Source organism: Astatotilapia calliptera, chromosome 16 (assembly GCF_964374335.1).
Source record: "Astatotilapia calliptera chromosome 16, fAstCal68.1, whole genome shotgun sequence".
Taxonomy (NCBI): Eukaryota; Metazoa; Chordata; class Actinopteri; order Cichliformes; family Cichlidae; genus Astatotilapia; species Astatotilapia calliptera.
Window position 1 is genome coordinate 7,356,956 of NC_137437.1, and position 72,089 is coordinate 7,429,044.

Sequence of the window (72,089 nt, forward strand, 5' to 3'; positions counted from 1 at the left end):
CAATTTCAACCACTGAAACGAGGAATTCAACCTTTTTATATTTCTTTACTAATCTAGACTCAACGTTTGTTCGCAAAAATGTGTCTTGTTCTAGTCCGGAATAAATGAGAACCCGTGATTACACGGCCGTTCCAGTGTTATTTCCGTGGCTATGCGGGGGCCCTCACCTCCCCAAGTCACCACCTCGGCACCCGGACGCCGCCGGTCCTGGCCAAGCGTCCCCGGACAGGAGGGTCGCCACTCCTAGGGCAAAGTTCCACAGGTACACTAGGCATCAACCGATCCTAAAATGTGTATTTGCTCTAATGTCCTCCTAATCAAACACATTAACCGTCACTGTCACTGTGTTCACGCTTCACACTCCACACAAAACACACTCAGAGCGCGCCTCAGTCACACTCTCCCTCAGTGCGCGCTTCACCCACAAGACAGCACCCAGAGCGCGCCTCGCAGCTTCACACACACTCTCACCCAGAGCGCGCTTTGACACTCACACACAACACTTTTCCTCAGCGGGAATTTTACACAGAAACCTCTGAGCTCAACTATTAGATCTTCTTAAAGCACACTGCACCATAGACCAAAATACCCTTTTCTCTGCGATTATGACCGCCACCACGGGGCAAAGTCGCATCATAAAAGTGATGCTTGCATCCCCGAAGTTATACCAGACATCATAAACCAGGTTTTGCTCTATGTACTTCTTTGGCAAGTAAAATTTTACTTTGTTTTATGACCGCAGCCCTTAAAAAAAAAAACTCGACTGACGCCACAAACCACCGTCAAACCTCTGTTCAATGTACTAAAATTAGCACCAACCACTACTGCACTTCACGGCCGCATATCACCGGAACACGCCGTATCATAAACCAAACCTACGGACGTGTTTCGCTCTCGCGTTGCCAGTGTTTAACCGCACCGTGAAGCCAGCATCTGCTTTTCCTTAAATCAACTTCTATTTCATAGCCGGCAAGAGCCAGGACGTAACCGACATCATAAACAAACTTCAAACCTCGACTTCAATGTACTGAACTAATGGCCGCGTCTTCAGAATAAATTCTAATGTATTATTGCTACAGAAGCCAGTATTAGACAAAATTAAATGTGGAAGGTAAAGTGGCTGCACTCTAGTCCAACGTAGTATGTTATTAGTATCTCGGTAGAGGCAGATTACTGCAATCTAGACCAACGTAGTGTGTTATTAGTATCTCGGTAGAAGCAGATTACTGCAATCTAGACCAACGTAGTATGTTATTAGTATCTCGGTAGAAGCAGTTTATTTAACACCCTGGAATTCAGCCTCAACTTATGTTGTTAGTATCTTGCGCCAAAAACCAGACACCGACAAATTTACTGTGAAAATACATGTAACTCAGTGAACAGATTAATTTGGAAAGCCCAATATGCACATTTGGTATTTATAATACAACAGGCTGTGCTTACCTTTTTATTTTTGGACCGGTCCTCTGTTCACCTCGCCTCACGATCTCACCAAAGGTCAAATCTGCACCTCCTCAGCACACCAAAGATCCGGGTCACACGGCACCAAGTTGTTGAAAACACGCAGTTCTTTGAATCTTTGGGCTGAAGGAGGGACAATACTCGGTGTATAAATGCTCAATCAACAATCATTTATTTGCATACAATTCAACAATAAGAGCATTAGAACGTCCGGACGGGAGAGATGCTACCAGAGGGTCAGGCACATGTCTCAAAATGGTGACGGGTTGCTCAGCTTTTTATAGTCTCTAGTGGCCCCCAGCTAGTCGTAAAAGCCAAAACATCACATTTTTTCTCTGTTACAGCGCCTAAGTTATGACCTCGGCAGTTGTTTCTCTGCTTTCTGTAAGGTGGGGGTGTGGAATGTGGTCTGTCTATCTCCCCTGTCTTTAGACACAGAGTCTCCTGCTTACAACCTTCTCTTCATGATTCAACAATTAAGCATGTCAAGAAAACAGTGTAACACATTCCCAGCAGATCAAGGATACAGAGTGATGCACCTTTATCTAATAAACTAATATGTGAATATGTTCTGTTAACTCAAAAGTATAATGAGAACTAAACTACATACAGATCACACACTCTATTTTAAAGGGTATAATATGATCTACAACAATATCATAATTCAACTATTTTGATTACATCTATAAGGTAACATATAATAACAGAATAATATCACAATACCCTCTTTTGATCTCTCATTAAAGAGATCACTAATAACAAGCACTTCAGCGTTGCAAGGTCCAAGTTTTCTTGATCCTGAGGCCCTCTGTCCCCCTTTAACGGGTGGACCATATGGGGGATGACCTCTGTGTTCACGGAGTTCAGATGCAAGCAAAGTTAGATTTACAACCATAACAGCAGTTACAGATGACACTCCCATCACTCCCCATTTTCCCACAGCTTTATTTTGGTGCTCCAGTTTTCCACTCCCATTTTAATGCCCCCTTATACCTTTCAAATGTACTTAGACTAGAACCTCTGTCTAAGGAGCTTTTAACCTTTATTTTTATTGCTGCAGCTACCAGTGTCTTCCAGTTGGGTGATTCTCAGCTTCTTTCTTCGTCCTCCGGGGTTAGACCACCCTTTAGTCATTGCACAGTTCTGGGGATTATTGCGATTTCAAACAAGGATCTGTGTGTTTTGGGGTCACCGCCGTGTCCCCCTTTTTTGCCAAGAGCCTCTCGAACCTCGTTGGTCTGGTGTTCCTGGTTTTCGCCAACCCCTTCATGGTTATTGCTGTGTTTGTGGGATCCATCTTCTCCAGGAGCCCAAACGTCATGACACTTGACCCCAGTTGCTGTCTCGGCTGTCCCTACATCTGTCTCTGCTGTGAAGGGTCCTCACATCTCCGTGTCCCCGTCTGGTGTCTGTTCCTTTCTCTGCAAGAGACAGAAAGCCAAAACACCTCTCTCCCTAGCCTTGATAATCTAATATTGTTATCCATTGTTGTTCTAATGATTCAAATTTGGTTTAAAATATTATGTTCAGGACCTATTCTAATCATAATCTATGTGTGTGTAAAAGAAATCAAAAATTAGTGAACCCTTTCTAAGTCTAACACATTATAAGCTTAAGTTTTACCATAGCTAAATTATTAAACACAGAAATAACGTCATAAGATGTTCATAAAACCATTGTTTGATGTTCGGACTCAACTTCCCCCTTTTTGACACACTCCCATGTGTCAATTCATTGGAGCTAGACAATTAAAAGAGAAGGTTAGTGACATCATATCTGGTAACTGGTCCATCCAGAGCTGTAACATTTTGAAATGTACATACAACAAGCCAAACCACACCTTGGTCACACCAAACCCTTTCTGCCCCGAAGATGTCCAACACCATCTTAGTCTGGACCAGGGTTGTAATAGTTTTGCAATTTTCATCAGTTTTTACCAATTCTTTGCTAGTTTAGTGTAGTTTTTATTTTCTGAAAATCCTTAGTTTCAATTTAGTTTTATTTGTGTTTTGCAAAAATTAAGTGTAACAAAATCCCAGTTCCATCATATCAGTCATGCTCTTCTGGTTATCCTTGGGTGTTGAGATTAATAACTATTAACTCTTGCCGCACCGAGTGGTCCTAATTTTGGTTAAATTTAATTGATAACCCTTTGAAGGCGATTGTTTCACACCTTTATTTAGATGTCCCAGTCCTGTTGTCTCGGGATACATCACGCTGCCTTATCTGGGGTTAGCTGTTTTCTGGGGATGCGGGTTGAGTGGGTGAGCTCTTCAAGGAGGGGGAGTGTGCTCCCCCTGATGAGGTCTTCTAGGTAAGCTAGGTTAACCTTCTTGTGTGGGCTTTTCAAGTGCACTTTAAGGTTAGTGGGACTTTTAGTTTTATAAATGTCCCTCATGACCCCCTGATGACCCAGTATTTCATTTTTGCACACTGTAGTACACATTTTAGTTTTTGCTTGTAGCTCGCATACTCTACTTGCCACTCCTCTAAGTCCTGATGTTTCTTAGAGAGGGCAACAGTACCTTTAAAATTATATCACACGTGTGGGGGTGTGGCCTTGCCAATTGTTTTGCCCACCTTTTCAAAATGGCTGGCGTGCCCACAAGCATATTTCATGGAAAAAGAAAGGTAAGCTTGATATTTACATTTAAAATGTTTTGTTAAACTCAGATTTTTATTTTATTCTTTTTGCAAGTACCCCTCCTCGGTGGCGAGAAACTGTTGGTGTGGTCAAGTGGGTGCTCTAGAAACAAACGCTCAGGACAGAACAGTTATCAGTCATGTACTTCCTACAAATTTTGCATATGTTTTATTCCATATTGATCCTCTGAGTGTAATGGTACATTTTAATTTGAATTTATCCAAACTAAACACAATATTTTCTTTATTTACTTTGCTCTTGTTCTTTTGCAGTACCACATCCTATCAAATGTCCCTGTCGATTATATTCTACATTTAATAACTTACTATTTCAAGTGAGAACCTAAATCACGTGGACCAATGTTTGTTATTGCATATCTCTATTCTGAATGTGGCCAGTCATTCATAGGTATTGTTCAATTTTGGCGATTTTCCTCTATAAAATTTAATTGACTTTTTACAGTGGCCTGCTGTGGTTAATAATAACATATTCCAGTCATGAGTGGTATCAAAAGTCTTCTCCACTGTAGCATTTGGCATTCCCAATAATATAACATGATACCTTAATCAAAACACAGCTAATATAGCACAGTTTTCTTAATGCAAACATCAGTAACTCAAAATCAGCAACCACAGTGTTAAGTCTGCAGTTCATACTTATGTGAAGCTAGAGTCTCCTCCTCCAGTCTCTCTTATCCTCCTGCTCCTGAAAAAACAAAACAAAACAAAGCGAAGCATCCACCCTTCTCTTGTCCGCTGGGTGAATTGTTTATTGGCATTTACTAATCCTAAAGTGGGTGCAGTCCTTGTCTCAGTATCAAGTCAGTCAAAGCTTTTAGTCGTCAGTCCATCACAGTCCATTCACATGCATACCTCCCTACACATTCATACCAGATGTTGCTGATAATGGAGTCTCACGCGCAACCTATTCGAGCATCCATCACCAGCAAGATGACGTCATCATTTTAAAGGAAAACAATTCCTTGTTGTTTTTTGGGCCGGATTGACTCGGTGCAATCCTTTTAGACTCAGAACTTCTCAGTGTTCCCTATAAGTGAATTTCTCCCAAGCCAATTACAATCATGGAGAAGCACACTTTGCAACTGTTTTTGTAAGAATATTTCATAGCGCTTTAAATTTCAATCTTTCAGGCCTTGTTTAAAGAGCTGATTGTTAAATCATGAACTCACAAAATATCAACATATCACCACCGGTGGATCACACCTCTCAGATGTTTTTTCTCCAGTGCACTGTAACAAAAACGAAAACAGACATAACCAACAAAATACTACTAAAATAACACAAACTAGGGCCCGTTGCAGACATGTCCAAGCATAAAACTGTCCCTCTCTCGCTTACGAGAAAGAACACAAGCCAAAGCTCACTGATAAAATCAAGCTAGCGCTAAGCAAAACCAAACAATCAACCAGAAATTCACAGGAACATTTTGCTTCCTGCCGGGACAATATTGTGTGGGAATGAGAACCTCAGGTGCCGTAACACCTTTTGTTCCTCCTTGAATTAAAACTCAATCACAGAAAATGCCGTACTCCAACCTAAACTTACACTATTAATTCATCAATTTCACTCTGTGCCACTGTTCCTCATCAGGGCTGTGTGAAGCACAGCAAAGAATTCAGTCAAGGCCTTGAGCCATAAACAGACATCACGCACAGACATTGTTTTCATAACCAAACCGTTTTAGAGCTTATTCCTAAAATCTACATAAATGCCCTCTGGGTGACATATAACACATTCTAAGTTTTTAATGGTAATCAATGGCTCCTCATAAAAATTATGCATTGGGATGTTTGTGTGCAGCATTTTGCATATCAGCATAAGCAAAGCATTCTTCATTGCATCAGCGTGTATGTGTGTGTGCGTGTGGATCACTCTTTATTGCACAAGCGTGTGCATGTGTATGTGTGTGCATCACTTCTCAGTGAATCAACATTCCCGTGTGTGTGTGTGTGTGTGTGTGTGTGTGTGTCATTTCTCACTCACTCAACGAGTGCACGTGTTCATGTGTGTATTTCACTTCATTCTGAATCTGTGTGTTTGGAGACATGTGTGTGTGTGTGTGTGTGTGTGTGTGTGTGTGTGTGTGTGTGTGTGTGTGTGTGTTTCTCTTCATTCTGAGTCAGTGCATGTAGATGTGTGTGTGTGTGTGTGTGTGTGTGTTCATCACTTTCCTGTTCTGGTGTTCTGGGTAAACCACGGCCTGAAGCATGCCCTGGGGTCCTGCCCCCCTCCTTTTTCAGTTTGTTTGCGACCATTGCTGCTGCTGCTGCTGCTCAAAATTCAGTCCGTCCTGGTTCTGACCCCAATTGGGGCAGTCCTTTCTCCAGTGTCGATGTTCACCGCAGGTGAAACCTGCATCTTCTTCTGTGTTTTTGTCCATTCTGAGGTGCCTTCTGACCTCAGTTACTCCTCCTGTCTCGGTCACGCCCTTTTTCGCCACCCGATCATCCGTGTTGGTCCATCACTGTCCTGCACAGTGTGAATGCAAAGTTATCAAGGTCAGCATTCTTTCGCTCGGCCTTACTTTTCATTCGGGCTTGGCGGGCGTCTCGTCACAGCTCTGTCAGCTGACGCAGTCTGGGAATTTTCCCCCGTGTAGTGAAACGGGCCTTAGGTTTAGTGCTCTCCGTCTCGGCTGCATGAGATCACATTCCTGCAGGTCTGTTGACATTCTCAGGTCGTTGTTGTGGGTCCAGCTGTTGCAGCATTTGGTCAGTGTCACGTATGGGGGAGAGCAGGAGTCCAGTCAGCCTCGGCTTTCAGGGCCGGCAAAGCAGCCTGTAATTAAATATGTATAGAAAAACAAAAACAAAACAAAAACAAACAAAAAACAAAAACAAACGAACAGGAAAATGTTGTTGTGTTGGCTGTGTTATTCAGAGGGGAGACACACCGGGACCAGGCCCTGTGTCAGCCTTCTCTCCCCCTTTTTTTTGTTTTTTGTCTCCCGATATAATCAACTCCTAACCCACCAAGTTGACAGGACAACACCGGTATATGTTAAAATTCTTAAGATCATGTTTAAAAGCCCAAAAAGGAACTTTCTTTCATTCAGTAATCACTTTTATTAATCAATCAACAGAAAACATGTCACAATTTGAATCTTTTAACCACTAAATTTGTTGTGTCTTGCCTGGTTGGTTAGACCAGTGTTCCTTTTTTTTTTTTTAGTTAAATTGTTGTCCTGCAACCCAGAGGGTTTCTTTGTCAGTAATGTATAGACTTCATCATTTAAGTATGTTAATTTTTCTTTAACCTTGCTGGAAAATCTTCACGTGTTCATGAGTGTAAGCTGTTTCTTCATTGCGTGTATGTGCATTTGTATAAAAGCAGGTTAATTTTATCTTTTCTCAAACTAGGCGTTACCTTAAAAGGAGCCTTTCCTTCAGATTTCTCTGCTTGTGTGTGTTTTTGTTTCACCTTTTTGTTGTGATGCTCCGGACGCCTTCCCAACCTCCACAAGTCCGTTGGCCCCAATTTTATGTGTTAAAGACTTCTCTTAATTTCTCCTCTAATTCTCTCCTCGCTGCTGTCTTTTTCACAGCTGCTGATTCGTGCTGGGTGTGGTTCCCATTACCTATAATTTTGCTTCGGCCGCTGTGCTTGTGGGGGCAGTTGGTCCAGGTCCGCAGCTTCCTGTATTAACACACTAAGAGATTTATTTAATTTCATTTTCATCACATGTTAAACAGATAAGCAGGCCACACGCCTACCTTGACAGCGTAAACTGTACGCCAGTCTCCCAACACATTCCTCTCTGTACTCCTCCATAATTCTCCACTGCACACCTCTTACTATCTCTCCTTTTTATTTTTATTACACCACAGAGTAATACACCCAATTATGCCCGTCTATCTCTATGTGGCTCCAAATTCCCTCTTTATTCTAATTTCACACTCGTCAGGGGACAGGCACACAACAATTTCAACCACTGAAACGAGGAATTCAACCTTTTTATATTTCTTTACTAATCTAGACTCAACGTTTGTTCGCAAAAATGTGTCTTGTTCTAGTCCGGAATAAATGAGAACCCGTGATTACACGGCCGTTCCAGTGTTATTTCCGTGGCTATGCGGGGGCCCTCACCTCCCCAAGTCACCACCTCGGCACCCGGACGCCGCCGGTCCTGGCCAAGCGTCCCCGGACAGGAGGGTCGCCACTCCTAGGGCAAAGTTCCACAGGTACACTAGGCATCAACCGATCCTAAAATGTGTATTTGCTCTAATGTCCTCCTAATCAAACACATTAACCGTCACTGTCACTGTGTTCACGCTTCACACTCCACACAAAACACACTCAGAGCGCGCCTCAGTCACACTCTCCCTCAGTGCGCGCTTCACCCACAAGACAGCACCCAGAGCGCGCCTCGCAGCTTCACACACACTCTCACCCAGAGCGCGCTTTGACACTCACACACAACACTTTTCCTCAGCGGGAATTTTACACAGAAACCTCTGAGCTCAACTATTAGATCTTCTTAAAGCACACTGCACCATAGACCAAAATACCCTTTTCTCTGCGATTATGACCGCCACCACGGGGCAAAGTCGCATCATAAAAGTGATGCTTGCATCCCCGAAGTTATACCAGACATCATAAACCAGGTTTTGCTCTATGTACTTCTTTGGCAAGTAAAATTTTACTTTGTTTTATGACCGCAGCCCTTAAAAAAAAAAACTCGACTGACGCCACAAACCACCGTCAAACCTCTGTTCAATGTACTAAAATTAGCACCAACCACTACTGCACTTCACGGCCGCATATCACCGGAACACGCCGTATCATAAACCAAACCTACGGACGTGTTTCGCTCTCGCGTTGCCAGTGTTTAACCGCACCGTGAAGCCAGCATCTGCTTTTCCTTAAATCAACTTCTATTTCATAGCCGGCAAGAGCCAGGACGTAACCGACATCATAAACAAACTTCAAACCTCGACTTCAATGTACTGAACTAATGGCCGCGTCTTCAGAATAAATTCTAATGTATTATTGCTACAGAAGCCAGTATTAGACAAAATTAAATGTGGAAGGTAAAGTGGCTGCACTCTAGTCCAACGTAGTATGTTATTAGTATCTCGGTAGAGGCAGATTACTGCAATCTAGACCAACGTAGTGTGTTATTAGTATCTCGGTAGAAGCAGATTACTGCAATCTAGACCAACGTAGTATGTTATTAGTATCTCGGTAGAAGCAGTTTATTTAACACCCTGGAATTCAGCCTCAACTTATGTTGTTAGTATCTTGCGCCAAAAACCAGACACCGACAAATTTACTGTGAAAATACATGTAACTCAGTGAACAGATTAATTTGGAAAGCCCAATATGCACATTTGGTATTTATAATACAACAGGCTGTGCTTACCTTTTTATTTTTGGACCGGTCCTCTGTTCACCTCGCCTCACGATCTCACCAAAGGTCAAATCTGCACCTCCTCAGCACACCAAAGATCCGGGTCACACGGCACCAAGTTGTTGAAAACACGCAGTTCTTTGAATCTTTGGGCTGAAGGAGGGACAATACTCGGTGTATAAATGCTCAATCAACAATCATTTATTTGCATACAATTCAACAATAAGAGCATTAGAACGTCCGGACGGGAGAGATGCTACCAGAGGGTCAGGCACATGTCTCAAAATGGTGACGGGTTGCTCAGCTTTTTATAGTCTCTAGTGGCCCCCAGCTAGTCGTAAAAGCCAAAACATCACATTTTTTCTCTGTTACAGCGCCTAAGTTATGACCTCGGCAGTTGTTTCTCTGCTTTCTGTAAGGTGGGGGTGTGGAATGTGGTCTGTCTATCTCCCCTGTCTTTAGACACAGAGTCTCCTGCTTACAACCTTCTCTTCATGATTCAACAATTAAGCATGTCAAGAAAACAGTGTAACACATTCCCAGCAGATCAAGGATACAGAGTGATGCACCTTTATCTAATAAACTAATATGTGAATATGTTCTGTTAACTCAAAAGTATAATGAGAACTAAACTACATACAGATCACACACTCTATTTTAAAGGGTATAATATGATCTACAACAATATCATAATTCAACTATTTTGATTACATCTATAAGGTAACATATAATAACAGAATAATATCACAGAGGACATGATGAGATGCTATCTGCACAGAATCAGCTGTGACACAGATGAAGAAATGTTTGCCATATTAATGTCTAGACTGACTGGCAAAGCCAGAGATGTGGTCAAGGTGTCACTTCGTTGCCGCCCTGAGTTGAATCGGAATGATCCTATTACTGCTGTGTTTGACATATTGAGGTCTAACTTCAGTGACTTGACATATTCCAGCCTGCCCATGAAAGATTTCTACAGTACTGTGCCACGTCCAGGTGAGAACGGCATGGATTACTGGATCCGGTTGAACAAGTCTATTGACGCTGCTGATGAGTGTCTCCGCAGGCGCGGCAAGCTGGTAGAGGACCCCAGTAGTGAGGTTGTTTCGATGTTCATTAATCACTGTCCTGACCACAGTCTTGCGTTGTCTTTTCAACTGAAGGCTCCTGAGGAGTGGACTGCAGCTGAGGTTCAGAGCCATCTGGACAACTATGTGAGGAAAATGAGACAGTCTAGTGTTTTGTCTCATAATACAGCATGTCTGTCCATCCCACATCAGAGCCCTGTTGCTGTTAACAGCCAGTCCCACTCCAGCGGTGCTCAAGCAGTCCCAGTAACACATGAGCCAGCCTCGTATCCTATGCCCTCTGTTCCCTCTGCAGCCACATGTCAGCCTCTCTCTTCTGATGGCATGGTAAGTGTGCAGCAGCCCTCTACTTGTCCTCCTTTGACTACTCATGTCATGTCCCCATCTTTGCCAGTTTCCGGCCCTCCTCCAGCTGAGCCAGGTGTTCAACAGATGGTAGCACTGTTTGACAAGGTTCTGTCCATGTGCACTGCATCACTAGACACTGGTCCCAGGTGCCCACAACCCACAGGTCATTCCCATGGGCACCGCAGTGCTCACTGTGCTTCGTGCAGAGTGTGTGGCTCACATGAACACACAACCCATGAGCATTGTAGGCTGTACAAGCTATGCCACAGCTGCTTTGACCCTGGACACATGAGGCGTGAATGCCCACAGTTGCGCCAGAAACCAAGCATTTCAGTCCCTCCTTCCACCAATGCTGCTTTAAACTAGCCAGCCCATGTAACGAGAGGGGTAGCATGGGCAGTGTTGATGAAACCCTCACAAATGTAACAGACCCAGAAGCCATATATGTTAACTGCTGTAGTAGCCTCTCTGATGAGAAGACTGTTATTATGGGTTCACAAAGAGTTGGCAGGGCTAGTGAGTTGTTTTACACTCCAGTGTCGGTCAGTGGCCGGTGTTCCCTGACAGGCATGCTTGATTCAGGAAGTATGTCATGCACACTAAGTGAAGAGGCTGATAGCAAGCTAAGAGCCGCTGGTGTTGCTCTGATTCCGCAGCATGCCCCTGAAAATGTGGTGCTTGTTGGTTGTGGTGGCCTTCTCACACAACCGAAATGCATCTATGATTTGGACATTGAAGTATATGGGACTAGGTTTCTTGTACCAACATTTGTGGTTCCTGGGCAAAAAGATGAGCTCATTGTGGGGAGCAATGTGATCCGGCCCATCATTCAGAAGATGAAGGCTGATACAAAGTATTGGGAGCTTAACTCCAATTACACTGGCACTGATTGTGAAGACTTCCTGCAGTTGCTGAGCTGTATCTCACGGTGGTCTGCTCCTGTGTTGCCAGATAAAGTAGGTACAGTCAGGTTGCGGAAGAGTGTCACTCTCCTGCCACAAAAAGAATATGTAGTTTGGGGAAAGCTGCCACCTTCTGCCCTTGTGTCTCCAGGAAGTACTGTCGTTGTGGAACCCACGTCAGCCCGTTCCACTCCAAAGAACATAATGGTGGGGCGCATTATAACACCCATGTGGGGAGATCGTTGGGTCCCTATGAAAGTCCTTAACCCAACAGAGAGCCCTGTGACACTGCGTCGCAATGCTAAGATTGCGGATGTCTTTCCTTGTAATGCTCTGGAGGACCTGCCCATCACTCAAGGTCTCTGCGAGACTCTGACTGACCAGCATACCAGTTTTCCCCCCTCATCAGACTCTGTGCCTGACTCTGCACAGCTACTCAAAGATGCTGGGTTGGCTGACATTGATATTGAGGGCTGTGAAGTGTCAGATGGGTGGAAGAGGAAATTGGTGGAGCTTGTGTTGACTTACCAAGATGTGTTCTCTAGAGAGAAACTGGACTGTGGTGAGGTGAAAGACTTTGTCCATCGTATCCACCTCACTGACGACCGCCCTTTCAGGCTTCCCTATCGCAGAGTACCCCCGGCTCACTAGCATAAGATGCGAGAGGTGCTGTCAGACATGGAGATGAAAGGCATCATCAGTAAGTCCACCAGTGAATACGCCTCGCCACTGGTAATGGTTTGGAAGAAGTCAGGTGACTTGAGGATATGCACTGACTTCCGCTGGCTCAATGCCAAAACCATTAAGGATGCTCACCCACTGCCCCATCAGGCTGACTGTCTTGCTGCCCTTGGTGGGAATGCTTTCTTCAGCACCATGGCCCTCACATCCGGGTTCTACAACGTTCCCCTCCATGAGTCTGACAGACGGTACACGGCTTTCACTACACCTCTTGGCCTGTATGAGTACAACAGACTTCCCCAGGGTCTATGCAACAGCCCAGCATCTTTCATGCGGATGATGCTCAGCATCTTTGGTGACTTGAACTTTTCCAGCCTCCTGTGTTATCTTGATGACCTGCTGGTGTTTGCGCCTTCAGAAGAGGAGGCCCTAAAACGTCTTGAGATTGTTTTCTCTTGCCTGAGGACCAGCAATCTGAAGCTGGCGCAGAAAAAATGTCACTTTCTCAGACGCTCTGTGAGGTTTTTGGGTCATGTCGTGGATGCTGGTGGTGTCTTGGTTGATCAGGATAAAGTGGGGGTTATCGCCAGTTTTCAGAAGACTGACCTAATGGATGGTGACGGTTGCACCCCTTCTCAGAGGAAAGTGAGATCCTTCCTTGGCATGGTGATGTTTTACCAGCATTTCATTCCAGGGTGCTCTCGTATTGCGAAGCCACTCTTTGCTCTAACTGCCGGTCAGAAGAGGACTAAAGGCTGCCATGGGAGTCGGAAACCTGGAACCTTTCGCAAGCTCACCCCTCAAGACTGGACTCCTGCTTGCGAGAAGGCATTTGAGGGACTCAAAGGTGCACTCCTCAGCTGTGCAGTGCTGGCACATCCTGATTTTGAGAGGCCATTCATCCTTTCAACTGACGCTTCCATGGATGGGCTGGGTGCTGTCTTATCCCAGGTGCCAGCTGGTGAGGAGAGAGCAAGACCTATAGCCTTTGCTAGTAAGTCTCTCAGCCGCAGTCAGGCCAAATACCCAGCACACCGGCTTGAATTTTTGGCTCTGAAGTGGGCTGTGTGCGATAAGTTCAGCCACTGGCTCAAAGGTCATCGGTTCACTGTCTGGACTGATAACAATCCTCTCACATACATTCTGACTAAGCCAAAGCTGGATGCCTGTGAACAGCGTTGGGTCTCTAAGCTTGCACCATACTGCTTTGAGATCAAGTATGTTCCTGGAAAGCTGAACATCGTGGCAGACACCCTGAGCAGGGAACCGTTTGTGAGGCCTTTGGCCCAGCGCCTCCTGTCGGAGCCCTACTTTGAGCTGCTAGAGCAAGTCAGTGATGTTTGACCTGTCAACCTCAATCGATACGCAGTGCTCCACCCTCTGCTGTGCTTGATGTGTCTCTGTCAACTGATGACGTGTCTTCTCTCATGTCTTCCCTCTGTGAGTGGGAGTCTGCTTCTCGCCAGCGTGCAACCTCCCTCGCTGGTCACCTAACCTCCATTAGTCCACCTGACTGTGATGTTACTCATGCGCTGTCCCGTGCTGATCTCCTGTCTCATCAAACAGGGGATCCTGTGATCTCCAGAGTAGCCCGCTATGTTGAGCATAAGCGCAGACCCTCCAGACGTAAGCGCTGTCATGAGAACCAACATACGTTGCAGCTCCTGAAACAATGGGATAAGCTCGCATTCCTCGATGGTGTCCTCTACAGAGTTGTGAGGGACCCACTGACCAAACACAAGAGATTCCAGTTTGTGCTACCTGACTCCCTAAAACAAGTGGTGCTGTCTGGCATACACGACAATGCTGGTCATCAAGGTCAACCTCGCACACTCTCCTTGGCTCGTCAGCGTTTCTTCTGGTATGATATGGAGAAGGATGTGCGCGATCATGTGAGAAATTGCCGCAGGTGTGTTCTCAGCAAGACCCCAGAGCCAGCAGCTAGGGCCCCGTTGGAAAGAATTAAGACCTGTACTCCACTGGAACTTGTGTGCATTGACTTCTGGTCAGCTGAGGACAGCAACAACAAGTCTGTGGATGTCCTTGTGATTACTGACCACTTCACAAAATTAGCACATGCATTCCAATGCCCGGATCAGACAGCTAAGAGAGTTGCTAAAAAGCTCTGGGATGGATTCTTCTGTGTGTATGGTTTCCCTCAGCGCATTCACTCTGACCAGGGAGCTAGTTTTGAGAGTGAGCTGCTTGCAGAGCTTCTGGTTTTGGGTGGTGTTGCCAAATCCTACACTTCACCATACCACCCCATGGGTAATGGTACCACGGAGAGATTTAATCGCACCCTTGGAAACATGTTACGGTCCCTCCCCCCCAGATGTAAGCAGAAATGGCCGCAGATGATACAGTCCATGACGTCTGTGTATAACTGTACGGCACACGAGACCACCGGCTTTGCGCCATTCTACCTGATGTTTGGGAGGGTGCCAAGGTTGCCAGTTGACCTCATGTTTCGGGATGTCCTTCATGATGACACCATTTGTGACTATGATACCTATGTCAAGTCACTGATGGATGACCTGCGCTCTGCCATGCTCCGAGCCCAGGAACACAGCACAATGGAGCAGAGACACCAGTCTGACCAGTACAACAGAAAGGTGAAGGATCTGCCTCTTTCACTAGGGGACCAGGTGTTGTTGGCAAACAAGGGAGTCAGAGGAAAAAGGAAGCTCTCTGACAAATGGGAACCTGTTGTGTACACGGTAGTTGACTTGGATCCTGCTCTTCACATCTGCCGTATCAGAGACAAAGAAGGTCATGAGCGTGTGGTGCATCGCAACCTGCTCCTTCAAGTTAACTTTTTGCCCTTGGACACAACACTGAATGACGATGCTGCACATCCTGCTGTGAGCGTTGTCAGTGGCCCCGCTGAGTCTGACCTGGATGGGTCTGTGACATCTTTTGGGGGCACAGGAGCTGTACCTCCTGCCACCCGTACTGTGGATTCCGTCTCCAGCATTGGCGAGTGTGATGACCGCACACTATCATGGATCCATCAGCAATCCGCCACTGACCCGGTCTATGATGGCGTTCATGAGACCCCTCCCATAATGGGTGTTCCTGATCTTGGTGGGCTGGCTGGTGATGGAGCCTCCCCAGGCTCCCCTGCTACTTTCCCATCCCACACTTTTCATTCTCTTGAACCCAAAAATGTGGACGTAGATCAAGGACTTACCACACGTTTTGGTAGAATCATTAAACCAGTTCGTCGCTTAATTGAATCAATGGCTCAACTTGAAACACTCCTTGGTGTTGAACCTGTTCAAGCAGCGGTTATTGATGTGTGAATTTGTTTATTTCTGTATGTTTTTCATTGCTATTGTTTTTGGAAAAGAATAATACAAGCACAGAGTTCATTGTATTTTGTCAGTCTGTGCAGTCTGATAGTGATGCCCATAGATATTACGGCCTGTTTTGTGTGGTGTAAATGGCACCTCATTTTGTCTATAGTGTGTCCTGGGATCTTGCTAGGCGCCGAGCGGGTCTCAGGTCTCTTATCCTCCTTGGATCGAATTCATTGTATATGTGATGTGAATTTGTTTGAGGCCACTGTATCTGTTATTGTGGGTTTATACTTTTTTTTTTGTTATACTCTTTACGATTTTGTGTAATTCTTGGGGGATGAATGTAAATCACATTGTTATAATTACACAAAATGTGTTCTAAACCCCCAAACTGCTCCTTTTATACCTGACTTTTAGGACCTCCAAGCCTGTAGTTGTGTTCATTATCAGTTAGAGCCCCTCCTCATTCTTTTCTTCTTCTTCTTTGGTGCAATACTATAAATACAGTGTACCCCTTTTGCCTCTCCCCTTTTTCTACAATTCCCCTGTGGGAGAGGTGGGTGTCATTTCTTTCCAACACCTTAAAAACACACATAATTCATATTTAGCCACCCTGATGTTTATGATTGCGATGTTAGTTCAGTTATTGTCATTATTAAGCCTGTTTTTGTAAGATGTGATAAGTGTGTAGTATGTGTGTATCATAAATGTGTTTTAGGCGCCATAAATGCTAGCATGAATATATACTCCTTGCTAGCTTGGGAGCTGTGGTGGGTTGAGCTAACCCTCTTCCCCACTGTTTGTATTTGGTCTAGGAGCTGGAGTGGGCAAATTATTTACTTGGAGGTCTTTCTTTCTTTTACCTTTTTTATCAGACACAACGCAGAATCACACCGGTTACACTCGCACTTGTCCCGATCCTGAGAAGAAGCTCAAAGGACAGTTAATCTCCTGATGAAGACCGACAGAACGTGGACTTGAGAAGAATTACAGTAATAGCAGGCAAAAGTCAGTGCTATTGAACCATTGACACTGTCGACTGGTGATATCAGCAGCAGCATGTAAGGAACCACGAGGTGGAAACATGTACTGTGAATTACAGGCTGGGCAGTTGGACAGTGGGATAATGAATGGTGGTAAAGCACTGGACACTGATTGTCAGATTTGCCATGCTTGGAGTAATCTTGAAAGAGACAACTGAAAGGATGAACAGAGAAGAAGAAACCACGTGATCAAACATGCACGGTGGACTGCAGGCTGGTAAGAACAGTGTGACATAACTGTTTAAAGGCACTGAATGTGATATTTTGCCAGGCTGGGACTTAATCTAAAAGGAAAATACTGAAGAGAAACAGAGAAGAAACGGACTGTGTTTGCTGGAGAATTCAAGACAACAAAAGGACACTGAGAGAAGAGGACAGGGACCAGTGAGAGGTGAAGCCGGACGAGTTCGACTGTGAGAATAGAGGGTATAATTGGGTTGAAATTAGAGATGGACCGATCCAATATTACGTATCGGTATCGGTCCGATACTGACCTAAATTACTGGATCAGATATCGGAGAAAAATAAAAAATGTAATCCGATCCATTAAATATCACGAAAGCACCTCACAAAACTTGCAACACGCCGTAACTCACCTCAGAACGTTAGCACGTCGGAGCAGTATGCATCACGTGATAGAGCGGCTGTGGCATGCGGGACCTGTCAGTGGTCTGGATAGCATTTGAAGCTTCGCTAGCAACCCGGCATTTCATCTCCCACAAAGTTATCACCGAGAGAAGTAAAGCAAGTGTGTAAGTCCATCTCTGAATGTTTGTAGAGCATTCCTGCGTTAAGCTTAACAAGCGACTGCCTCTCCTGCTGCTACTTCAATCATGAAACTGCTTAATGATCAGCTGATCGGCTTTTCTGTCGCGAGTCCGTCTCTCTTGTTTGTTTTTGGCCCACTTTGCACCAGAAAGAGGAAACCAGTGGATAAACAACAGCAGCACGTTTAAGCTTGATAAGCTGTTGTTAGAATTCATTTAATATTACTTTCTACTCGAGGATCTTTTTCTACGTAGCTGACGCTGGTAACTGTGCAGGGGTGGATCTAGCAAAGTTTAGCCAGGGGGGCCGATAGGGCATTAACAGGGAGAAGGGGGCACAAAGACATACTTTTCTTTCTTATTCTCATTTAAAATGTCGAGCTTTTAATAAATAATTATCTGACACCCAAAGTTTTAATTTGATTTAAAATGAATAGAAGTCAATTACTGTATATAGTGACTATTAAGTCTAATATATATACCCTAGTAAGCTATAGTACTTTTTCCTTTGGGAAGGTACCATCTGTGCAGTCTGCAATTTTGTTGAAGAAAGATGTTGAATCTATTTAATATTTCTTGAAAAATAATTGATTTCTGTGCATTTTTTTTTCACACTGCATCAAATTAAGGTTGATTACGTCGATTAAGCATCATGAGGTGGAGCGTGAGGGGTGGTTCCCTATTTTTTATTTATTTATTTTTGTTGCTGGGAGTTGGAACCCTATTAGTTAGTTTGCTTAATATTTACGCTAAGTACTCTTTAAAATACCAGAATAGGAAGAATGGTGTAGGTTTAAGTTTATTAGATCGATCAGTATTGCTGAACTATGAAATTTTTTTTTTTGCATACAGGTATAACAGAATAGCTTTAGTGTAGTTGTTGTTTTAAACTTGAGTATGAACTTATACAAAATGCAGCAAGATATTTTAAAAAAACAGTTTTGTTGATTAAAAAACACTATATCGGATTCATATCAGTATCGGCAGATATCCAAATTTATGATATCGGTATCGGTATCGGACATAAAAAAGTGGTATCGTGCCATCTGTAGTTGAAATTGAAGCCTGAACTCATGATGGTGTTTAGAGATGTCCACCAGAAAACTAAAGAGGTAAAGAAAAAGAAGGTAAAATGAAGAGAGAAAATAACTGACAATTACATCAATGAATAGAAAACACACATACACAAAGTGTTACATGTGAAATTATTTCTGGAAAGAATCAGAAGTGAGATAGTTTTGAATTAAGAAATCAGTGAAAAGATGCATGAGTTAAACCTGATTATAACATACAGAGGCAATGAAGAAAGCAGCTTACACTCACTGAACATTAACATACATACATAGGAAAAGCAATGAAGACCTGCTTACACTTATACACACAACATAAGTTGGTATTTCTGACCAGAGAGAGGGAAACAGGTAGTTTAAGTACTCATGATAATAATGAAAATCTCTCAAGTGTGTTTCTTCAGGGGCGAAACAGACCTGGATCAATTCTCCACATGCAGCGGTCGGAAGAAACCTATAGGTTAACATGACTGGACATGTTAAGGCAAGTTTTTGATTGAATTGTTCACAGTGCCATGTGTCCCTGAACCTCACAGGCAAACTCCGACCTATGTTTGAGGACCAGGAATGCTGTTATTTAAAACTGACGGCTTAGGTGGAGAATTGTGCAGGAGTCTGAAACACTGCAAAAAGCAACATATGCAAATTTACATACACAAGCAGAAAATGCATTAACCTTACAAGGACAAGCTCATAAAGATTAATGCATAGACACTGATTAAACCTGGCTAAGAACACAAACATACGCAATGAAGAACAGCTTGCTATTTGTATGAGTGATAGAATGGTGTGAATGTTTAATAAAATACATTTGAGTTTGAAGTTGAGGAATAACTCAAAGAAGCTATGAGTTATGAAGGGAGTGAGTTATGGAAAAAGAAAAGTGATTAAAGTAGTTTTAAAAAAAAGTGACTTAGGAGTGCTCTGGTACTGAGTGATCAACACTAGTGATCACTGTAGAAAGAAATAAAATAATTTAATAAGTTGGTAATGTTTAAACATATGTTTCTCTTGTTACGGCAACTTCTTGAGATATGACTCAGTATGCAAATTAGCTGGAGTGAGTGGTGACGAAGGAGCTTCCTGTGTGTGTGTGTGTGACTGAGGCTTTCAGGAGAGGAAGCATGGCAGAATGTTCAGGAGTGCAGATTTAAATAGGGAATTTATAGTTTAGTGATGATACGTTGTTGTAAGGGGGTTATGTCTTATGTTGAATCTAAGTATGTTAAAGTGCATAAAGGGGGTGATTGTTATGTGCAAATTGTGTGGTTTTAACAAGACTTTCGGTGTATTGGGGAGGTGAAATTATGTGGTGGCAAAACTTCTGTGTGTTTAAGGTTTTTGAGGTTGTTGTGGTGATGGGTTGATTCTGTCAGTTAGGTTCGGGTTGTTTTTGTTTTGTGTTTTAATAGAGGGAGTTTTAGGAAACATGGACATGTCTAAGAGGGGGCCCATTATTTTTGTAACAGTGCACTTAGAGAAAACCTGTCAGGTGATTTTGTTTTGTGTTTTCATGAGCTAATAATCAGCTCTCTTTTTCTCATTTTTGTTCTAAGCAGGCCTGCAACAGTGAATACCAGCGCTGACAAATTCTCGGGAGAATATAAGGTGGGCTTTCCAGATTACAACTGGCTGAGGAGAAAGCTACCTGTGGGGACCTGATCAGGTTGTAAGTCCCTGTCTAAAAGGATTGTAGCGAGTCAATCCAGTCCAAAAGCATAAAGAACTGTTTTCCTATGGAAAATAAAACAAATATATGAGCTCATTTTGCTGAGGGTGGAGAATCTGATCACTTGCGCAGGAGGCTCCACTATTAGCAAAAAATATGGTGTGAATGCATGTGAGTGGATGTGTGTGACTGGATGAAGGTGGGGATGAATAAATGTGGACAAACAATTTGCTTTTACCAGAGAAAATTTCTGTTTTGTTGAGTAGGGTTAGATTATTGTATTGTATTGTGATACCATATTTCTAGGCTTTTCAGGGCCGAGTACAATAACCTCAGTTTTATCTGAATTAAGAAGCAGAAAGTTAGCGGCCATCCAGGTCTTTATGTCTTTAAGACATTCCTGCAGTTTAACTAATTGGTGTGTGTTATCTGGCTTCATGGACAGATAGAGCTGGGTGTCATCTGCATAGCAGTGAAAATGTATGCTATGTCTTCTAATGATACTGCCTAAGGGAAGCATGTATAATGTAAACAGAATTGGTCCTAGCACTGAACCCTGTGGAACTCCATAATTAACCTCAGTGTGTGAAGAGGACTCTCCATTTACATGAACAAATTGGAGTCTATTAGATAGATATGATACAAACCACTGCAGTGCAGTATCTGTAATACCTACAGCATGTTCTAATCGCTCTAATAGGATATTATGGTCGACAGTATCGAATGCTGCACTAAGGTCTAGCAGGACAAGCACAGAGATGAGTCCACTGTCAGAGGCCATAAGAAGATCATTTGTAACCTTCACTAAAGCTGTTTCTGTGCTGTGATGAGCTCTGAAACCTGACTGAAACTCTTCAAATAAACCATTCCTCTGCAGATGATCTGTTAGCTGTTTGACAACTACTCTTTCAAGGATTTTTGATATGAAAGGAAGGTTGGAGATTGGCCTATAATTAGCTAAGACTGCTGGGTCTAGAGATGGCTTTTTGAGTAAAGGTTTAACTACAGCCAGCTTGAAGGCCTGTGGTACATAGCCGATTATTAGAGATAAGTTGATCATATTTAAGATCGAAGAATTAATTAATGGCAGGACTTCTTTGAGCAGTTTTGTAGGAATGGGGTCTAAAAGACACGTTGATGGTTTGGAGGAAGTAATTATTGAAGTTAACTCAGAAAGATCAATTGGAGAAAAAGAGTCTAACTTAACATCAATGGTACTAAGAGTAGCTGTAGATAATATTACATCTGTGGGATGATTATTGGTAATTTTTTCTCTAATGATAAAAATGTTATTTGTGAAGAAGTTCATGAAGTCATTACTAGTTGACGTTAAAGGGATGGTTGGCTCAAAAGAGCTCTGACTTTTTGTCAGCCTGGCTACAGTGCTGAAGAGAAACCTGGGGTTGTTCTTATTTTCTTCAATCAGTGATGAATAGTAAGATGTTCTGGCTTTGCAGAGGGCTTTCTTATAAAGCAGCAAACTATTTCTCCAGGCTAAATGATGATCCTCTAGATTTGTGACACGCCATTTCCTCTCCAGATTACGAGTCATCTGCTTTAGGGTACGTGTTTGAGAATTAAATGTCAGTGGTGTGTGACATTTTTAAATACGATGAAGGAATACAAGACAGTCATAAGGAGTTTCATAGAGCTACGTGCACGGGTGAGTGATCGGGTGATACTCACAACCGAGGCATTGCAGTCAGATTTATTTATACCAAGAGACAGTTGCATAGCATTTCCTGTTTTTCAAGCTTACTTATCAGCATGTGTGTGTGTGTGTGTGTGTGTGTGTGTGTGTGTGTGTGTGTGTGTGTGTGTGTGTGTACGTGACAGGATGTAATGGCATGTGATACAAAAATATATGAACATTTTAATACATTTGAAAGCTTTATAACGGAGGTATCTTTTAATAATAGACATCTGCAGTTTAAACTTAAAAGTTACTTCTATTATTCCCTGTTGTTGTTCAAATATTTTGCATCTTATCAACTTCTAGTCACTTGCGGGTACATTTTCAACTAGAGTGTCATTTAGCAAAGTTAAATGTTCAACATTATAAATTCTTTTTCCTTATTTATATGTCGTCCTCTTCTTCCTCAGAGTCTGTGTCACTTTCATTGTTTTCAAGGAGCATCATAGTCTCTGGTGGGGATGTGACATGGGGAGTTATGGCTGTTGCGATAAGTCTGTTTATCAGTGCTCTGATACAAGGTATGCAACAGCATCCGCACAAGGTGAGCATGGCTGCGAATACTGCTACGGATATAATACGGATACCAGGATTGATGACACCAAACTCCGATATTTCCCAAACATGTCCATCCAGTTGTCCCACGTGGAAGTGTCAACTCCAGAATGCTCCTTCATTTTCTCGTTCAGAGTCTTCAGGCCTTCTAGGGCTCTGGTCAGACTTCCATCAGCTGCTGTGTTGTTAGGGATGAAGGTACAACATTGCTCTCCGAACATCGAACACACCCCATTCTTCTCGCTCAGTAGCATGTCCAGCGCGATTCTGTTCTGGAAAGACATCAGTGATGTAGCTCTCAGTTGCTCAGCTACTGCATGGAGGCCCGATTGTGTCAGGTTTCCTAGGCGTTGCACATTGTAATGGACGTAGTTTATGCGGTCCACGTTCTTGTTGATTGTGCACCACCAACATATTGAAGATTCAAAACCGGCAGCCACTTGGTCCACCAGTTTGTATTCATCTGGTACTCCTCGGGGAATTCCTATGGCGTCGACGTAAGTTGGATCTGGTCCAGGTTGTACTGGTGCTGATCTCTTCTTTCGGCCCTCCAGTTTCAGTTGTCCTGCTGTTATGGTGATGTCAGTGGCTGAGAGTTTGATGACTTGGACGGGCAGCAACAGTGACACCAGTCCAGTTTCCGGGCAGGCGGTCGTACAGTTGTGGGTCCCCACACCACCACCAGACATCGGCTCTGCTCTCTGGTTTGAATGAGGGGTCCACTTCTGTACTGGTTAGACAGCTTGATGCATTAAGGCTTCCCAGCCTCTCTCCTGGACCTGTCATATTTATGCAGGTGTGGTTTGTTGGTGTCACGTCTCGTGAGAAGATGGGTTTTCTCTTTTCTTGTTTGGTGATGGAGAAAATTCTGTCCCATTTTGTGCAGTTTGAGTTTCCAATGTTGGTACAGTTCATGACAGCTGTCAGGCAATCTTCTCCTATAGGTGCAGGTACCACTCTCAGTATTGGTCTTGGTCCTAGGCAGACCATGCAGTCATCACTAGCATCTTGAGCTGCTTGTTCTGCCAGCAACAGCCAGTTGTTTGTGTGTCCTGTGATACCTGTGGTTATTCGGAACCAGTCGTCTGATTTCAGTTTTGGCCCTACTATCATCACTGCTGTCATGGTTGTTGATAGTGGGCCTTTGGTCAAAACAGGAGTTGTGTCTGTAGAAGAGGGGCTCGTTGAGGTGTTTACTTCCTTCGTTATGTTGTTACATATTGACAGGAAATGATGTGGGTCTTTTCCACTCTTGTATATGAACAGGGTTAGATGATAGCAACTTGAGTCTCCTGCCAGCGTTCCACTGAGCGTGCTGGATTTTTTTAGTTGTTGGAACCAGGTGGGTTCTTTTCTGTGAACTTGGTGTTTCTCCAGCAGTGGGTTGCTTTCTGTGTTGAAGTTCAGTATCAAATGATCATTTGCTTGAGTCAAGTCCAGTTGTTTTGAAAGATTTTTTGCAGACCCTTGTAGTTTATCTTCTTTGTATGGTATCCAATCGTTTCCAGTATAAGTGAAAACGGTGTCCCATCCTGGGTTGTTTCCGTCTGAACTGGATAGGTACCAGTCGTAGCCTTTCCAGGCTTCGGCTTTGTATCCTCCTACGTAGAATGAGTTAAAAGGTATCCATACGGTAGAGGTGAAGCTTGTCTTGTTGTAACACAGGTAGAGGTCGTCTGTTTTCTTTGCCTGTCCGTCTGTGTCATTACAAGGGTTGAACCCGTGTGTCTGGGAGACAACCAGCAGGCTCAGAAGAGTTGGTAATAGCATGTTGGTCATCTTGATTGGATGATTTTCCCTTGGGTAAGCGTCTCTTCTTCTTGACCTTGTGTCTCTCTCTCAAGACCCCCAGTGAGTAGACCCCGGCCAGAGAGGTGGGTTCACGAGTGTTGCCACCTGATCACCCTACCCCCCACCGGGCGAACACAAAGAGGTCTGGAGGAGACTAGGGTCTATGCTTTAGATAGGCTCTACCCTTTTGGTGTGACTTTGATGAATCCACGAAGGTCGTTCAGCAATTTTGCATGCCGTGGGCGTGGTGATCAGGACCTGGTAGGGGCCTTCCCACCTGGGAGTGCTCCAGTTTTTTCTTTGGAGTACTTTGATCAGGATCCAGTCGCCTGGTTTCAACCTGGAAGAGACTGGAAGAGAATCACTCGGCAGTTGATTGTTCGTTATTATTTCTTTATTCTCTAGCACCTTTGCCATCCATTCTGCTAATGTTGTTTCTCTTATTGATTTATCTATTGGTTCACTAGTAATAGGAAGGGGAAAGGGTCGCCCATGCACTATTTCAAAGGGTGTTAGTTTGTTTGAGCCCTGTGTTAGTCTCATCCACATTTTAACCAACCCTATGCATTCAGGCCATGGGCGGCCGGTTTCCTCCATACATTTTCTCAATCTTTGTTTTATAGTGCCATTTGTCCTTTCCACCAATCCTGCGCTCTGTGGGTGGTATGAACAGTGGTGTTTTATGCTGAAACCTAATGCTTCAGATACCTTTGATATGACTTCATTCACAAAGTGTGTGCCATTATCAGATCTTATTAGACTTGGTATTCCGTATGTTGGAATATAGTGATTGCACAGACATTTTGCTACTGTTATTGCATCAGCCTTTTTCACTGAATAGATCTCAGGCCATTTTGAAAATACATCTATTATTACTAGTGCGTACTCTAGTTGCTGGTGTTTGTTTAGTTGGATGAAATCCATATGTATGGTATGAAATGGGTGAGGTGGAGTGGGGAAATGACCTCTTTTGGGCCTTAGATTCCCTTGGGCATTATGTTTCTGGCAAATCATGCATGTTCTGATAGGCTCTTGTGCTGAAGCTGCAAAATTTTGAGTATAGAAGTGTTTGGGGAGGATACTCATCATTCCACCCCTTGACAAATGCTTTAAGCTATTTGTCACTAATGCTGCTGTCTTGTGTAGCAATTTTGTAGCCGTGCTCCACACTTTAGCCATTTCTTTCGCTCTGCTATAGAAGCGGCTTCCTATTCATCTCTAAGTACATCAAGTGGTATTAGCTGTGAAGTTTCAGACATTAAAGTTCATATTGATTGCTGTGCGGCCTTCTTTGCGGCTTGGCCTGCGAAGTTATTGCCTTTAGTAACCTCTGAATTACCTTTTGTGGTGTGCAACGCATATTGACTGTCAGTGTGAATATATATATCTTGACCTTTGCGCAGCATGCACGTATGATAACCGCTAGTTCTGCACTCTGTGCTGAAAAAGAGGAAGCTAAAGGTTTCGCTTCTAAAACAGTAGGCTGCAGTGTACTAAAAATGTCTGGTCGGGGTTTCATTTTTTCAGTTAGCTTCTGCATACAGCTGTGTTCGGCACCATCTACTTCCGCAGGAAGGAGAGTGCTTGTCACAGTCAGGCAAAGCTAAAACTGTGCTTGTTTGCAGGGCAAGTTTCAAGTCAATAAATGCTTTATCTGCCTCTGGTGTCCATTCTATTTCATCTTTCAGAGCTAAGTGTTTGCCATAGATCAGGTTTTGCAAAGGTCATGTACTAGTCAATATTTCCCCGTGTTTGCTTTTTTCACTGGGAAAATCGGAGTGTAACAGGTTGTTTCAGTTGTTTCTACTAAAATGCCTGCCTTTTCCATATCTGCAATTACTGGCCTGATCCCTGTTTTTGCTTCTGTGCTTAAGGGATATTGTGGTTTAACTGGCCTGTAAGTTGTGGTAATTTTTACTACAACTGGATCTGCTAGATCTGACAACAGAGGGTTTGTGTTCAGAGCCTAGAAGTAATTGTTCTATGTTATACACGTCCGTGTTTCCATTGCTCTTTGCTTCTTCTTCTTTGTTTTTGTTTTTTTTTGTTCATTACGTTTTCACTTGAGGCATTCCTAGATACCTTCTAGTTTTTCAAAGAATTCACACATTTCACACACCTTACATATTTCAACTTTGAAGTTAAAGTTTCCTTATTTTTATCTCTCTATATATATATTTAAACTTTGAATTGCTCACAGTTTACAGCTCTAAAACTGGGCATTTGTAAATCATGTACGTGAATTTGCATATGTTGCTTTTGCAGTGTTTCAGACTCCTGCACAATTCTCCGCTTAAGCAGTCAGTTTTCTTTCCCAAATTTGCTAACCTATGGGTTTCTTCCGACCGCTGCACGTGGAGAATTGATCCAGGTCTGTTTTGCTCCTGAAGAAACACAACTAAGACATTTTCATTATTATCCTGAGTACTTAAACTACCCGTTTCCCTCTCTCTGGTCAGAAATACCAACTCATGTTATGTGTATAAGTGTAAGCAGGTCTTCATTTCTTTTCCTATGCATGTTAATGTTCAGTGAGTGTAAGCTGCTTCCTTCATTGCCTCTGTATGTTATTATCAGGTTTAATTCATGCATCTTTTCACTGATTTCTTAATTCAAAACCATCTCACTTCTGATTCTTTCCAAAAATAATCTCACATGTAACAATTTGTGTATGTGTGTTTTCTATTCATTGATAGACTGCTCCCTGTGCTGTCCTCTATGCAGCTTCTGCTCTGAAACAAATAAATAAAAATGTTTAACTCGCTCATTAGCTTAGTAGTGTCCACATATTTAAATCAGCTTCTCAATCTTGTAGCTTTAGCTATTATCTACAGGGTTTGGCTTATTAGTTGTCATTATAAATGTGCTCTACATCTCAGTAATATTTATCTAGGATAAATGACAGATTTTCAAGCAGGTTAAGTACCTCTATGCACCTAATTGGTTTAGATATTGCCTTTATTTTCTTCATCTCATATGCCATTATACTGAGTTTGAGCAAACCTTAAGCTTGATGCAGACTACTTCATAACAATTATCCATCTCACATCATACTGACTAGGATACTTGTCATTAATATTACTTTTATATTTATATTATTTATAATATTATTTATTATATTTTTATTAATATTATCATCTTTTTCTTTCTATATAATGACAACAGTATATTACAACATTTTATCAGTGTAAATCACTATACTACTACTGAGCCAATTTAATAGTTTAGGATCATCTTACTCAGCAAACAGATAATTTAGAATTCATCCAATCTGTACAAATTTGCTTTTTCTCTGAACAGGTTTGTGCCTACTTTTTAGACTGGTCTTCTGTTTGCCTCATCTCAGATCCAACCTTCAGTCACATTCATTCTCTCTGTTGCATGTCGAACCAAGTAATTTATTATTATTTTTGTTTCTATATTTTATTTTGTATCCATCAAGGGCTCTGGGTGGGCTGCAGTCCCACCCGTCATCCAGGCTGGAGACATTTACCTTTTCACACACTTTCCTTGGCTGAACAATGACACAGCCTTAATCTACCTTATGCATCTCTCTTTTTATAGAAAAGGTTTTCATGTGAATGATTTCCTTTTATTTATTTTATACAATCTGGGCATGATCGTCATGCCAACTATATTTCATTGTTTAGTTCTGTTTGTAAGGTTCCTCTTAAAACAGTTACTGCAGAGGGACTGCAAACCATTTGGGTTCAGCGGGTGGCTTCTTAGCCTGTTTGTTCTGCTTTTCTTTTCTTTTTTCCTCGCGCCTTTTACTCTCCTCTACTGTTAGTTCAGGTTTTGTGGGTTTGTTTCCCATGCTTTTATTTTATTAATACTGCCACACACACACTGTGAGACTTCTTGGTACTAGAGTCAGAGGAGGTTATTAAGGCAGCCTTCTACCCTGAGCTAAACCCAGGGCGGCCTCAATTTTATGCGTTGAAGCGCAACCTTCCCTCTTTCTCACCAATTGGTGCTCACAGGAAAACAGAAGAGTAGTACAGAGACCTGGAGTCTCTATTCAAATATGTACTTACTCTTTACACACACATACATTGCGCGTTTAAATGGAAACCTGCTTTTAATCGACACTCTTTTTCGTAGTCAAGTTTTTAGCGGGGGTCCACACAGGACATGCAATCCCGTCTTATAGGTTACTTTCTAACCTTCGGTCCACACAGGACCTCTCTTAGTATCCACACAGGATTCTCTTATTATCCACACAGGATTCTCTTATTATCCACACAGGATTCTACATTATCCACACAGGATTCTACGGTCATGAGTGTCGTTCTAAAGTCGATTTATTCTAAACGCATGATGTTCATGACTGTGTTATATTCACCTTCAAAGTAGCGCTGTGTTCTTTCCCGGTGTAATCGAGTCCTGCCGCCGTGAAGCCTGTGTAAGACACTGGCCAGTAGACGAATTTACGACTCTGGGCTTTCCTCGTCTTCCTGGAAGCGAGCGTTTGCAGTGCAGGCGATCACGACGTCAGGATCCGATGACTCCGTCTGTGGACAGTTAGATGATATAATAATATCAGTCAACTCTCCGGCTCGGAGGACCAATTAAATGTCAGTGGTGTGTGACATTTTTAAATACGATGAAGAAATACAAGACAGTCATAAGGAGTTTCATAGAGCTACGTGCACGGGTGAGTGATCGGGTGATACTCACAACCGAGGAATTGCAGTCAGATTTATTTACACCAAGAGACAGTTGCATAGCATTTCCTGTTTTTCAAGCTTACTTATCAGCATGTGTGTGTGTGTGTGTGTGTGTGTGTGTGTGTGTGTGTGTGTGTGTGTACGTGACAGGATGTAATGGCATGTGATACAAAAATATATGAACATTTTAATACATTTGAAAGCTTTATAACGGAGGTATCTTTTAATAATAGACATCTGCAGTTTAAACTTAAAAGTTACTTCTATCAGAATTATACCACGTAGTCAGGTACTTCTGATTAGAGACCTTAGTTTTCACAGGAGCTACAGTATCCAGAGTCATACGTAGTGAGGAGGTGAAATTATTAACAAGATAATCGACCTCTGTTGGGGTAGCGTTCAGATAGCTGCTCTGCTCTGTGTTGGTACAGTGCATTGAAAATGATAACAGTGGGTGGATTATATTCTTAAACTTAGTTACAGCACTTTCAGAAAGACATCTACTTTGATAAAGTCTACTCTTCACCGCTGTGTAATCAATTATTGTAAATGTAAATGTTATCAGGAAATGATCAGACAGGAGAGGGTTTTCAGGAAACACTGTTAAATGTTCAGTTTCTATGCCATATGTTAAAACAAGATCTAGAGTGTGATTAAAGTGGTGGGTGGGTTCTTTTACATTTTGAGAGAAACCAATTGAGTCTAATAACAGATTAAATGCCATGTTGAGGCTGTCACTTTTAGCATCTACATGGATGTTAAAATCACCCACAATAATTATTTTATCTGAGCTCAAAACTAAATTAGATATAAAGTCTGAGAAATCAGACAGAAACTCTGTGTAAGGCCCAGAGTTAATAACATGATTAATTCTCAAATCCAGCAGGTAGTTCAGCCTTTTTAAGGAATGGAAACAGCTAACAGTGGCCTTGTCTAACGTAAAACTGCTTGAAAAACTAACACTTAATGTTCAATTTACTTATTAAAAAAAAAGCTATAGTATAGCTTACTGGGGTATATTAGACTTAACAGTTACTATATACAGTAATGGACTTCTATATATTTTACATAAGATAAAAACTTGGTGTGTAAGATTCAGATAATTACTTATTAAAAGCTAGACATTTTAAATGAGAATAAGAAAGAAAAGTATGTCTTTGTGCCCTCTTTTCCGTGTTAATGCCCTATTGGCCCCCTGGCTAAACTTTGCTAGATCCCCCCCTGCACAGTTACCAGCCATCAGCTACGTAGAAAAGAATCCTGGTGTAGAAAGTAATATTAACCCATTAAGACCTACCATAGAACCAAGTCCGCCAGAGCTTATATTATATTTTTACATGCTGTAGTGCCATTTTTGGGAGCATTTCAAGTTGATATACATCAATACAACAATTATAGCCCAAATTTTAGTAATATGTATGCATTAAGTGCATAGTAATTACAGAAATTGCAAGGGAGGCTTATCCCTCAAAACTGTAAATACAAAAAAGTTGCAAAAAATAGTTTCCCACCACAGGAAATTTATTTTAAGTGTCTTCATAGTTTTATTTTTGAAATACACCAATTTTAATATACTGCAGGAAAAACGAAAATAATATTATAATGCAAATTTGCAAAAAAGCAGCATATGCATCAAAATAAACTATTTCCAGCAGTGCAATATGAGTCCTAAGCATCCCAGAAACTATTCAGAAAGTCATAAAGTCAAAGATAACTTTAAAAAACACAAGTATGGGCTCATGAGGCCCTGATGGTAAAAAACTACATTTCCTCAAAATGACGTCACTTCCGGTTTTGGGCAGGTCATGGCGGACATGCGATAGTTCACGCCGATGAACGTAGGAAGTGTTATGAACAGCTGATCGGATCAGCAAAGCGTGTTTCTGGAATATTATGTTTTTGTTGCTGCAAATGCTTTTTATGCAGTTTTTGCAAAGCTATATGTGGAAGGAAACTGTGACCTAGGACAAGCTGATGGCACAAGATGTAAGTACAACTCCTCCGGTTTCATATGCAAAAAAAAATATTGCGCTAGCTTACCTGGTTGCAGTGCTACCGGGATTCTAAAATAGTAGCAAAACGGAGCGTGTCCGCTCCGACCGGCTTTAAAGGGTTAAATAAATTCTAACAACAGCTTACCAAGGTTAAACGTGCTGCTGTTGTTCAGCTGCTGGTTTCCTCTTTCTGGTGCAAAGTGGGCCAAAAACAAAGAAGAGAGACGGCCTCACGACAGAAAAGCCGATCAGCTGATCATTGATCAGTTTCATGATTGAAGGAGCAGCAGGAGACAGGGGAAAGAAGAGGCAGTCGCTCCATATATCGGTTGTTAAGCTTAACGTGGGAATGCTTTACAAACATTCAGAGATGAACTTACACACTTGCTTTACTTCTCTCTGGGATAACTTCCTTGGAGATGAAATGCTGGTTTGGTAGCGAGGCTACAAATACACACAGCCGCTCTATCACGTGAGAACACTGCTCCGACGTGCTACGGTTATGAGCCGAGTTACGCCGTGTCGCAAGTTTTGTGAGGTGCTTTTTTGATATTTAATGGATCGGATTACATTTTTTATTTCTCTCCGATATCCGATCCAATAATTTACGTCAGTATCGGACCGATACCGATACGTAATATCGGATCAGTCCATCTCTAATCTTTACCAACCAAATTTGTATCGGATTCATTTTCCTGGAAGATGCCTGCAGTTCAAACCCTCTTCCTGGATTTGAAAAGCTGGAAATGTTCTGCTCTGTGTTTGTGGAGATTGGCCTGATAGAGGACAAGCTATCACTTACCACTGAGCAGAGGAACAAGGTCCTCCAAACCTGGAATACCATGGAGGAGCATGATGAGCAGCCACAAAAGTTTAACCAGCTGTACAAAACCCACTGGGGCAACACCCTCTACTGCCGCATTAAAAGGGATGACCTTCTTGATGCTGCTCTTATACAGAGAATAAAGATGTCCAAGCGCTATGCACCCACACAACATGACACCAGCGCTCAGAGCAGCACTCTGGTTTAACTTTTGTGGTTGCCCTCCCCTCAGGGGTGTCGCAACAGTCCAGAGAAATTTTCTATTTTAAAGGCTTACGAGCAAATACAGCACCGGATTCTGGTGGAAGATATGGTTCTCTGTAAAGCAGACATTCCTCTCCCTAAAATTAACATCAAGACTGCGCAGGACTTCATCTGTCAGGAAGAAAGTGTTGCACACTTGAATTAAAATGAATTGAAACCAGTGTGGCTTTGTGAGTTCGCCTTTACTGCATCTGCAAATATATACATGGACATAGCACAGCGTTACACACTTTTGCAGTCTCACATAACGCTTATAGGCGCACTGCCTTATGGGTAGTCTTTAAACTCAAATCACTAATATTTCTTACCGTGTAACAATGAAATAAACATAAACAAAAGGTAGTGTGATCCACCAGTCTACATCTGCTGTGATTACAGCCCGGTACAGGTATAAAGCCACAAAAGTGCCACGAGGTTTCCGCACAAACTAATGAATCAGATCTAGCTGCTAATCGTTAGCATCACAGCTAATTCACATCGCTACCAATAACTTATACACTAATGACACATAGTGGGGATTAACGGCCAACTTTCCCACATTCTCTGCAACCCCGTGGACTCATCTGTAGACACATTTTAAGTTATTTACCATCTTGTATCTGCTTACCTGCAAATATATACATGGACATAGCACAGCGTTACACACTTTTGCAGTCTCACATAACGCTTATAGGCGCACTGCCTTATGGGTAGTGGCTGGCTTCTTTACTCCCGCTAGAGCTGCTCATTTTAGGGGATACTCCCTCTTGTGGTGTAACGGAGGAATAACTACGCTTCCTGCACTATGTCATTTTTGGAGACTGGGGCACACATTATTTTACCACAATCAAAGAAAATACATATTTGAACAATCAGACCATTTAACTCACTACAATATTGTCACTAAAGATTATGGGGGGTGTCTTGTTTTGTCCACAATGTCTTTCTTGTCCTTACACTCTCCCCTCAAAAAGTTAATGGCGTCCCGACATTCTACCGATATCAGTCCTTATGTGGCAACTATACATTGCTCGTAGGAGGCTACATCCCTTTAGGAGTCAGAGTTCAGCATCACTGCTAGCCACAGTGAAACACATGACATGTATCTCCCCTTCATGTCATATGTCGCAGCAGGTGTTATTGTGCACGATAACAGTCCACTGCTTTTCCATCCATATCACGGGTATCTGCATCTTTACTGAGTAAGGTGCTCTCACCTGGACATAACCTCGCTACATGACATGGGTGCCATTCTCATTACAGGTCATTCCACTGTCTTCTTTATAGCTAACAAAACAGAATTAACATTTCTATCCTTCTAATAAGCATTAATAAAAACCCGAAAATGTAACTGTTATAACTGCTTTACTGCAATATGTAACATATGACTGTGTCTGAGGTATTTATTCAAGTGCTAACGTTGGCTGTCCTAACTTGTGGTAAGTAAACATTAGCTTTTGTTTTCTCATTCTGAAAGGATACTTTTTCACACTGACAGGTGACTGGTCAGTGTCCTCTTGGTCACTGCACTCCATCTCGAGCTGGTGCGTCTGTTCTGTGTCTTTAATGTCCTCTCGTGTCTCTGTATCCTCGTCATGCTGGTCGCGTTGGTGTTCTATATCGTTCACGCCAAGATTCTCTTCTTCGCAATCCTCCTGGTGTTCCCTGTCATTGTCATCACAGAGATCCTCCCTACTGCCTGCTCCACTTTCTGCATTGAACTCTGATGCTTCTGTCCACCAGGACTGTCTACCACGTTCCCCTTGTTCTGTTGACAGTCCTCTGATTGCTCTCCATTCATCTTCATCCTCCGAACTGTCCTCTTGCTCATGCCGCTCATGTCTGTCCTTGTTGTTTTTCTGTTTTTGCTTTCCCAGTTCTGCATGGGAGTTGACTTTTCCGGCTGGTAAGAAGTCACACGGCAGCAGGAGGTTCCTGTGGACGACTCTGACACGTCCCTTGCCATTTTCTGGCTTAATCTCATATACTGGGCTCTCCTTATGTTTCCTTTGTGTCACCTGAAACACTTGGTCCTCCCAGAAGGATCTCAGTTTCCCTGGTCCTCCCTTCTCACCAAAATTTCGGACCAGTACTCTGCACCCTGGGTACAGCTCTGCACCATGTGTTTTTCTGTCATAGAGCACTTTTCCCCGTCGACTCTCCTTACAGGCTGTCGCCGAGGCCAGTTTGTAAGCGTCCTTCATGCGAATCTTCCACTTCTCAGCATAGTCTTGATGAGAAGGGCTTTGGTCATTAGCTGTGAGACCAAAAATCATATCAATGGGGAGTCTGGGGTTCCTCCCAAACAAGAGGAAATAAGGTGCATATCCAGTAGCCTCGCTGCGCGTACAGTTGTACGCATGGACCACCTTTGCCAGGGATGCCTTCCAGTCTGCTTTTGCCCCCTCTGGGAGGTTCCGAAGCATGGCCAGCAGTGTCCTATTAAACCTTTCTACCTGACCATTTCCCTGGGGGTGGTATGGTGTGGTTCTGGACCCCTTGACTCCACTGTATCCCTCCAGCTTGGCAAAGAGTTTGTTTTCGAACTCTCTTCCCTGGTCATGATGGAGCCGTGTGGGAAAACCAAACTTCAACACAAAGTCTCCAAATATTTTCTCTGCCGCTGTTTTGGCACTTTTATCTCTGCAGGGATAAGCCTGAGCAAATCGTGTAAAGTGGTCCATGGCCACGAGGATATACTCATACCCTCCCTTACATTTCTCCAAATGTAGAAAATCAATGGAGACCAGCTCAAACGGGTACGTTGTAGTGATATTGATCAGTGGGGCTCTGGTGGGCTTGTGGGGACGCTTGTTTTTTAGACAACTACACACCTGTGTTATGTAGTGCTCCACGTCCTTCTGCATGTGAGGCCAGTAAAAGCGATCCCGAATGAGGGCCAAAACTCTCTCCACCCCCAGGTGACCCATGTCTTCATGTAGTTCTTTATAAATGAGCGAATGGAACTTCTTAGGCAGGAGTAGCTGTGTTCGGCTGAGTGTTTTCCTGTACAGTAACCCATCATTATCAAGGTGCAGTTTCTGTTTTTCCCTTGCCAGGGCAGCGATCTCTTTGTTGCCTGCCTGTTTTCTGCCTTTTGGCCACCGATTAGAGATGACATACTTCAGGACTTCCCCGATCACAGAATCCTCTTTTTGTGCATCTCTTAAGTTTGCCTTAGGGATTTCCAGACCTGACATCCCTACCTCCTCACTTTGCTCTGCTACCACAGTTGAGATGTTTAACGGGCAGAGCCAGGGTTCACTTCCCTGCAGCTGAACAGCCAGAGCCTGAGTCACGCTGTCTAGGACCTCAGGTGTCACTGCTTCTGTACACGTTTGTATGTAGTGTTCCATATCCAAGGGCATTCGTGAGAGACCATCTGCATCCCTGTTAGCTCTACCAGGTCGATACTTGATGGAGAACTGGAAGTCAGCGAGTTCGGCCACCCATCTGTGTGTGGTTGCATTCAGTTTTGCCGTTGTCAGCACATATGTGAGGGGGTTATTGTCAGTGTAGACAATGAAGGGTGGTGAATAGTAGAGATAATCTCTAAACCTCTCACATATGGCCCACTTCATGGCAAGAAATTCCAGCTTCCCTGAATGAAGGTGGTAGTTCTTCTCTGGGGCAGTAAGGGTCCTAGACCCATATGCAATAACCACTAGCTTCCCATTTTGTCTTTGGTAAAGCACAGCTCCAAGTCCCTCCTGTGATGCATCACAGTGTAAGATGAATGGTTGCTCGAAGTCAGGATAACCTAAAACGGGGGGCTGAATGAGGAAGTTGACGAGCTGACAGACCACCTGATGATGCTCAGCTGACCATGCCACTGGGTGAGAGGATGGTAGCTGACCCCCTTGATTCTTTGTCTTTTTGTTGTGTTTTGACTTCCTGTCTCTCCCTTCCCCTGGCTTTTCTGAAGAGAGCAGGTCATAGAGTGGCTTTGCAATGCGCGAAAAGTTAGGAATATAGTTGCGATAGTATGAGATGAATCCCAACAGCTTCCTCACTTCCCCAATGGTGGTGGGGTTCCTTTGTTTTAAGGCTTGGACAGGCGCAATGTCAGCGGGGTCCATGGTGTGACCATCTTGAGTTACCAACCTCCCCAGGAATCTCACCTGATTTTTGAACAGTTCACATTTCCTGGGTGTTAATTTCACTCCATGGCTCTGATAACGCTGCAGGACCTGCTTTAGATCATTTAAGTGGTCCTCAAATGTTTTTGAATGAACAAGGTTGTCATCCAAGTAAGGCAGACATGTGTCGTCCCGCAGCCCTGCAAGGCATTCTTCCATCGACCTCTGAAACTCTGCCGGTGCAGACGACAGCCCAAAAGGAATTCTTACCCATTCATACAATCCCCAGGGTGTGATGAATGCTGTGAGAGGGCGACTTGACTCTTCCAGGAAGCCCTGGTGATAAGCCTTCCCTTGGTCTAAGACCGAGAACCAGGAGCTTCCTTTCAATGTGTTGAGCATATCCTGTATGCGTGGTATGGGATGGCGGTCCGGGATTGACTTCGTATTTAGCTCCCTATAGTCGCAGCACAAGCGGAGGCCGCCATCCTTTTTTCGCACACATACGATGGGGCTGGAGTAGGGGGATTTTGATTTCTTTATCCACCCTCTATTCAGCAAGTCTTCCAAATATTCTTTTACTTCTTTATGAAGTGGCTTAGGCACTGATGTATATGTTCGGCGAACAGGTGTGGGGTCGCTGAGGCGGATCTTAAGCTGCAGTGAGGGGATATTGCCAACATCGTGTTCATCACGAGCAAAGGCATTACTCTCCTCCCTTAATAGCTGCCTGATCTTCAGCTGCTGTGCCGGAGAGAGATGGTCGAGGGGAACTGGGGGGTCCCAAACACCTTCACTGTTGCTTCTTGTTCTGTTTTCCTGTTCCCCAATTTGGCTAGCTGGAGGTGTAGCTGTTGCTTCTACAGTAGATCTTGTTGTTCCCATTTGTTCTATTTCCACTGTCACTGTGTTTGCTGGGTAAATAGTTCGAACCCTCTGAGTTTGTCCCAAAACAGTTCTCGGAGGCAGTATGATCTCATAAGCTTTGGTATTAGTGACTGGGAGGCTCATACGGGACCACCTGCCTTGCTGTAAATGGACAACGCCCTCTTGCACCTCCAATCCCTCTGGCATCTGAGGGTAGGGGCTGGGCTCGAACAGTACATCCTGACCTGCTGGGAGTGGGCCTGCTCTCACACTACACTTGACCACTCTTGTCTGACCAGGTGGGATACTCATTAATTCTCTCCCAGTTTTCACTCTGCCCTCACCTAGCCCATCGTCTCCACTCTTCATCACCTTTATAAAGACCTCAGCTTTCTTACAGTCAATGGAGAATGCTGTGCTAACAGCTTCTGTTACAGCACGAGGTGGCTCTATTCCCCTCTCTAGCATGTATTCAATCACGTTGAAGCCAATTATTGGCTCCTCCGCCACCCCGTCTTCCTGAGCTACTAATACTGGCACGAGAAATTCTAACTGCGCAGCCTCTTCTGTGGGCAACCTGAATTTGATTTCAACCCACCCGGAAAATGGGATTGGTGTCTGGTTTACTGCCCTCCCATCTAATATACCAGGCCCAATGATTTCAGTTAAACTCCTAACTTCGAGGTGTGGGATGTTCTGTTGTCTCCATTTTTCATTTATGAGACAAACCTGTGATCCCGTATCCCACAACGCTGCGGTTTTTACTCCCTCAAGCAGGCAGGTGATCAGGTGCTTCCTCCCTATAAGATTGAGGAGCTGGGCTCTTCGTTTTGGGGAGAGGAGGCTGACGGAAACCGCTTCATTCCTCTTATCTGGTGTGGCGGCTGCTGCTTTTGTCTCCAAATGTTTTATACTGTCCGTCAAGAGTTTGTGAACATCTTGTTGTTGCTCACCTTGGTTTAGTAGCTGAAAAGAGGGTGACGGGCGTGGGTTCACCGTGCTAGCTGACATACCAATCTGCTCTGCCCTGTCTGGAAGTTTTCTCGGGGTGCGGCATCCCCTTGACAAATGCCCACTTTGTCCACATTTGAAGCAGTGGTCGCAGTTTTCTCCTCTATTGCTGTCCTGACAATCCCTGCAGCCACGTTTGAGGCTTGGGCGGTGTGAGGGAGAAGGTCGGTGCGACTCACGAATCACTCCTTTTATTTCAGCTATTTCCCCTTTTAGTTGATTGATGATATCAAACAGCTCAGTTTCCTTGCGTGTCACTGTTGCTGGTGCTTTAGCAGCTTTACCTTTTGTCGAGGTGGAGAATGGCTGGTCTTGCCCACCCACTGCACCAACTGCTGCCTCTTGCACTGACTGTGCCTCTGCTTTTATCTCTCTTACTTTCATTTCTCGGGTGGTCTTTCTGAATTTTTGTTGCCTCTCCCACTCAAGGCTGGCCGCTTCATTTGTCTTTGCAATCAGCACATCGTCAGTGACTGCTGGATCATCCAGGTAGGGTTTGATCTGGTATTTCACATTGTCGCTAATCAGACCTGTGCCAACGGCTCGCAGAAACTTTTTCTGAATCAGTTCGACACTGTATTGTTCATCTGTCCCTGGCTCCCTTGATGATGCTAGGAGTCTTTCTTTCAGCTCGATTGCCCTAAATAGAAAGTTCTGTGGGGACTCATTACTTCCTTGAGTGATATTTATCAGCCGATGATAGAGGTCAGTAGAGCTATCCTCCTTGTAGTGTCCCCTCAGTATGGTACGAAGCTGCATGAGGGTGAGGTCTGTTTTAATCTCCAACATATCACGGAGACTTAGGCCTGGGCTTATGGCCCTAACAACAGCTTCAATAATTTCAGCTTCGCTGTGATTCTTTTTAAGTCCCATTTCGATTTGATGAATCAGGTTGGAGTATGACAGTTTGTCTTTCTGACCCCGTTCCCCAATTTGGCCACTGATTCTAAATTCCCTGCGTATAGTCACTTCAGGGGGCTGTGTTGCTGGTGAAGCAGGTAACGGTGATGGACGAGTAGGTAACTGTGCAGCCAGACCCTGACTAGTTTCTTGGGAGGCCATTCTGTCTGTCAATCTTGCCATTTCTTCCTCTAACCTTTTTGTTGAGGTTTGAAAACTTAGTTGCAATGCTGCATATTGTTCTTGTAGACTGGCCAATGCAACCGCATCCCTACTGACACTCTCTTCACGTTCCTGTGTAGGGTCATCTCTTTCCTTTAATTCTTTAACAGTTTTAATTAATCTGTCCAGGAATGTGTGTGCTACTTCCTCTTCCTCCACTTCAATAATTGTTTCAACTGCTTCACTTATTGTTCTGATCAGCGTGTGCTTCTTTGTCTGTTTTCCGATTGAGATTTTAGCTTGTAAACACACTTCTTGTAGTTGGTCTGACCTTAACTGTAGCAAGCTCTCACTTAGCTGGTCTTGCAGTTGCTCCAACTCCATACTGTGGGTGACGATTCTGTAATCTCACACTGCTTCTCAGTAGCACCGCTGATCCCACCGCTGCCACCAAATTTTGTTGCACACTTGAATTAAAATGAATTGAAACCAGTGTGGCTTTGTGAGTTCGCCTTTACTGCATCTGCAAATATATACATGGACATAGCACAGCGTTACACACTTTTGCAGTCTCACATAACGCTTATAGGCGCACTGCCTTATGGGTAGTCTTTAAACTCAAATCACTAATATTTCTTACCGTGTAACAATGAAATAAACATAAACAAAAGGTAGTGTGATCCACCAGTCTACATCTGCTGTGATTACAGCCCGGTACAGGTATAAAGCCACAAAAGTGCCACGAGGTTTCCGCACAAACTAATGAATCAGATCTAGCTGCTAATCGTTAGCATCACAGCTAATTCACATCGCTACCAATAACTTATACACTAATGACACATAGTGGGGATTAACGGCCAACTTTCCCACATTCTCTGCAACCCCGTGGACTCATCTGTAGACACATTTTAAGTTATTTACCATCTTGTATCTGCTTACCTGCAAATATATACATGGACATAGCACAGCGTTACACACTTTTGCAGTCTCACATAACGCTTATAGGCGCACTGCCTTATGGGTAGTGGCTGGCTTCTTTACTCCCGCTAGAGCTGCTCATTTTAGGGGATACTCCCTCTTGTGGTGTAACGGAGGAATAACTACGCTTCCTGCACTATGTCATTTTTGGAGACTGGGGCACACATTATTTTACCACAATCAAAGAAAATACATATTTGAACAATCAGACCATTTAACTCACTACAATATTGTCACTAAAGATTATGGGGGGTGTCTTGTTTTGTCCACAATGTCTTTCTTGTCCTTACAAAAGGATCCTCAGTCTGCATGCAACTAAACATCCATCAATTTTGACAAAGACCACCTCCATCTCATCTGCACACCTACCTCCAGCACCACACCAGCCAGCAGTACTCCCTCCTCAAGACTACCCCCTGTTGAAATATGAGCTCACCAACCCAAGGACATAAAAAATATTTTTAAAACACTTTCTGCTCTGTAAAAATGACGTCCCCATCAACGGGTCTGAAAAACATAGTTTTTAGCAGCTACAAGCACTTTACCTCCATGGTCGACCAGCTTGGGGAGGTTCAAAAAGGCTTTTCCATTACAGAGCAGGACCTGGTATGGCACCCCATATGGATTTGCAGGCAAATTGACTTTTAAACTGATCAAGACATTCAACTTTTAGCTTTTTGTACTCTTTTAAAATATCACTGATTGCAGATGTTTGTTTGTTTTTTTTATTTCATGTAGTATTTTACAATACAGTGATCAAGACATTATACTTTTACCTTTTTGTACACAATTGATCTTTTAAAAAATCTTGCATTCCAGTCAGAATCAAGTTCACTGATTGATTGCAGTGCTGTCTTTGTGTTTTACTGGTTGATTGCAGTGCTGTCTTTGTGTTTTACTGTTTCATTCCTTTTGATGAAGTGTTTTGTATTACAGTAAAAGTAAGTTGCGGAATCACTTAATAAATGAATGCCTAATTTGGGCTTTAATATGCCCTAGACCTACAAATTAGTTTTTATTTTTTTATTAAGTTACACACAAAAAGTATTCTCTTCCGGCAGATTTGGAACACACAACTATGTAAAAACACATGACAGACCCAAACCAAAGAAGCAATGTGTACAAGCAGGTGGCAAAGACAAGTTCATGAGAATTTGTACAACACATGCCTCTGCAACAGCTTCAATGTTTACTGGAATTGATTCTGAAACACTAACTGTCATGAACTAGCTGTGTGTAGGCAGATGAGGACCCAAATGCAAAACTCATTGAGACAAAAGCTGAATTCAAAATCTCTGCTTTATTGCAGGCTTCACAAAGAAACAGAACTAAACTGGGGACTGAAGGAATACAGAGAAAGGCACACAGGTTCAGGGAAGAGACATTGATGACACGACACTGAACTGAGGGAAACGTGGACATAAATACAAAGAGGGTTAACGAGGGAAGTGGGCAGTAGCACTTGTCAAGGTTCGAGTTTTTGAGGAGGAGACAAACGACTGCATGGTCCTCAGTAGATGTCAAAATAGTGGTTTTTATTATACACATATATATGTGGGGAAGATGAGCATCATAAACCTTTCAGAGCGGATCTCCCCCGAACAACCATGTCACAAGGCTTTTATTGCAATGATGACGTCAAGTCACATGATAAGTATCAGTCAGTTCTCAGAACTCAAGAAGTTCTCCTTATATGGCCTCCAGATGTTTCCACTCAGTCCAGCACTCAGAGAAAACCAGTGTGTGTGGTGTGTATATCTATTCGTGTCGATTGTGAGTGGGTGTATGTCAAACAGGGAGCATGTCCTGAGACGCCCTCCGTGTCCTTAATAAGTGTGTGTGTGAACGTGCGTGTTTTACATAACTATGTGCCTGTTGTTATTCGCCTGAATATGTGCAAGTGACTGGAACAGGCCCAGCTGGACCCACCAGATCGAGTGGTGTGAATACACTGATGGACAACAGCTTACGCAGATAGAAAGAATAATACAGAACAACAATAGACTGATTAAAGTGATGATAATCTGTATACATTAATATTTGCTCAGATTAACATAGATGTAATTCAAAGATTATTCTATCAACTGATTCAACAATGATGAATGATTGATCAATGATAGTTCTGACTATAAACTGTCACCATAAGAATACAAAATAAAATATCTCTTGTCCACACACTTTTTGATACGGAAGAAGCCCGGGGAGGCATCGTAGTGGGGGAGGGGGGGACATCACGGGCATCGGCAAAAAACAACAACAAAAAAAGCAATTGCTCATACTCATGCTGCCCCAACATCATGCCAGCGCATATTGGGAATGGCATAGGCACCGATCGGTTTTCTATCGCGCATTTGCTGGGAGTAAGGGCGCCCTGTGTTTGCGATGCGTGGCCGCTGCTTGCGGCACAGGGAGGAGAGGGGGATTTTCTGGCTGAAAAAGAGCTTATGAGTCGTACAACTGCAGGTAGAAAATATGTGCTATGACCGTTAAACGCCTTTTTTCTGTTTCAACAGATAAGCTAACGGTCCCTCCTTTTAAGGAGTTGTTATCAGTTCCATACATGCCACACCTATTGCTGTGAAAGCTTGTTTGAGTATAAATGGTCAGAGGGTCCGGTGGCGCCAGTGTTTGGCAGCCTCGCCTCTGTCAGTGCGCCCCAGGGTGGCTGTGGCTACAATGTAGCTTGCCATCACCAGTGTGTGAATGGGTGGATGACTGGATATGTAAAGCGCTTTGGGGTCCTTAGGGACTAGTAAAGCGCTATATAAATACAGGCCATTTACCATTTACCATAAATAAAGGATGTACTGAGAGCCCCGCGCGATTCCTCTGTGACACACACACAGTGCACACGTTGGTGCAGAGATCGTGTCGGGGCGTCGCCCATGTACATGTAAAATCTTTGAGTCTGTGTTTCTTTGCCTCCTAATAATTTTCTCCTCACAGACATAAAGACCTGGATGGCTGCTAACTTTCTGCTTCTTAATTCAGATAAAACTGAGGTTATTGTACTTGGCCCTGAAAATCTTAGAATTATGGTATCTAACCAGATTCTTACTCTGGATGGCATTACCTTGGCCTCCAGTAACACTGTGAGGAACCTTGGAGTCATTTTTGACCAGGATATGTCCTTTAATACACATATTAAACAAATATGTAAGACTGCTTTCTTCCATTTGCGCAACATCTCTAAAGTTAGAAATATCCTGTCTCAGAGTGACGCTGAAAAACTAGTTCATGCATTTATTACTTCTATGCTGGACTACTGCAATTCATTATTATCAGGAAGTCCTAAAAACTCCCTGAAAAGCCTTCACTAGCTTCCTGTTAAATCCAGAATTGAATTCAAAATCCTGCTCCTCACATACAAGGTCTTAAATAATCAGGCTCCATCTTATCTTAATGACCTTGTAGTACCATATCACCCTATTAGAGCACTGCAGGCTTACTTGTTGTTCCTGGAGTAATTAAAAGTAGAATGGGAGGGAGAGCTGTCAGGTTTATATTATTGGATTGTCATTTATGCTTAGAAATATTTACTCATATATGCTTAGAGTTTTATAATCAATTGCATATTGATAGAGGTTTGATCCTTAGTCGTCTCTAAAGACACTGTGTGCCTTCCAGAGTGTTCTGGCATGGCAGCGTGATGCATCCTGAGACAATAGGACGGGGATATCTACATAACTGTGTAAGTCAATTGCCTTCAAAAAGTTGATCAATTCACTTGAACCAAAATTACGAACACCCGGTGCTGCGAGAGTTAATAGTCTCATTGGGGCCAAGATATACATTTTATAGTTGCCTGGTATCAGTGGTTTTTCATCTGCCTTTATTTATTTATTTATTTGTTTGTTTGTTTGTTTGTTTGTTTGTTTAAAGAACCCATAGGTGTGAATGTGAGTTGTCTGTCTCTGCGTGTTAGCCCTGCGACAGACAGGCGACCTGTCCAGGGTGCAGGGTATGGTAGTGTCATGGTGAATTGGGTTAAAGGACTCAGGTGCGAGACTCCTTGCAGAGTGACAGTGAATTTATTCACAGTGAAAAGGTGAGTCAACAGTTCGAGTCTGAAATCCAAAAAGGGCAGTGCAGTGATACGGTGGCTTCTCCCCGTGGTGACAGTGCAGTGACAATCCAAAACAACTCCTTGTGCCCGCTCCTCCTCCGATCCCTGAATCCTGGAGTCAGATGAGAAAAACACACGCACAGTAACGAAAACGTTCTCTCTCCTTCACAAACTGGGTATGCTAGTCGCGACTACGCTACCCGGTTTAGTTCAACGTTCCAGCGTTGGTTGTGACTTGACCGCACCGTTAAATAGCTCTGCTTCAGATTAGTAGTAGCCGGCGAAGTGATTACGCACAGGTGTGACGATTCCAGCTCAGGACACTCCCCCCGGGTCAGCTGCCGTTCCATGCCACGGCTTCCGGAAGTACATGTTCCAGCAGAAAAACACACATGCACAGGATGGAGAGGAGAACACCACAAAGTACACACAAACACCACCAAAAATTGGCAAGGCGATCGGTGAGGACCGTCTAGCCATGACAGGTAGCTGGAATAGCAACATACCCAAGGATAAGCAGAAGAGAATGACTGATATGATGAAACTGGGATTTTGTTACACTGAAACTAAGGATTTTCAAAAAAAATAAAAACTAAAATAGCAAACAATTGGTAAATACTAATTAAAACTGATATAAAATTGAAAATCTGAAGTCAAAACTAAATAAAAATAAAAACTAATGAAAATTGCAAAACTATTAAAACCCTGTGAACAGTTGGTCGCACTGGTGTGCACACACACCTTAAGGTCATGAGAGAGGTTATATCTTCTCTTGCTTATTTATGGTATAGGACACCTACTCTGTATCTGGTTGTCTGGTTGAGTGTAAGAGCCCTCTGTTTAGATGGACCGTTAGACTTCTGGTACCAGCTTTGGGGAGTCTTCACAGGTTCACATCTTGACCACACACACACACACCTACACAACACACAGACAAGGTACTCTTTGTTCACATTTATACCTATGCAGGGCTCTAGACTAACTTTTTGCCATGGGCGCACCGGTGCACCTAACTTTAAAAAGCGCACCGGCACAAAAGTTAGGCGCACTCAAATCTTTCAACCGCATCGCTTAACACCGCAGTTTTACATGTGCACTACAGACAATATTAATTTCTAAATTATTAACTAACAATCTTGTGCTTAACCCTTTAGAGCCGATCGGAGCGGGAACGCTCTGTTATGCGTAACTATTTTTAAATCCCAGTAGCACTGCAACCACGTAAGCTAGCGCAAAAATTTTTTTTGCATATGAAACCGGAGGAGTTGTACTTACATCTGATGCCATCAGCTTGTCCTCGGTCACGGTTTTCTTCCACATATAGCTTTGCAAAAACTGCATAAAAAGCCCTTGCAGCAACAAAAACATAATATTCCAGAAACACGCTTTACCGATCTGATCAGCTGTTCAAAACACTTCCTACGTTGGAATAGACGTCAGCGCGAACTTTTGGATTTCCGCCATTACCTGCCCGAAACCGGAAGTGACGTCATTTTCGCGGAAATGTAGTCTTTTTTGCGATCAGGGCCTCAGGGCCTATACTGCTCTTTTTAAAAGTTATCTTTGACTTTATGACTTTCTGTGTCGTTTATGGGATGCTTAGGACTCATATTGCACTGCTGGAAATAGTTTATTTTGATGCATATGCTGCTTTTTTGCAAATTTGCAGTATAATATTTATTTTCGTTTTTCCTGCAGTGTATAAAAATTGGTGTATTTCAAAAATAAAACTATGAAGACACTCAAAATAAATTTCCTGTGGTGGGAAACTATTTTGTGCAACTTTTTTGTATTTACAGTTTTGAGGGATAAGACTCTTAAATTTCTCTAACTACAAATATATGTTAAAAAATCAAAAACGATTTTCAATTTTTTTGTAGTTTATTGCACTTTTTTGCAATTTATGTAATTACTATGCACTTAATGAATACATATTATTAAAATCTGGGCTATAATGGTTGTATTGATGTATAGCAACTTGAAATGCTCCCAAAAATGGCTCCACAGCATGTAAAAATATAATATAAGCTCTGGCGGACTTGGTTCTATGGTAGGTCTTAAAGGGTTAAAGTGCTTTGTCAATATTGTAGAAAATGTTAAACTTAATCATCATCTTGGCCTCCTCTGACAACCTTTTTGCTGTTGCATTCTGCTGAAAGGCAGTAGAGAGAGGGGACACTTGGGCAGTGCATTTATGTTATGGACTCGGTTCTGGGGACTTGGGGTCCGTGAGCAGTGTGGACCTGTAGTATTGCTATTGCTGTTATTATTATTATTATTGTTATTATAGTATAGGATGTATGTTTGCTGCACTGTGCTCTTGTGTTCCATGCTGGTGTGTGTACGTGTGGGTGTCTGCGGGTGTGGCTGAAGGATGAAGGACAGCCACCAGCATGCCTGATGGGCGTGGCCCTGCCGGCTGCCGGTCACGCCTAGGTTCTCATACACCTGCTTCTGATCAGGCTCGTCGGGGGAGCTACTTAACAGAGCGATGGAGCTTCCTCCGGCGCAGGATCGTTGAGTTAGACTCCATGTCAGTGTTTAATGTGCTATTCAGTGTATGCCTGCTGGAGTTGGTGCCATAACGGCTGTGTCTGTTGTTTTTCCTCAGGAGGACAGCGGAACACAGGACTGCAAGACACACAGGGTGTGCAAAGGCACAGGGGCAGAGAGCACGAAATACCAGCACTTAGGAGAAGACACGTCACGGGAGTCGAGGGAGCACTTTGGAGATTTATTGTGTGGTGTACATTTACATCACTGTAAATAAACCCACTGCTCATTCCACTAAGTCCAGCGTTTGGGTCCTTTCTCCAACATCCCCCACGGTCTGCCAGCCAGACCGTGACAATTTATTGCAGCATATAATGTGTTTTCTGGATACACTGTGCTTTTTCAAAGATTGATGGCACCATGTCAGAGCACTACCTATAAATTTCAGATGGATCAGGCCTTAACTTAACAAAAAAGTTATCAATAGTTCTTTTCATCTTTTCTTATTACCCAGAGCTACATCCACTTCTCTCAGGCCTAGGCTACTCACTAGGGCTGGGTATCATCACTGATTTACATAATCCATTCAATTCTGGTTATCAAAGTCCTGATTCGATTCAATTTAGCCTCAGACAGAAATATTATAATTCTGATCATTTATCAGTACTGATACACGTGAGACTTCATCAGAAATGTGAACATCACAGCAGAGGCCTTTGTGTCAAAGTAACTGAGAATAAAACACAGAAAAACATGAAGGAGATTTTTCTGGCCTGGCTTTTTATAGCAGATAACCTTAAAAATATTCTGCAATTTGCATAATTTTAAAAAGTTTAAATTTCTTCAGTATTGAACAGCAGAAATTAGGCTTTCTTGTCCGAGGTCATTTAAGTGAAAAAAAGAAAACGAAACTGACGGGAAACTGTTCTTGAAGTACAGAGAGAGAGAGAGAGCTGTGCATGAAGTGTGATTTTTATCGTGGTGGAAGCAAAACAGCAAAACTCAGAGGGAATTCATGACGACATTGATCAAATGTGAAGCGTAGTTTGCTGCTTCTTTTGCTGCTGAATTTTGGTTGAAGAGAGACAAAACTTGCAGCTCAGAATCAGCGCAAAAAGACGTGAACACAGCGCGGACCCGACACATCAGAATCGCTGAGCTCCGACAGCGTGTCCGTCTTTCATCGGGTGAGAAAGCCGAGAAAGACAAAGCTGATTCTGATGCGTCGGGTCCGCACTGTTTTTACGTCTTTGTGTGGAATCTGTATACCTGCTCACATTTGCTGTTTGGTGGTTGTTGAAATAGTTTTGTGAGCTTTATCCTGAGAATCTGGCGTTTCTGGCAAAACACAGTTAAAAGTCAATTCAGGATTTAAAGAGTCGATATCGCTTTATTCAAACTACTCACCTCCCTCTTCCACCTGCACTTTCAACTGGACCACGGCCAATCAGAGAGGTCCCGCCCCTTACTATCTGTGATTGGTTTAGTCTACGATAGGGGCATAATGTGTGTCTGTTGTTGACCACACGCAGAGTTGCAGAGATTTATTTATTTTTGTTACAGTCGAGGTTATTATCATTAACAAAAACTAACGAAATAACTAGAAGTGACAAAACTAGAAGTGAAAAAACATTTTCGTTAACGGAAATAAAAATAAAAACAAAAAAAGGAAAACTAACTAGAACTGTAATGAGTGTTCACAAAACTAACTAAAATTAACTGAATTTATAGCAAAAATGTGTTTAGTTTTCATTGATGTGTGCGTGTCATACAATAGTCAAGGGTGAAAATGAAGTTTAGTTTACAGATTTTTTTTTGCTGTGTCTCATTATGCCAGCAGGTGGCAAGTACGTCAGTCGAGTCGTCTGTGTTGCTGCTCCGTCCACGCGCAGATTCATGTCAGGAAAAGTCAGGAGAAAGCGCCAAAGTCCAATTTGGGATTACTTTGAATATGACTGTGCTTTGGATAAAGCAAGTGTCTTGTAGTGGAAAGAGACAAATTATGAGGGACATTTCTAAAGGGAAAAAAATCCCACAAACCTTAAAGTGCACTTGAAAAGCTCACACAACAAGGCTAATCTAGCTTACCTTGAGAAGGTAAGGGAGCACACTCAACCCTCATCCCCAGAAAACAGAAGCTAACCCCAGGCAAGGCAGCGTGATGCATCCTGAGACAATAGGACGGGGATATCTACATAACTGTGTAAGTCAATTGCCTTCAAAAAGTTGATCAATTCACTTGAACCAAAATTACGAACACCCGGTGCTGCGAGAGTTAATAGTCTCATTGGGGCCAAGATATACATTTTATAGTTGCCTGGTATCAGTGGTTTTTCATCTGCCTTTATTTATTTATTTATTTGTTTGTTTGTTTGTTTGTTTGTTTGTTTGTTTATTTAAAGAACCCATAGGTGTGAATGTGAGTTGTCTGTCTCTGCGTGTTAGCCCTGCGACAGACAGGCGACCTGTCCAGGGTGCAGGGTATGGTAGTGTCATGGTGAATTGGGTTAAAGGACTCAGGTGCGAGACTCCTTGCAGAGTGACAGTGAATTTATTCACAGTGAAAAGGTGAGTCAACAGTTCGAGTCTGAAATCCAAAAAGGGCAGTGCAGTGATACGGTGGCTTCTCCCCGTGGTGACAGTGCAGTGACAATCCAAAACAACTCCTTGTGCCCGCTCCTCCTCCGATCCCTGAATCCTGGAGTCAGATGAGAAAAACACACGCACAGTAACGAAAACGTTCTCTCTCCTTCACAAACTGGGTATGCTAGTCGCGACTACGCTACCCGGTTTAGTTCAACGTTCCAGCGTTGGTTGTGACTTGACCGCACCGTTAAATAGCTCTGCTTCAGATTAGTAGTAGCCGGCGAAGTGATTACGCACAGGTGTGACGATTCCAGCTCAGGACACTCCCCCCGGGTCAGCTGCCGTTCCGTGCCACGGCTTCCGGAAGTACATGTTCCAGCAGAAAAACACACATGCACAGGATGGAGAGGAGAACACCACAAAGTACACACAAACACCACCAAAAATTGGCAAGGCGATCGGTGAGGACCGTCTAGCCATGACAGGTAGCTGGAATAGCAACATACCCAAGGATAAGCAGAAGAGAATGACTGATATGATGAAACTGGGATTTTGTTACACTGAAACTAAGGATTTTCAAAAAAAATAAAAACTAAAATAGCAAACAATTGGTAAATACTAATTAAAACTGATATAAAATTGAAAATCTGAAGTCAAAACTAAATAAAAATAAAAACTAATGAAAATTGCAAAACTATTAAAACCCTGTGAACAGTTGGTCGCACTGGTGTGACCAAATATTTCTTTTAGTCACACCACTGAAAAATTTGGTCGCATCTGCGACCAAATTGGTCGCACTGTAGAGCTGCTATGTACGATATCCTATATTAATGAACTTGTGCATATTCATGTAACCACAAAAAAAGGAGCGCTACAGGGAACCTGGCTGAGAGTCCAACAGAGGTCAAGTCGGCGTAACGACATCTGGCTCCAGTCGGGTCTCCCTCGTGCACGAGTAACACAAGGAGCTCTGCTTGGTGTTCAATACTTTTTGCTGTAGCAGTTGAATTGTCTCGTTCCAGCAGTGGATCTGTGCTAGACAGACCCATCAAGAGCCTTCAGTTTTCAGGCCCTTCTTCTGTGGAACCAGCTTCCAGTTTGGTTTTGGGAGACAGACACTATCTCTACTTTTAAGATTAATCTTAAAACTTTCCTTTTTTGCTAAAGCTTATAGTCACGGTTGAACCAGGTAACCCTGTATCCTCCCTTAGTTATGCTGCAATAGACGTAGGCTGCCAGGGATTCCCATGAAAGAACTGAAATGAAGTTGAAGTCACAAAAAAAGAAATGAAATCAATATTTAGTAGATCCTCCTTTTGCAGAAATAACAGCCTCTAAACGCTTCCTGTAGGTTCCAATGAGAGTCTGAATTGTGGTTGAAGGTATTTTGGGCCATTCCTCTTTACAAAACATCTCTAGTTCATTCAGGTTTCTTTAACTCACACCACAGATTTTCAATAATATTCAGGTCTGGGGACTGAGATGGCCATTCCAGAACGTTGTACTTGTTCCTCTGCATGAATGCCTTAGTGGATTTTGAGCAGTGTTTCGGGTCGTTGTCTTGTTGAAAGATCCAGCCCCGGCGCATCTTCAGCTTTGTCACTGATTCCTGGACATTGGTCTCCAGAATCTGCTGACACTGAGCAGATTTAACTGAAGAATCTTTTAACAACACTAACGAAAAACTAAGGCTCATGCCACGGAGGGGAAAACGAGGAGCGTGGAGCCCAGCAGCACCGTAATCGGGACCGTGGGGAAACTGCAACAGAAAGGGGAGACACAGTTAACAGCACGCAGTCTAACAAGAAATGAACGGCTAGAGTTCATAAGTTGCCGAGGCTTACAGGTAGAGCAGGACCGTGGAGCTTGGAGGGGAGAGGTGCCCGTGAAGGGAATCCTAGGGAGGGAGTCAGTCCGGCAGGATGACAGGCAGGATGGCAGGATGACAGGCTTCCACGCCGAATGCTGGTCACACTGGGAGGAGACTTAGAGACTGGCGGGGAGAAGCCATCAGAGCTGGCTGAACTAGTCCTCCGGTGATTGCCTCAGATGAGACACAGGTGATTTGGAGGCGGCCCAGCCCAAGGGTGTGGCCACCGCAGCCTCCCACGGCTCCCTGGATGCTGAGCCACGGGCCATGACAGCACCCCCCCCTCAAGGGTCGCCTCCAGGCGGCCGCACGGACAGCTGCCTGCAGAGGGAAGCGTGGAAGTCAGCGACGAGAGAGGAGTCAAGAATAAACGACCGCGGGACCCACAGACAGTCCTCGGGACCCACAGACAGTCCTCGGGGCCATACCCCTCCCAGTCCACCAGGTAGTGCCACCCGCGCCGACGCGCCGCCACGATCCGACTGACCGCATAAGCGGGATGACCATCAACGAGCCGGGCGGGAGGAGGGGGCTCGGACGGAGGGCACAGAGGACTACGTCGAACCGGTTTGACCTGGGAGACGTGGAACGTGGGATGTATGCGCCAGGAGTCAGGAAGCTTCAGACGAACAGCAGCTGGATTGATAACAGCCTCGATTTCATACGGGCCGATGAAGCGCAGAGCTAACTTGCGGGACGCCACCCGCAGCGGGATGTTTTTAGCAGCCAGCCACACCTTCTTGCCAGGTTGATATGCAGGGGCGGGGGCCCGGCGGCGGTTCGCATAGCGCGCCTGTCGCGCCTTGGACCGCAGGAGAGCGTGGCGGACCCTGCGCCAAATCCGTCGGCAGCGCCGGAGATGAAGTGGTGCAGAGGGGACAGCAAGGTCGAGCTCATTCTCGGGAAAAAGCGGTGGCTGGTATCCGAGGGAGGCTTCAAACGGTGGCAGTCCCGTAGCGGAGGAGGTAAGGGAGTTGTGGGCATATTCCGCCCAGGAGAGATAGGAGGCCCAAGTGGAGGGATTACGTGAGGCGACACAGCGCAACTTCCAGCTCTTGATTAAGCCGCTCAGCCTGGCCATTTGACTGTGGGTGGAAGCTGGAGCTCAAGCTAACCTTGGCTCCTAAGAGTGAACAAAAGTTTGTCCAGATGCGCGAGGTGAACTGCGGCCCCCGATCAGAAACGATATCGGAGGGAATGCCGTGGAGCCTAAAAACATTATCCACCAGGGCTTGAGCAGTTTCAGCAGCAGTGGGTAATTTTGCCAGAGGGACAAAGTGTGCGGCTTTAGAAAACCTGTCAGAGATTGTAAGAATTACACTCTTCCCTGAGGAGCTGGGGAAGCCGGTTATGAAATCCAAAGAAATAATAATAATAATAATAATAATACATTTTATTTAAATAGCGCCTTTCAAAGCACCCAAGGACACTGTACAACAGATAAAAACTGGAAATATACACAATGATAAGAATAGAAGATAAAAGTTAAAACATACAGAAATTTAAGAATAGGCAATTTTAAACAAATGAGTTTTAAGGGTGGACTTAAAAAGAGAGAATGAGCTAATATTTCTGAGGTCCGGGGGTAGGGAATTCCAAAGTCGAGGGGCAGAGCAACTAAAGGCCCTCCCTCCCATTGTGATCAGACGAGCAGAGGGAACAGAGAGAGAAAGAGAAGATGAAGATCTGAGGCAGCGGGATGGGAGCTTCATCTGTAATAAGTCAGAGAGGTACGGTGGAGAGAGAGAGTGAATAGCCTTGAATGTATACAGAATTATTTTAAAATGGATGCGAAATTTGACCGGGAGCCAGTGAAGTTGCTTCAGGATTGGGGAGATGTGGTGGGTAGAAGAAGTCCTAGTAATAATACGGGCAGTAGAGTTCTGGACACGTTGGAGCTTGTTGATAGATTTTTGTGTGAGGCCAAATAATAATGAGTTGCAGTAGTCAATTCTAGAGATAACAAGATTATGGATGAGAATGGCAGTGGCGTAAGGTGTGAGGAAGGGGCGGAGGCGATTAATGTTACGGAGTTGGAAATATGCTGCACGTGTAATATTATTGATATGCGAGTTAAAGGATAAATGTGGGACCAGGGACGGTGTGGCGTTGGGAGAGCGTGGAGCAGGCCCGCTGGGTGTTTGGTGGACTGTTTATTACGAGCACAGGTGGAGCAGGCTGACACATAGTCTTTTACGTCTCTTATCGAAGATTTCCACCAGAACCGACGTTTTAGCAGGTTAACAGTTCTATTCACACCAGGGTGGCAAGAAAATCGCGCGGTGTGAGCCCAGTGAATGACGGCTCCACGGGCGGCAGCAGGAACAAAACGTCGCCCAGGAGGCCCGGTACCTGGGTCGGGATCTCCCCGGAGAGCCTGACGGATGGTTTCTTCTATGTCCCAGGTGAGGGCCCCACCACACAGGCGGCGGGCAGGACCGTTGCTGACGGCGATGAGTCCACATCCAGGGAGTATTGACGGGAGAGAGCGTCGGGTTTGACGTTGCGGGAGCCTGGGCGGTAGGAGAGTGTAAAGTTAAACCGGGTGAAGAATAGAGACCAGCGAGCCTGACGGGAGTTTAACCTTTTGGCTGTTCTGAAATAGATTAAGTTCTTATGGTCTGTTAAAATGAGAAATGGTTGCTCGGCTCCCTCCAGCCAGTGGCGCCAATCTTCCAAGGCTAGTTTGATGGCCAATAACTCCTTGTCTCCCACGTCGTAGTTCTTTTCAGAAGGGGTGAGATGGCCTGAGAAGAAAGCGCACGACTGCAGCTTCCCTGGAGAGTCCGACCGCTGAGACAGTACAGCCCCCACTCCCGTGTCAGACGCATCCACCTCCACAATGAATTGCTTACTGGTGTCGGGATGAATCAAGATCGGGGCTGATGTGAACAGTTGTTTCAGTTTGGTGAACGCAGTGTGAGCCTCTGGGTGCCAGGTGAACGGTACCTTAGGGGAGGTGAGGTGAGTGAGAGGCGCGGCTACCTGACCGTAGTTCCGGATGAAACGCCTGTAAAAATTGGCGAAGCCGAGGAAGCGCTGAAGCTTCTTGCGGGACTCCGGAACGGGCCATTCCAGAACTGCTTTGACTTTCGCTGGGTCCGTCTTCACCTGCCCTCCTGCCAATACATAACCTGTCATGATCTGGTTACAGGGACTCAAACGCAGAGCGGTTAGGTGTCTCCAAGGTGTAGTTTATTTACAGTGCCAGTGCAATATATGTACAGTGAAGGGATCCAAAACTCCGGGGAATCACAGGGTAGCTCTCTCACACTCGCTCACGTCTTCTTTGCTCACACTCACACACGGCAGGGAGGTCGCAGGTCCGGGGGGGGGAAGATGTCAGTAGTACAATCATCCAGCGACGAGAGGATCTGTGTTCCAGCCTCAAATAGTGCTCCCGGTGATGACAGGTGATTGTTGTCAGGTGTGTGTGTGGGCCAAGGGCGGTAGCCCACAGTGAGCTCCGCCCAGGCAGAGAGGGAGAGAACAGAAACAGCAAATGTAGCCTCGTGGGGCCGACCGGGCAGGCACGGAGACCATGACATAACCCAGGAAAGAAACAGATGAAACGTGGAATTCACATTTCTCCGCCTTGACAAATAATCTATTCTCCAGCAAGCACTGTAACACACTCCTCACGTGAACCTGGTGTTCCTCGGGGGTTCTGGAAAAAATAAGAATGTCATCCAGGTACACGAAAACAAAAAGATTCAGAAAATCTCGAAGCACAGCATTCACAAGGGTTTGGAAGACCGCGGGTGCGTTTGTTAGGCCGAACGGCATTACCAAATATTCGAAATGTCCCAGCGGGGTGCTAAAGGCGGTCTTCCATTCGTCCCCTTCACGTATACGAACCAGATGGTATGCGTTTCGTAGATCTAACTTGGTGAATACGGCAGCTTCCTGGAGAGTTTCAAAAACAGAATTAATCAAAGGCAAGGGATATTTGTTCTTCACAGTAATTTCATTCAGGCCCCGATAGTCAATACACGGCCGCAGCGACCCGTCCTTCTTCCCCACAAAGAAAAAACCTGCAGCGACCGGGGAGGAGGAGGGTCGGATAATACCAGCAGTGAGGGATTCCTGGATGTACTGCTCCATAGACTCTCTCTCCAGGCGGGACAGGTTGTATAACCTACTGGAAGGCAGCAGGGCCCCAGGTAACAAATCAATAGCACAGTCGTAAGGACGATGAGGTGGCAATGAGCGAGCTTTATCCTTACGAAACGCTTCCTGCACATCATGATATATGGCTGGGACTGAGGAGAGATCAGGTGGCGGCACAACTAGTTGGGCGGATCTAGCGCATGTAGAGGAAACAGCTGACCTCATGCAATTCGCCAGAGAAAACACACTCCAATTGGAGATTCTCTTTCCAGCCCAGTCAATTTGGGGATTATGCGTTTGCAACCAAGGGTAGCCCAGGATGAGGGGCATGTCAGGGGACGGGAAGGTAAAAAACGTAGTCTGCTCATTGTGATTGCCAGAGGTGACTAATTTCACCGGTGCCGTTTGATGAGTGATATATGCAATGACTTGGTTGTTTAGAGCGGAGGCTGGAATGGTTGGTTTTAGTGGTGAGAGTGGCAAGTCCAATTTTTTCCGCTAGTCGAATGTCCATTAAATTCTGCTCCGCCCCGGAGTCTATTAGCGCACAGCAGGAAAAGGTCGTCTTGTGGGTCACTATAGTAACATTTAGCAACAATCGGGGTGTTGTGGAACTTAAAGTACTGCCCACCCGTATCCCCGGACTTACCGGTGGGCTGACCCGTTTGGGTGCACTGGACAGTCTGCGATGCGATGCCCCGGTCCCCCACACTACAGGCAGTCCCCAGCCCGAAAATGGCGCTCCCTTTCCCCCGGTGAGAGCCAAGAGCGGCCGATCTGCATCGGCTCAGGCGGCGGAGGAGAGGGAGAGCGGGGAGCCACAGCTGCGGGCTGAAGCGGGGACAACAGCGGCACCGCGCGAGCCTCGGGACGCAACGCCGATCGGAAAGGTCTGGACCGGTGTTCCGCTTCCCTCTCCCGCAGACAATTATAGATTCTGCAAGAGAGGGTGAGCAGCTCCTCGAAAGACCTCGTTTCCTCATGAAAAGCAAGCTGGTCCCTCATCTGATCATTTAGAGAGCGCAGAAAAATGCTCCGGAGAGCCGAGTCGGGCCAGTCCACAGCAGCTGCTGCAGTGCGGAATTCGACCACATACTCCGCAACGCTGCGCCTACCCTGCCGGAGGGCTAGTAGTTTTTGCGCAGCACTATCCTCAGAAACCGGGGGTGAAAACGTCACCTTAAACTCGTCGAGAAAATAGTCATAGCGACAGCGATCAATCGGGTGAAAAGATAAATACGATTCAGCCCATGCCAATGCTCTCCCCCTTAGCAGCCCCACGAAGTGGGAAATCTTGGCAGCGTCATCGGGGAAGGACTGCGGCGTGTGGCTGAAAAACAGAGTGCACTGAAAAAGGAACCCCCCCACACAGGTCCAATTCGCCATGGAAGGGTTCTGGTGGTGGGGATGAGAGACCGCGGTACGCCGAATCGGGGGGTTGGGGACGCAGCCCGTCCTGAGCCTCGCTGAGCTCTTGATACTGATCTTGGAGCGATTGTAGGAGCTGGTCATGCCGGCCCAACATAGCGCCCTGCCTACTTATAGCGGAACGCATTGGGTCTGCGGGGTCCATAACTGGCCAGTCTGTACTGTCACAGAACACGGAGTGTTCAGGTAACAGGACCCCAAAGCAGACTCAGCACACCGCAGCTCAGAACTATGTACAAGTCTTTATTTAACTGAAGAATCTTTTAACAACACTAACGAAAAACTAAGGCTCATGCCACGGAGGGGAAAACGAGGAGCGTGGAGCCCAGCAGCACCGTAATCGGGACCGTGGGGAAACTGCAACAGAAAGGGGAGACACAGTTAACAGCACGCAGTCTATCAAGAAATGAACGGCTAGAGTTCATAAGTTGCCGAGGCTTACAGGTAGAGCAGGACCGTGGAGCTTGGAGGGGAGAGGTGCCCGTGAAGGGAATCCTAGGGAGGGAGTCAGTCCGGCAGGATGACAGGCAGGATGGCAGGATGACAGGCTTCCACGCCGAATGCTGGTCACACTGGGAGGAGACTTAGAGACTGGCGGGGAGAAGCCGTCAGAGCTGGCTGAAGTAGTCCTCCGGTGATTGCCTCAGATGAGATGCAGGTGATTTGGAGGCGGCCCAGCCCAAGGGTGTGGCCACCACAGCCTCCCACGGCTCCCTGGATGCTGAGCCACAGGCCGTGACAATTCTGTACAGATTCCTTATTTAACACAACGATAATGACTGCTCTTGAGTTCTGTGCTTGAGTGCAGGTATTAATCACAGATGCATACTGTGCATGGGTGCAACTTAGCTTTGCCTGAGTTCTAATACAGATCACTTAAATCAGCCATTGTTGGAATGTCATGTATTTTTAAGAGTTCACTGTATTTTTTTTCTCACTTCCTCTCTCTCTCTGGCTTCTCGCTTTCTCTATTGCTCTTGTTGTGGAAGTTTTCCATTAAATAAAGCCTGCAGACAAGCGATGAGTGGTAGATAGCATTCTTTAATCACAAAACAAAGAACAGAATACCAAGCTTGGTGGAGAGCATGCATGATCGCGGGGCAAACGGTCAGCAGAGTCTCTCCCTGAGCCTAGCATGGCTCTCAGTTTAATACCTTCTCGAGTAACAAAAGGCAGTACACAGCTGTTTCACACATTAAGATTCACACTCCCTTGCTACTTCCCAGAGTCATCAAAGAGACAAAAGACTCTTTCTGTGGAGTTGTCTGCTTCCCCCCCAACTTCCTTACCAGACCTCCACCATCTGTCTGTCTGTCAACTGCATGAGTGTTAGACATGCTAAATCCAGTGGCACTAAGGCATTATACAATAAAATAATCTGAATAATACATAAGTAAAAGAAATTCTTATACACTCTAAAGCACCTTATGTTTTGGGCATGTCTAGTAGATGTAGTCAACGGCTTGTTTTATAGATTACATCATTAACAAAGCAAATTTCAGTTGTGTCAGGGCTTCGTGCGTGGAGGAGAGGAAGGGATGACCCAAACACAGGACTCGCAGTGAAAAGTGTTTATTGCAGATGGAGTGAATGAACAGAACAGAAGCACAAAATTGTGGGCTGGCTGGCTGGCGGGCTGGCTGACTGACTGACTGACTGAGTGACTGATTAAATGAGCAAAGCATACGGCAACAACCTAACATCAACAGCAACATCAATGTCATGACCATGACCAGGATGAAACTGAGGACTTAAAAATACAGACTGAATGATTAATGATTAGAGACCGGTTAGTGAACAGCTGAACATAATCTAACTAATGATACATAGAAGTAACAGGAACAGAACAACAGGAAATGAGAATAAGAAAAAGAAAATAAACTGAACCTGAACAAACTGAAAACACTGGATGAATGACCCAGGAACCCTGACATTGTGCTGCTCAATGGCATCTGATGGGCATGAGTTAAGTAGGACATTCTGCAATATGCTACATAAGTCATGCCTGGCTCTGTTTCTTTTCATCCATCCAGTCCACTGATCCGATTTTTTTCTTTATCCCAAAGTCAAACCAGAAGAACAACTGTTCTAATGAGTGGTAACTGCTGCCTACAAGTTGCTACTCATGAGTGGGATTAATGCCATTTCGTGAACATACTGGTCTGCACATTCTGTATTGTATACTGGCCAAACAAACTAAATAGCTTTGCTTGTCTGATTGGCCAACAGGGCTACCTTTCCCTCCATACCACCTGAAGGCCGTGCTTGGGAACTTTCTGCTCTCTGCTCCTTTGTGTTTTTCTTTCATAAACTTGGAAAAACAAACATAGAATGTTACAGTCCTACAAGAACACTGTATACCAGGGGAGCTCTTTTGGTGGCCCTCCTTTTGGGCTATTCACTTCAACTCCTTTTCCACAGTATTTCTGCTGCTATATCAAAAAACCTTTTCTGTACAAACTGAAACACAAATACAAAACCAAATTAACATCTATTAGGTGACCTTAGAGGTCTCCATCTCCATTCCAATGTTTTGTTTTTGTGATAATGCCCTTAACTTTACATAATGAAAGCTTCATTGGGATACACTGAATGTGTTCTTCTGTTCATTCTTTCTGAAATGCCAACTCTTTGCTAAGATGCTATTATTCTTTATTATTGACACAGACAGGAAAACTAACAACTTGAATTTACAACTTAACAGCAACACAGTATTAAGTTAAGAATAAATAACATGAGCAAACAAACAAAACAACAGCAAACAAATGAATTGAAAATGCATTTAAGAAAACAGAACAACAGTGATCCCTTAAGGTGATTTATATTTCATAGTAAGGAGAAAACCCCAGATAATATCTTATAATTGTTTATATGTTATCACAATAGCACGGCATAAAGTCCATGTGGATTATGTGCATCATTATTCAAGTTATTGTTTGTTTTTTGTGTTCAACAAAAATGATATTGGAAACATACCCCTTAGTGAGAGCCATGTGTGTATTGTATGTAAATAGCAGTATAGTATATTTAAAGAAATCTGAATAACAAATACACTAAAAACAATAATTCCTCCTCCCAAACAAATACAATCTCTATCTTAAATATATATTATACATATACTATGCAAAAATAATAGATTTCTATAATATATATCTCAGACAGAGAAAAGACAACTTCTATATTGTGAAACATAATACACACATGAACACAACAGTTAAATTAAACATCACATCTACATTACACCCTTTCAACATGAGCTTTGCCAGATGTTGAGTTTTCCTTCACAGAACAATTTCGTGAGGTGTTTAGAGATTTCTTTCATTTTCAGTCCATAAACAATTGGATTAAAAAGAGGATGATATAAAACTACTTGTAAGGTCAATATAAAACGTGCAACTTTTGGCAAATTCATTTCTAGTCGAGCTACAATTATATCATATGAACACAAACCTGAAAAGCTGACTAATACAAGCAGGTGAGGTAAACAAGTCTGTGCAGCTTTTTTCCTGACCTCCCTGCAGCTCCGATAGCATATTATAAATATTTTTGTGTAAGTAAAAAGTATAAAAAGCAAAGGAAGAAATACGGTGTTAAGTAAAATAAACACACCATATATGATATATGTTGTTCTTGAGGTGTCACAGTAAAGCTTGGAAATTGCATTATTACAAAAGATTCCATTCAAAGTAAAACTGCAAATTTTATAACTCTGACTCATTACAACTGATGGCACAAGCTGACAAGCAGGCAGAAGCCAAGCTAACCCTAGTAAAACTATGATAGTTGTTTTTTTCATGATGGTTGTATATTGCAGGGGTTTGCATATAGACACATACCTGTCATATGCCATAGCTGCTAATAGAAAGAACTCTGATCCTGTTAGAGAATAATAAATAAATGCTTGAAAGCTGCATAGTGAATGAGTTGTGATCTGCTTGTCTGATAAAAAGTCAATCAAAAGTTCTGGGTAGATATTAGTGCTAAACATAACTGAGTTCAGTAACAACCCTGCAATAAAAATATACATAGGCTCATGCAGGTTTTTCTTGATCCATATGAGACACAATATAGTTGAATTGCTGCAAAGTATTAGAGTATATGCTGTAAACATGATGGCAAAATACAGAAATCTGTATTTGTTCAATTCAACATGCCCACCAAAAGTTATATATGTCACATTAAATTTATCATTCATTTGGTCCATAAAAATAAATGGTCACTAAAGCAGGATGGATATAGAAGTCACACTGTGAGGGTTTCCTCAAAATACAGCCACTTTGAGACTAATTTATTTGAGCTGGACACTGCCTTAACCTCAATGGATCTCATTAAACCCTCCATGTGAACAAACAACTTCAAAAACACTGGAGACATGATGTTTTGATTGACAATATCTCAGTTTTCCTTCTGTGTAATGTAAATTTTATCAGCATTTAAAAAATAATTAAAAAACAGTCAAGTTAAGTTGGCGGGGCATGATTGCAGATGCCATGCCTTCCCTGCATGGCACCACATGCTGCGTACCGCCACACCAACGTAGTTAGCTAATCATTAGACTCAGACTCAAAGAGTCAAGAAGTTTATTGTCATTTGTATGGTGTTACCCAGCCTGAAATGAAAAACTGTTTCTCACCAGCCTCTACGGTGCAATAAACAATACAATACAGTTAAAACATTAAATACAGTTTAAAAAGAATACGTTTAAAAAGAGCAGTAAAAAACGCAGTAATGAATTGCAACAACAGTTATGGATAAATAACATAAAATCTAAGTTCTAACACAAACTCAAGTCACATTTGTTCTGGTAGATAGCAGCAGTCCTTTCGCAGAATGGGATGGTTAAATTAGGCAGTGTGTATATCTAGGGAGTATATTGTATGTGTGTATGTGTGCGTGTGTGTAGGTAGGTGGCATTACAGTCCATTTGTTGACCTCACAGTGTAGCTGTGTGAATAGCTAACCAAACCGACTGCAGGGAAGGTAGCAGCGGCGACGAACAGGTCCAGAGGCCGACAGCAGGGAATGGGGAATGCAGCGACGAAATAGATCTTGAGGCCATCTGCGGAGAAGGAAGCACCTGCGACAAAACAGGTCCGAAGGCCATCTGTGCTGGTGAAGAAGTCCAGTCAGAGGCCTGGAAGGTGGCCTCCAACTCTGAGCCTGACAAGGCAGTGGCATGGCAACCACAGGGCCAGACGAGGCACGGCAGCCGCAAATGATTGAGCAGGTGGTGGCCCTGCAGGCTGGATGGATCCCTCGGACCCTCCAGCGTAGACTGAAGATGGCTGAAAAAGCCCCTCAGACCCTCCAGCGGAGATATGTGGCTGAACGTGCCCCTCGGAACCTCCAGTGGAGGAAGGGTGCTGAACAGGCCCCTCGGACCCTCCAGTGGAGGCAGGCTGCTGAACGGGCCCCTCGGACACTCCAACGGAGGCAGGCTCAGGACCAGCAGACACGGAGACCTCTGGCAGTGACAAGACGGAACCAGCAGGCACAGAAACCTCTGGCAGAGACGAGATGGAACCAGCAGGCGCAGAATCCTCTGCCAAAGAAGAAGCTGGTTGGAGCTCTGCAGGACAGTGGCTCTGCTCAGGCAGTAACAGCAGGATGCAGTCCTTAGCTGGTCAAATGAGCTCACTAGAGCTTCCAGCATAGAACAGAGGTGGCAGAGTTAACTCCCCTGAGCTCTCAGCAGGGACAAATCGCTGAGACAGCCTGGTTGAGCTCCCAGGAAAAACAGTTGCGCTGGCTTCTTCGTTTTCAGGGGTCCAGAGTTCACTGTGGACTGAAACTCATTCTCTGGGGAGGCCCTGGAAAGGGTAACCGTCTCTAAGTAGGCCAGGTCTTGAGGAACAACAAAAGTCTTAATATGTGCGTCTCTCTGCTTATAATTAGTGGTTGAAAAACAGTTCTTTACAGGTTGTATAGACATAGCTTGCAGTACCGGTGGAGCAGGTGAAGGTAATGGCTGAAAAGCTGCTGGAGCTAATGTTTGACCTGCAACCAGAGCTGAAGGCAGTAGTGATGGTTGTAAATCAGGTGGTGAAGTAGAAGACTGAACTGAGGTCAGCTGGGCTGCTGACTAAAATTGAGGGCAGTTGGGCTGCTGACTGAACTGAGAGCAGCTGGGCTGCTGACTGAACTGAGGGCAGTTAACTGAGCTTCTGGCTGGGCAGCTAATTGAGCTTCAGGCTGGGCAGCTGACATAAAAAAACATAGTCCCAGAGTAAACAGTCCCAAGGTCCAATGCTTTGATATCCTGAAGTCCGGCTGTGGGGTGACGCGCCGGTGGTGCGGCCGTCGCTTCCGCCTCGGTGATGGCTCCGCTGGGCTGGGCAACTCCAAGTCTGGTGGGCTGGGGAGCACATCCTTTGCCGAGCTGGCTAGGGAAGCGGTAGCAGCTGGGGGGTGAAGGTGAAGCTCATTTAGAAAAAAATGAAGGGTGAAGAAAGTCCAGAAGCCAGGGAAGACCGGAAACCATTCGTTGTAGCCGGTTGACTACAGCACGCTGGAACTCCTCCTCTGGATGATCCAGCCACAGATCACATAACTTATTCATTAAATGATGTCCTTCCGAAGCTCATCAGACAGGGCGAGTGCTGCGGGGTCCATGCAGTGGTCGCGCTGTTCTGTCATGATAGGCTGTGTGACAGGCAGGCCAGATCTCCGATGTTATTCCCGGGATCTGCTGGAGCCACTCGCCTAGCTTGGGAGTCACCGCACCTAGTGCTCCGATTACCACTGGGACCACCGTTACCTTCACCCTCCACATCCTCTCGAGCTCTTCTCTTAGCCCTTGGTATTTCTCCAGCTTCTCGTGTTCCTTCTTCCTGATATTGCTGTCATTGGGAACCGCTACATCGATCACTACGGCCGTCTTCTTCTGTTTGGGCCATCCTCCCAATGTATTCTTGGATGTTCGTTGTCTCATCCTGGACTGTGGTGCTGACACTCACCAGTCCCCGGCCCCTTTCCTTCCGCTTAGCGTACAGCCTCAGGGTGCTTGACTTGGGGTGAAACCCTCCATGCATGGTAAGGAGCTTTCTTGTCTTGATGTCAGTGGCTTCTATCTCCTCCTTTGGCCAGCCTATTACCCCAGCAGGGTACCTGATCACGGGCATATATATATGTGTGTATATATATATATATATATATATATATATATATATATATATATATATATATACTGAGCAGTGCTGATTTTCTAACACTGGAAAATAACTCAAAATGTTAGAAATATTCCAGTGTTAGAAAATCAGCACTGGTCAGCGTTAGCCATTGTTAATCTTCAAAACTGACTAGGTTACTTTTAAACATATAACACTGTCAAAAGTGTTAATTTAACACTCAACAGTGTTGTATTTAACACTCAGAGGTGTGGACCCATATAGACACTCTCTATTGTTAATTTAACACTGGAGATTTTGCTGTGTCTGTTTGTTAAAGACGATGAAAATATACATTTGAGCTATGAAAGACTGGACTCTGTCAGAGGCTCTCACCCATTATACAGTATGATTGTACTCTTAACATTTATAAGCCAGTCATGGACAATTCTTTTCAGGTCATAGAATCAGGATGCGAGCATATGAATAATATTTCTGTGGGAAATCTTGTTAAAAATGTTTCTTGTGTTCTTCTTCTGAAGCAACTCCCTGTGAGGTAGACAGCCTGTCTGAGGCTCAGCTTTGTCCTGCATCCGTACTATCACTTCAGATGAGGACAGCTGACGCCCAGCAGCCATCTGCAAGTGCAGTCACCAAGCATGTTATGATTGGGTGCCCTATGTGGGATTTGGTGTCAAGTTATAAACTTTTTGTGAAGGCTCCCATGAACAATGATTTGACTGTTTTACATGTGGCCAGACTGGCACAAGTCAGGACTGAAACTCCTTCAGAGTCTGGTGGGGAGTCAGAGGGAGTTGAACTTAGCCCCTTAAAAGCAGCATCAAAAGACAACATGGACAATGTCAAAGACGCCGAATTAAAGTCTGTTCCTAGCGTTGCTTCCATATCTGCTGCTCGACAAACTAATGCTCTGGAGTCTATGAGTTTATCAGAGGGCCAGCAGGGAGATTGAGCCTTCTGACTCATTAAATCAGTTGGGGCTGAGAGCAGTAATTATGAACTAACCCCAATTGGTAATGCAGCAACTGTGTATTCTGGGTATGGATACTTAGACCCTGAGTTGCATGATGGCAGGGCTTGTGTTGTCACCTCTGCCTTTAACAATTATCTGCAGGATGTAAAACCATGTCAAAGACCTACAAGCTGTGTTATCTCAGGCAATCTGACTAGAAAGGTTTCTAGTGTATCTGAATCAGTTGCCTTCAAGACTAAGGTTATTTCAGAAATAACCAGAGATGTAGTCAATAGGCCTCATTATGTAATTCTGGAGCCAGTCTCGGGGGCCAATATTAGTGCAGTGTGTGGGAGCTCAAGCTACGACAAGCTTTCTTTGTCATGGTTTCGGCTGTGTGGCAGGCAGGAATTGGACCCAAACGCAAACTCAAGGGGACACAGGGGATAAACTCAAAAAGCACAGCTTTATTGCTGGAAAAACAGTTCACAAGTTATAGAAAACTAAACTGGGAAAAACTAAATATAAAGCTCACCAGAAAACACAGGGAGAATCACACACAGCATGAGGGAGAACGCAATGCGGACCTAAATACACAGAGGGTTAACAAGGGAAGTGGGAGCACACAGGGAACACAGCTGACACAGATAGTCGCAACGAGACAGGGCAGGAGTGAACACAACATGGCCATACTGATGAGAGACTATCAAAGTAAAACAGGAAGTACACAGAGATTCAGACAGGAGAAGAGAGAGAGAGCACAGACATAACGGACTGGGGAAAACATTGAATGAAACACAAGTAGGGGAGACGAGGCCTCACAGATACAGAGGGGCACACAGGGGGTAAAAGTCACAAGGGGAAATCAAAATAAGGAACAACTTAACAGAGCAATCAGGAACCGTGGCCTAAATGAAGAACAAAATACAAGAATACAGGATCATGACATCACCCCCCCTCAAGGGCTGGCTCCCGACAGCCCAAACCCGAGAACCACAAAAACCAAGAAAAAACGAAAACAACCCACCCAGGGCGGGAGGCGGGAGACCAGGATGGAGGGAACGAAACCAAACAAAACACAAGGAGCACCAAGAGTCCAAAACAAAAAATTCACGAGGAACAGAGGAGGTGTCCTGGGGGCTGACCGTGCGGGCGGCAACGGCGGCAGCTACAGAGCGGGTCCGAAGGCCGGCCGCGTGGAAGATGGCGGCGGCTACAGACCGGGGCCAGAGGCCGGCCGCGTTGAAGACGGCGGCGGCTCTCAAGCGTCGGGCATACTGGTCGAGGCTTGGAGGGCACAGGACCAGACGGTGGCGTGGCAGCCACAGGACCAGGCGATGTTGAAGCTGAAGCAGAGGCTGGACCAGGCGAAGCTGAAGCTGGACCAGGCGAGGGCGAAGCTGAAGCTGACGCAGAGGCTGGACCAGGCGTGGGCAAAGCTGAAGCTGATGCAGAGGCTGGACCAAGCGTGGGCGAAGCTGAAGCTGACGCAGAGGCTGGACCAGGCATGGGCGTCTTGGAGCCGCCAGCGGAGACGAGGAGGTGCTGGCCGGGCTGACCGAAGTCGCCAGCGGAGACGAGGAGGTGCTGGCCGGGCTGACCGGAGTCGTCAGCGGAGACGAGGAGGTTCTGGCCGGGCTGACGAGAGCCGCCAGCGGAGACGAGGAGGTGCTGGCCGGGCTGACCGGAGCCGCCAGCGGAGACGGGGGACGGCTGGAGCGGTTCTCCTAAACCCCCAGCGGGAACAGATGCAGAGCCAGCAGGTGTGGAGACCTCTAGCTCAGCGGACGCCAACTGTAGCTGCACAGAGCACGCAGCCGGCTTGGGATGCAACGGTTGGGGCTGTGCAGTGCAAACAGTCTGTCCAGGCTTTGTCAGCACGACGCTGTCCTCAACTGGCTGAGTGAGCTCACAAGAGCTTCCAGCAGAGGATTGCAGTGACTGAGCTGGTTGCTGAGCTACTAACTGAGCTGGTGACAGAGTTAATGACTGAGCTGATAACTGAATAGGCAATGGAGCAAGAAACTGAGGTGGTAACTGAATGGATGACTGAGCAGGTAATGGAGCTGATGCCTGAGCTAAGAACTGGGCTAATGACTGAACAAAAGACTGTAATACATGTTGTAGTGGCTGTTGTAGTGATGGCAGTAGTGACAGTGGATGAACTAAGTTTTCTGAGGCTTCTGAACATGAAGAATATGGCTGGACAGACTCGCTTGAGTTTACAGTGGACACCGAAACGGGTGCAGGCATCTGCCAGACACAGGCTGCTCCCACCTGAGGAGTAGGTACGGGTGCAGAGGTAGGCTGTGTCTGGCTGGCCTCAACTCAGAGACCGGCATTGGTGATATGGCAGACCGGACACCAGCCACCCCCACCCGAGGAGTAGGTACGGGTGAAGGAGGAAGTTGAGTCACGGCTGCCCTCACCCTTGGGGCCGGAACAGGCACCGGCAATGGCTGAGCAGCTGCTGCCCCCACCCGAGGAGCTGGTACGGGTACAGGGACTGACAGAGCCTCAGCCGGCCTGGGAGCCGGAGTAGGGACCAGCTGGACCTCAGGTTTCCCCACCCGAGGGACTGAAACGGGTGCAGAGAAAAGCCGGGCCCGAGCTGCCCTGGGAGGAGAAACACAGGTAGACGAAGAGGCAGGCTCAGATAAGACAGTTGTTGAATGGGCAGACTCAGGATTAACACACACAGGGTCAGTAAAAACTTTTTTATCAAAAATCGGTGTAGCCCTTCTGCCACCACGATTTACAGTCTTTGACTTAGCCGTCTTTGGAGGTTTTAAAGTGTGGTGATAGTCCTCGATAAATCCCAACTCAGAGGGAGCTGAATAAAAATAGTTTTCCCAGTCTATGTCGTCGTCCAGCAGGGACACATCAACAGGATCAGGAGTGAGTCTATTGTTTTTAATGTCCATAGAAGAGGGAGAGAAATAATCATTGTAACTCACCACCGGGAGTTGCTTAACACTGTCCAATTTATGGCGGCGTGTGCGCCGCTTCCTTCGGGAAGGGGAAGCGGGTGGAGAAAACAGCAGAGCCTCCGGAATGCAGAAGGGTGACGCGGAGGCTGCATGTGAAGAGACACGGAGAATTCCCACCTGAAGCGGCCATGGCTTGGGTGCAGGTGAAGCAGCAGGTGGGGGCTTTCGGCAGCTCCGGGGACCGCCGAGAGCCAGCCGAGTTCCTCAGAAAATTCACCCGTAGTCAGGAGTGCGCCACGGCCTCAAGCAGAGCTCCTCCTTCAGCTGGGTTTCGCACAGCAAATAAGTAATGTAATAAGTAAAACCGATGAAATGAATTGGTTGTTGTGGATAGCGACTGAAAGTGTAAGAATAATTATCCTCCTCTCGGCCTCGAGTGGAGCAACCGTGGAACGGGAACCTGGGAAAGTGAGGGCCCCCGAATAACTAAATCGAGGTGTGGGATCCTCGTCATAGTTGACAGCCTGCACGAGAGCGGGCCCGAGTTCTTCCGCTGGCTAGATTCAGTGCGGAGGTGGGCGAGGCCATTGCAGCGCCTGTAGATTGTATGTGTGAATGTGAAAAGTGTGAAAGGTCACGTCTCGATTGAAATCGAGTAGTTAAATTCGCCACGGTTGACAGTCTGCATGAGAGTGGGCCCAAGTTCTTTAGTCGAGACTGGTAACCCTGCTCCAGAGTTTTTGACCGGGTTTGTGTATAAAAAAGAAAGTTAAAATTTGCTACAGTTGACAGTCTGCATGGCAGCGGGGCCGAGTTCCTTTTTTAGATTCCGAGCTGGGTTGGCGAGCCCGCTGTAGTGTTTCTAGACTGTAGGGGTCAATTTTGGGTTAGTAAATTAGACTTAAAGTTGAAATTTGCATCTAAAACCATGTTGGGGTTGCAGAATGAGACACGCGCTCTGTATAGTGTATTGAGTGCGAGGGACAAGGAAGTGTCTCCTAGGGCGGAGTGAAGCAGACTGACAGAAGGAGGAGGAGCAGGTAGCCAAGCTCACAAGGGTGGACTTGAGCGCGAGGGCATAACTGAGGAGGAGTGCCGAGGAGGATAGAAAAAGAACAAGGGTGACATCTGGTGGACGGTGGTAAGTATTACAATTGAAAAGTGAAAAATGGCAGATTTTAATGTAATTATTAGAGAAAAGCCTAGGGCTAAAATGGAAAAGGGAAGCAAATGAAATACCATTGGGAAACAGAAAGAAGAACTGGGAAAAGCTTTGAAGAATACTATCACTGGAAACAATACAGGTAAGGATGGGAAAATATTGGAAAAACGGAAAGAAATTAGAGAAATATGTGATGAGCAGGGGGTGAAGGATGATATGTGCCGCCACTGGCCAAAGTGTTGCTGGAAGCAGCACGAGCTTCTAAAGAAAAGGAAAAGAATTTGAGAAAGAAGATGGAAGGAGGTAAAACATTGAAGAAAAGGGGAATTAAGAAACAACTTGAGGAGGAGGAGAGAAGAGCCAAGCTAATGAGATGGGGATTAGCTGCCAGGGGGTGGAGCACTGGATGAGGGAGCCGGTGGAGGAAAAAGGTAAGCAGGGTCTCCATTCTCTACCGCTCCGGCCCACTGCACCCCCTGCTGTCTATCCTATGCCGCTGTATTTCGGAAATTACCCTACTCTAGTGGTAATTGACGGTATCATGGCGGAAGACGGCACAGTGGTGAGGCTCAATTCTGGGACCATCGATTGTGATTCAAGAGTTGGGAATTCGTCTTGTAATTGGAAGGTTGCCGGTTCGAGCCCCGGCTCGGACAGTCTCGGTCATTGTGTCCTTGGACAAGACACTTCACCTACCGCCTACTGGTGTTGGCCAGAGGGGCCGATGGCGCAATATGGCAGCCTCGCCTTTGTCAGTCTGCCCCAGGGCAGCTGTGGCTATAACTGTAGCTTGCCTTCACCAGTGTATAAATGTGAGAGTGAATGAATAGTGGAATGGTAAAGCGCTTTGAGGGGTCCTGAAAAGCGTTATATAAATGCAATCCATTATTATTATTATGAGCTAGCTAAGCAAGCTAGACCCCTGAATAAAACCTCACCGATGACTTTTAATTCGGGCTCCAAAAAGGCCATATCAAGAATGGACACAGAAGGGAGCCTTAAGGGGGCCTCGCTGGAAGAGGAAAGTTGAGAAGGAGAAGAGTTGGTCCAGTTTCAAGAATTACCCATACCAACTCCGACCCTGAAGGAGGACAGAGGGCGAAGTCCAGCCCAGGAGGAAGAAGAGGAAAAGGAAAAGGTGATACTCCTTCGGTGATAGTTATCTTTGGCCCTTGGCGAAGGCGGTCACAGTTTTCTCATCTCCTCTCCTCCCTCCCTTATCTTCCCTGCTTAGCCTCTTGTGTCCTTGTCTAGTCTTGTGTATTTTGTATAACTTCCTTGGAACGCTCTCTCACAGTCTGTTCTCTAAACCCTAAAGAGGAGTTATGGATTTGATTAACTGGTCCCTGAATGCAATTGACACCCTTATCTCAACGAGAAGTCTGAGCTCGGGTGAGCCTAAGTATTGAAGATATCTACCTATTTGGAACCATGATAACAGAGTTCTTGCTGATGGGAGCCGGCTTGGCCCTGGCTTATTTGAAGATTATAGAAAGTGGAATTGACTCTTCAAAAACCCACAAGGCTGCCAGCTGGGATTGAATCGATGGGACGAGTGGTGAGTTCTCAAAATGGGCTCATACAGGGCTGTTTCGAGGTGACTGACTGGGAAACACTCTGTGAGCCTCACGCCGAGGACATCAATGGGCTTACTGAGTGTATCACAGACTACACAACTTTCTGCACCAACTCCATTGTTCCAGCTCAGACTGTTCATTGTTACCCAAATAACAAGCTGTGGGTGACTAAGGACATCAAAGCCCTCCTCAACAACAAGAAGAGGGCTTTCAGAGGGGGCAATAAAGAGGAGGTGTGGAAGGTCCAGGTGTTACTAAAGGACAAGATCAGAGAGGCTAAGGATAATTACAGGAGGAAGCTGGAGTGGAAACTCCAGCAGAACAGCATGAGAGAGGTGTGAAGGGGCACGAAGACCATCACTGGATTCAGGGGAGCTGTGGGAGGTGAGGATGGAGCTAACGAGTTGAATCTGTTTTTCAATAGATTCGACACCACACCCCCACAACCTCACCTGTAGTCAGCCTGGAATCCAGAGCCACACCACTGTGCCAGCCTCTCTCTTCACATGGCGCTGTTGCCTCCTGTGAGATTACTGACATCCCTCCCCCACCCATCACCTTCACTCAATACCAGGTTGAGATGCAAATGAGGAGACTTCACTCAGGCAAGTCTGCTGGACCAGGCGTCCTCAAGGCCTGTGCCCCCCCAGCTGTGTGAAATCTTTCATAAACTGTCTATGCTGAGTCTGTGTCTGCAGAGGGTACCAGTGATGTGAAAGACATCATGCCTCGTCCCTATTCCAAAGATGCCACGTCCCAGTGGCCCCCAGGATTACAGGCCCGTGGCACTGACTTCCCACATCATGAAGACCCTGGAAAGGCTCATCCTGGACCAGCTGCGACCCATTGTCAGACCACATCTGGATCCCCTTCAATTTGTTTATCAGCCTCGTCTCGGAACAGAGGACACCATCATCTACCTGCTCAATCGTGTCTACCCCTATCTGGACCAGCCGGCAAGCACTGTGAGGGTCATGTTTTTTGACTTTTCCAGTGCTTTCAACACCATCAGACCGACCCTCCTAGGTGATAAGTTAATAGCGATGCAGGTGGATGCTTCTCTGGTGTCCTGGATTGTTGATTACCTGACAGGAAGACCACAATATGTACGTCTCCCACAGTGTGTGTCTGACAAGGTAATCGGCAACACAGGGGCACCACAGGGGACTGTCCTCTCCCCCTTCCTCTTCACCCTCTACATCACAGACTTCAGCCACTTCACAGAGACCTGCCATCTTCAGAGGTTTTCTGATGACTCTGCGGTGGTTGGATGTATCAGCAGGGATGATGAGACAGAGTACCGGGCTGTGGTTGACTCTTTTGTCACATGGTGTGAGCAGAATCATCTGCAGCTCAACGTGGCAAAGGCCAAGGAATTGATAGTGGACTTCAGGAAGACCAGGAAACACTTGACCTCTGTTTCAATCCAGGGTGTTAGTGTTGACATTGTGGAGGACTATAAATACCTTGGAGTACACATTGACAATAAACTGGACTGGGCTAAGAACACTACAGCACTTAACAGGAAGGCCAGAGTCGTCTCTATTTTTTGAGAAGACTGAGGTCCTTCAACATCTGCCAGAAAATGCTCAGCATTTTCTACGAGTCTGTTATGGCCAGTGCGATCCTCTATGCTGTTGCATGCTGGGGGAGCAGGCTGAGGGTCGCAGATGCTAACAG

The 72,089-nt window shown here is 44.7% G+C and overlaps 2 protein-coding genes across 2 annotated transcripts; both read right to left on the minus strand.

Moving 5' to 3' along the window:
- Positions 1-22,034: 22,034 nt before the first annotated feature.
- On the minus strand, positions 22,035-29,895 carry LOC145421118 (uncharacterized). Its single transcript, XM_080290962.1, has 2 exons — positions 28,727-29,895; positions 22,035-24,731 (listed from the first exon to the last, which is right to left on the minus strand). The coding sequence occupies exon 2, from the start codon at positions 24,367-24,369 to the stop codon at positions 23,173-23,175; it is 1,197 nt and encodes a 398-aa protein (XP_080147088.1). The 5' UTR covers positions 24,370-24,731; positions 28,727-29,895; the 3' UTR covers positions 22,035-23,172.
- Positions 29,896-59,908: 30,013 nt separating this feature from the next.
- LOC113007301 (olfactory receptor 2M3-like) lies at positions 59,909-60,865 on the minus strand. Its single transcript, XM_026143717.1, has one exon. It carries the CDS (start codon positions 60,863-60,865, stop codon positions 59,909-59,911), a length of 957 nt encoding a protein of 318 aa, XP_025999502.1.
- Between the last annotated feature and the right edge of the window lie 11,224 nt (positions 60,866-72,089).

Bases quoted from the DNA above. Each gene is read 5' to 3' on its own strand.
- LOC145421118 (XM_080290962.1), bottom strand. From the start codon at position 24,369: ATGACCAACATGCTATTACCAACTCTTCTGAGCCTGCTGGTTGTCTCC.
- LOC113007301 (XM_026143717.1), bottom strand. From the start codon at position 60,865: ATGGACCAAATGAATGATAAATTTAATGTGACATATATAACTTTTGGT.